The sequence below is a fragment of the Diadema setosum genome, chromosome 12, assembly GCF_964275005.1.
Source record: "Diadema setosum chromosome 12, eeDiaSeto1, whole genome shotgun sequence".
Lineage (NCBI taxonomy): Eukaryota > Metazoa > Echinodermata > Echinoidea > Diadematoida > Diadematidae > Diadema > Diadema setosum.
The window spans coordinates 25,659,161-25,731,249 of record NC_092696.1 but is presented as its reverse complement, the minus strand read 5'-3'; the positions used below and the strand labels follow the sequence as shown (position 1 = coordinate 25,731,249).

Here is a 72,089-nt window from a genome sequence, read left to right as displayed (position 1 = left end):
ATGCATCTTGTTTACCAGCTTCTCTGACATTAAATTGATGGTTTTTATATTTGACATTGTCTATTTGCCTGTTTATGCTCATAAAACACTGCTATAACAACTAATACTGGTTTGCTTCACTTGTCACACGCAATGATATGGATTGCAGTTGTGCATGCAGTTTTACTTCCGCCACCTTTCGTTTTTCTCTCCCCTTTTCCCTCACTTTGGTTTTGTTATACTGCAGATGGGAATGATTACAATAACATAACCCAACTTGAAGTAGGAATGAGAACTGAATAGATTAACTCTAGGCCAGGTGTATATAGCGTCTCGCTCATCTCTTTGAAATTTCAGGTTGTCATTGTTCGATCAACGGAGTTGAAGACAGGCTTTATGTTGCTATAAAGGTATCTCGCGCCACATGAATGGAATGCATACGCTGTTTAGTATTAGTAATGAATTTTTTCATGTCCATCCCTGCCAATAAAAGTGAAGTGTGTTTGATGGGGTTCTGTGTCATTCTGCCTATGAGAAAGCAAAGTTTTATTTTCGCCATGGCTGTTTCTCTATGCGTGGCCGTGGGTGATGGGTGTTGTTGGCATCTGGGCAGAAAAGAACCGAGTATCATGCTATAATACCCCCCCCCCCCCCGTTAGGTTCTAAGCGTTCAATACGGTGATATATCTCTCTTCTTTATTATGTCAATCACTGCTGATGGAATTACAGAATTATGTTATGACACGTTTCACTCAAAGCTTAAAAAACAAAGTTTATGCACGATACAAGTAATGGTGCATGATTCCTATATAGGCCATTGATTTTAGATGAGAAATTATGATATGCCTATAGTAGGGGGTGTCATTGATTAGGAATTAATGACACGATTAAGCACTCCTTCCACTTCTAACTGTCCCCTTTGAATGTGTGTCGATCACGTGAGATCGTCATAAATTATCATTCACGTATAAGCTTACGTTCAAAGTGTACTCTTAGTTGGAGGAGACCTATAGTTACATGGTTAAAGGCGATGTCTCTTTCGCTGGAGCCGTACGTTTGGCCCGTTTTTCTTTTGCCCTTTTCTCTTTAATTGAGGCATCACTTTCGTCCAGGATAAATCACATTCTCATGTAAACAGACTCACTTGCTCGATATCCCTTGTTTTGTATCGGAGGCTTCATTGGTTTTACTGCTGGTAAATCTCACAGGCTTGTATATTGCTGTAAGAGCTCTCTGAACTGATCATTATGAGAGCAAGATTAGAGGGAGTCATATTGGTTATGTAAATAATGGTCAAAGGTCATGTTTTAAAAGGCCACTGTTAAAGCCAAGATGGTTATAAATACTTAATTGTCATGTTTTATTTGTACGTGTCGAGGATCACTTGGACCCCGTTTACAGTGCGAGGCTCGGCCGCGGCTCGCATTAGGCCACGCTTTAGGCCACGCTCTGGAGGTGATCTCGGCCGCGGCCGAGCCGCGGTCGCGCCCGGCCTTTTTCTCAGTGTAAACGCAAACTGGGCTAAATGCGCGGCCAATTTTAGTCTGGTTTCCAAACCCTAGCCTGTACTATTTCGCTATTCAGGATATTAACCACTTCAACGTCGATAACTAGTATAGTTTAAGGTGGTTTTGTCCTGCAAAGGATTTTCTCCTTCGGCAAAGGCCTTTGCCCGAACGGCGACTTTGTCGCCACGGAATTCAGTTGGCAAAGGATCTGAAAACCACACAATACCAAATTGAGTTTGTTTACAAGTAGAGCGCCACTACGACAAAATATTGAAAGGTTTGAATCAAAAGTGCGGTCGAGCCCGGCAGTGTAAACGGACTAACTTGCGGGGCTCGGCCTCGCAATTGAGGTTGGCCTTGGCCGCGGCAAATGTGATCTGAATAATGTAGGCCCAAAAAAGTTCAACTAAGTATCTCATTATAACTTCAAGGTGCTATATTACATTCTTTTCTTTGTCGATCACGGATGACCGACATCTGATGACCCCCCAGCGTATCACCTAACTCGTCTTCAGTGTGACGAGTTTCATATCTCGTTCTTTTTTGTTGTTTATTTTATCATTATTTACTAATCTCTTTTCTAACTTACAGGTAGCGGATTTCTTTGCAGGCCAAATTCGGAAATGTAGTGTTTATTATTACTTATACATTTTCTCATGTTGTGACAGTTCTATTGGTTCTCATTTTAAAGTGAGCCAAAACCTAAGAACATTTTCACTTATAATTTCCAAAGAGTATTATGCAGGCACGCAAACTCATTTTAGTTGTATTTCATTTAAATGTAATGGGTAAGAGGGTATGAGAGAGAATGGAAAGTGCTGAGCTATGAAGTAAAATGGTAAAGTAAAAAGTTTGTCAGATATACAAAAGAAACTCATTCTTTTTTGTTTGTTTATTTTATCATTATTTACTTATCTCTCTTCTAACTTCTAAAGGTAGTGGATCTCTTTGCCGCCCAAATTCGAAAATGCGTAGAGAGAGCTAGTAACCAAATATGCTACTTTAATTTAATGAATAAGAAATAACCATTCCAGTATGTATCTTAGTGTGCACAGTAAGACAGATCAAATCAAATAGGAAAACATCTGAGCACTAAACCTTAGGTCTGAATTTGCACTCAACTTCTTCCAATGGCTAACGGATGTTTAATTTTTGAATTTCACTGACCTGCAAATTTCACAAAGAAAACCTTCTTAGCATGATGGTTAATATGACATTTGACTGATATTGGAGATGTTTGCGAATCGGATCTACTACCTTTAATATTATTAAATCTAAAATGATTATTTGAAAGTTCGGAAATGCTGGAAATATCCTACCCCAAGGAGGCAAAATATAAATGGTTGACATTTACAATTCATTTTGTTTTAAAAATTTTCTTATTTATTTTCGTTTTTGACAAACTCGCATACCAACGGCTGATATACTGTATAGTAAAGTGAATGTTTCATCTTCCAAACAGCATCCAATGGGATGGAAAACTCCAACTGAAAGGTGGACACCGTTTATACTCGCTAAAGAAAGCGCGTAATAGGGGTCGTTTTTTCTCACGGATTAGATGGAAAGTGTGATGTACGAGCGTATATAATCAAAGGGTATCAAAAAGGCCGAAATTTGAGAAAATGGTATATTGTTCAATCATGATGAAGTACTTCTTTAGGGTGCAGGAAACATTTAAGGAATACTTGTTTTTAAGGCCCGAAAAAATCATATGATCATTACTCGTTTAGGGGCCATTTTGAAAGTCCATGTATGAGCATGGTGTCCACCTTTTAATTGTCGCTATTACCCCTCCCGGGACAGTATCAAAGGACCGTTTTGTAATTAACGCAATCCCCCCTTCCTTTAAAAATCCTGGCTTCAGGCCTGCTAACGCGGGTATACAATAGAAAAAATAAAAGTTAAAACAACACCAGGAAAATCACTATTCTCAATTTTGCGCGGCGCGCTACGCGCGCAGAGTCTGGAACACAATTAAACTTTGCAACTTCCTGGCAAAATGAGTTTTTACTATTTCCTAGATGAAATACCGTAACGCGATTGCATGCAACAAACAAAAATAAAAATTTCCTCGAGACTTTAAAACGTCATTAAAACAGTCAAAATTCAAAATTTGTGGCGCGCTTCGCGCGCAAATTCTTATACAACTTTTGTAGTTCGGTCGTCCAAAGAATATATATATATATATATATATATATATATATATATATATATATAATTGCGTGTGTGTGTGTGTGTCATCATTGGTATTGGTACCGAAGGTCCGTTTTTTTAGTGACCGCACCCCCCCTTGAAAAATCCTGGCTACGGGCCTGCAGTATACTATAAGAACGGCGAAATGAAATACATTTTACTTTAGTTCGCAACGTCGAGAAAAGCTCTCAAATTATGACTTTGATTGATTGTGCGTTTCGGAGTTTTGTTTTAGTGTTTTGTTTAGTCACTTTTAAGCCAATTTATGCACTTTTGGCTCTTCAAGTGACTTTTGTGTTAGCTTGGAATTGAGGGCTGCCTGATCACCTATTATGTATAGGTCTGCGTATATCTATATAGTCCTGAAACGATGCTATGTCTCTGTAGTCAAAGTGTTCTCTCTCTCCTATCTTTAACAGGAACTCTTGACTCCCCTAGGTGACCCCCTTTTCTGGACTTTTCTCTTATATTGATAGGCTTGAAGCCTGCCTCTCCCAGCCGCATTCTTGTCTCCAATAGAAACTTGTTTCAATATTTATATGATTATAGTTTTCCTTTTCAACCTTATGAATCCATGTGAAATATATATTGTTCTGCTCTTTTGTATATCAAGTAACCTTATGATTTGAAATTTGAATTTCAGTCCAATATCAACGAACCGCTCCCAGCACTGTTCCAAATCCGAGGTCAACCAACAAGCTGAGAGCGGTTCGAAATGTTATTACTGGACGTTGTTATATTGTCTACATTTATTTTGATACCCATCCGATATTGTAATGTTTTCTTGATGGGTTGAACATTGAACATGCATACAGGCGAGTGAGACCTGTTACAAATTACAAAGAAAAAAAAAATGTTATTAGACAGAATTGCGACTGTCCCAAATTTGTTAAATATGTACCAAATTTATAGGAGTACTTACTCCATGGTTGACCCACTTCTGGCTTTTAATTTTTCAGTAGTCACCGGCTTGAAGCCATTTTTGATATAGTCGCACTTCTGTCTGTAATTTTAATGTTGATTAATATAATGCAGATATAAAATATATGTTTGTGTGGAAATTATATAGATAGGTATTATAAATAGATATTATATGTTTTGTATATACATTAGATTATATGAGAAGAAAAATCGGTATGTATTATATTCATAGATTATACAGGCGTCTGCGCTCATAAGGTGTATGTATGTATTTTAACAATTGTTAAGAAATAAATGAATTATAGGAATAACAGGTATTTTTTAAATATATATGCATATTATATACTCATTACTGTCAGGGCATATGCATATGTAATGTTATTAGAATATAGATAAGAATAGATAAGAATGTTAAATATAAGAAGAGTTATGATTATTTTAGGGGAAAAATGTATTATGCAACATTGGGATATAGGCGTCTGTTAACTTGATCCCCTAGGTGACAGCTTTGGTGTCTTACAAAACAAACACAGAAATATTTAAAGTTTAAATTTATTTAATAAGAACCTATATCATTACGCATTTATAAAATACAAACCACATTATATACATCATTACGAATTTATATAATATGCGTAATGATATATAATACATCATTGCGCATTTGTATAATATAAACCCACGTATATACCCTTATATAATATGAACCCATACAGGGCCGGGGAGCCTTGGAAGCGTTATATATATCATTATACATTATTATGAATTCATATAATATGAACCCACATGTATATTATTGCAAATATTATAGAATGAACCAATTTAAATTGTTACGAATTAATGAACCCAATATAATCGCTGCATCCCTCATTTCACCTAACAAACCACCCATCCTCATTAACATCTCATGAATTTATATAAGAATACGCATATTGTGGGGAAAATTATCATTAGATAGATCTCCATTCAAAACAAAGAAAGAAAGAAAGAAAGAAAGAAAGAAAGAAAAGATGGTTTGGCGGAATTCTCCCCGTTCGCCGCAATGAGCGGACGTGCATGAACCCCGCTCTAGTCCGCGCCACACACCAAGAGCACACACACTCAGGAACCAGACATCACCGACAACACCAGCACCCAACCACCCACAACGCAGCACCATACTATGAAGAAAAATATCACCACAACTGAAACCCAATACAAAAACATTCACAGAATGATATTCCTAGAACAAAATGAATAAATCTAATCAACCCCGGTACCGTACAGAATATGAAATGAATGAAAGTTACATGTGACATCACTGTTTGAAAGAACAAAAAAAAAAACAAAAACAAAACAAAACAAAACAAAACAAAACAAAACAAAACAAAACAAAACAAAACAAATTTCTACATGATGAAATCAGATCAAAGATAAAATAAGGCTAACGAGTCTTAACATTAACCTTTTAAAGCAACAACCATGATATTTAGAACTACATAACTCGTGTTGCTATGTTCACAGTAAGAATGGAAATAAACACCCTCTTTACAAATCATATTGAAATATCATTTAGAAATAAAAAGAGAAGAAAATGACGCTGACAGATCACGTGAGCAGTCCATTTAAGGCTGTAAATCATATACAAATTAATGTCATGAGGAATAAGCTGTAACACACAACCAAATACTCAACGTCTATCAAAATTTGAAAATAATACTTCATAAGATTACAAGCCTAAGCAAGAAAATTGAATTGAAAAAGAGAATTGAATAGAGAACTGTTGATAAAGCTTAAAGGGAAGATAAACCCCAAGAGCAATGTGGATTGAGTGAAAGCAGCAACATTAGTAGAACACATCAGTGAAAGTTTGAAGAAAATCGGACAATCGATGCAAAAGTTATGAATTTTTAAAGTTTTGGTGTTGGAACCGCTGGACGAGGAGACTACTAGAGGTTATGACGTATGAGTGGACAACAATACCAAGAAAATATAAAGAAAATTCTACAAAAATCCATTTTTCATGAAAATTACAAATTCCATCAACTTGATATTGACATATGTTATGGGTAGCAATTATTCCCCCTGCTTTCTGAAAGAGGTTGGTCCATTGCTCTTTCATAATTCTAGAAAAGTGAATTTTTGTTGAATTTCCTTTATATTTTCTTTGTATTGTTGTCCACTCATACGTCATATCCTCTAGTAGTCTCCTCATCCAGCGGTTTCAACACCAAAACTTTAAAAATTCATAACTTTTGCATCGATTGTCCGATTTTCTTCAAACTTTCACTGATGTGTTCTACTAATGTTGCTGCTTTCACTCAATCCACATTGCTTTTTGGGTTTACCTTCCCTTTAAAGAAAATCCCTGCCTCCTCATAATTCCCGAGATATGAAGATTTTCTTTCTTTTCTTTTCTTTTTTTGATAGAAAATTGGCCAAATATTTCACCATGTCATGAGGAATAAACTGTAATACACAACCAAATTACATGTATGAAAATGATACTAGTACGCTAAAACTTCATAAAATTGCAAGCCTAAGCAAGAAAATTGAATTGAAAGAGAGAATATAATAGAAAACTGTTGATAAAGCTTTAAAAAAATGGAGAAAATTAAAGGGAGGCAGAATTCAGGTCACGTATGCTCGCGATAATCCAGCGGTTTGCTTCCTAAAATGGCCGCTGTTGGGCTCCAAGGCTTACTACACAATAACCTGTTTGCGAGAGTAAACCCTCTTGGCGCACTACGCTCTTTTGGTGGCTGGCTGCGTGGCCACCCTGCACATTGAAGCTCCCTTTGTGATCCTTGGAAGTAATGCAGCTGTATAGCATTTTACCCACGTGGTTTTTTGTAGCTCGGTTGATAACGCAGTGGCTGGCTCATAACGGGAGGAGTGGGAACATACCTCACATTGGTGCTGCATGCTGTGATTTCCCCACTGCCATGACGTATGGTACTGTTCGTTGGGCATAACCAAGGCGGTATGAAAGAACCCAAGTCAGGCGCTAGGCATTAACATTTGAAGGTGAGCTCGCCCTCGCCTCTCGTTTATTAGTGGCTGCATATATATGCGCATTGCGATGAGCAGCCGCCAGAGCGTTCGCCGTTTCCAAACACTGGCAAGATCTCTCGTAAGTGAAGTTAGTCCTTCATATTCAAATTGAAATACACTGTAGCTGGATATTCTATTGTGATTATGGTAGGTGTTCTACTAGACACTAGCACCTACTACACATATTGAAGAGCGAACATATGAAATATCTGGACTGTAGAACTGTCTACTTCCTCTACGGGCTTGCTAACTGCGACCAGCCCCAACGCTGTACGCGTTGGGGCTGGTCGCAGTTACGGGCTTGCTTGTATGGTTCCGTTGTATACAGTAGACTGGACTGTGGTAGGTTACGATATGCAGTATGGTAGAAATCTGCTTTGTTATCACAAGTCTCTATGCTATCACATGTTTGTATGCTGGCCATGGAGGGCTCACTCGGGTAAATGATTCCCCATAGAGACGTGTGTTAAAATTCAAATTTCAAAAAATTCCGGTAAAGGCAGTGTATACAACCACACGCGTGTGTCTTTACCATCCAGCCACACGAGTGTGGTTGTAGCCATGGCCCTAGTTGCTGGATACAGCCACACTCGTGTGTATAATGTACTGTACTATGTACATATCCACAAACGCGTAGCGGGAATGTGTGTGTGGCCGGCCGGCCACATCAACACGCGATCATGCACCACTGAAAAGCAATGAACATGAACCTGCCTCCTAGATTAATCCCATTTAATATTATCACACCATCTAGACAAATTTACTTTTTTTTTAATTTTTAACTTTATTCTCATTTTCTTGATTTGATGAGGTAAATTTAAAGTTATAATTGATTTTGATACATCGTGTCGTTATTGAGACTTCGCCTTCGTATAGTTCGTTCGGGTACTCGCAAATCGCGCATCCACGATCCAGCGTACACAGGCAGCCGGCGCGCGAGTCCGGGTCCCTCCTGGGGCAGGCGGCACAACTGCGCTGGCTAGGCTGCAGCTGCACTGAGCGATCGCTAGCACACCACCAGCAGTTTAGCGATGTCAATCCAAAGTCCCCCAATTTAGCGGCAGCTGTAACTTTGCTATTAATTCTAAACCCATCATATCAAGCAAACAAGATGAGAATGGAGCGAAAAATGTATTTGTAAAATAGCAATATTAAAAGGTATGAAAATGAGGTTACTTTCATCACTTTGTGAGCAAGCTGATTGTGTGGCGTTTACGTGTTTGACATGCACGCACGGCGATCATCTTCTCCGTACCATGTGTGTACATTGTATCCCTATGTACATGTACATTACACACAAGTGTGGCTGTATCCAGCGACTCGGGCCATGGCTACAACCACACTCGTGTGGCTGGATGGTAAAGACACACGCGTGTGGTTGTATACACTGCCTTCTGGAAAATAGCTGGGAGAAATGATGTGTTTCATCTTCACTAACCTAAATAGTAAATAAGGCCAAGTAAAAAAAGAAAGTAGTTTCTCGTCCGGGTTTTTTGAGCAAGACATTTGATAATCACTCATCATTTGGATGATGAATGATTGTATACAACACTACAGATGATACGACTCACGGCCGTGTCCGTGAATTTACATCGTAAAGAAAAGTAGGCCTATCCCACAGAAATACGAGACAAACCAGAATCCGTGGAAAAGTTATTTATTTTGTAGATACACCCATTTAATAATTCTACATTTGCTGGAAAAGCGCATTCATTTTATCTTCAAAATATAACAATACATCGCCGTCAGATGCAACGTTACAGAGCAGAGTGTACGGGCCTCTACACAGCTACAGACAACGCACACTTTGCCAATAAATGGTGCGGCACGGCCACTGCATTACCGTACCTTCCGACACTGCACGCACATGCACATAGTCACAAGGACAGGAAAATGTATACAAACTCCATACAATCCTCACAAGCATTTTGTACAGTACAATTCATCCGCTTAAAATATGAGAAACGGGAAAAAATAAGAACAATGCGCGAAATACGCGTGGAATATGAGCGATTGTTCGCAAAAAATGTTGCCGCTCTCGCGTTCACGACGTACCGAGTGCGCTGTACATCACAGCCCAGGCCCGCCCATCCAACTACAGTTCGACTGCTTTGTGGAGCAGTGTGAAATGCATGCGTTTTTACATACGCACAACAGAAGCTACAGCTGTACTACAGCTAAGTAGAGGACGCAAGGCGTAATTAGAAATGAGACATCACCATTGGTAGGTGAATATTATTATCAATTTCTTTTTTCGGCGGCCGAAAAAATAGTAAATATCAAAAAAGTCGATTCGGCAACTGAAAATCGATGTGGGCGGGGAGCGGGCTGGGACGAGAATTATGAATTTCTTGGTATTTTCAGCGCCATTTTGAAAATAGTAAGTAGTAAAAAAATCGATGCGGCGGCCAAAATCGATGCGCGCGAGGACGAGAAACTGGTTTCTTTTTTTACTTGGCCTAAGCACGATAAGTGAGATATTCCCTTTCATCCATCAAATTTCCAAGGCAGGTTCTTCGGCTCAAACTCTGTCCAAGTAACGTTAAGTGGTTACTATAGTAGGTATGTGACAAAAAAAAAAAAAAAAAATGAAAATCATCAAATATCAATGAAATTAGTATCATTTTAAAGCTCTTGAAAAGACCTTTCAAATGATACCAAGAACTCTAATTTTCATAAAGGAATAAAAAAGTTATTTCAGTTTGAGTCACGCTTATTCATCCACATTTGCGGTCATTGTCTCAATGTAAAAACAATAGAATATGTTACTGATCTTTGTGACCATTTTTGAAACTTTCAAACTTTCACATAGAACATTAGTCTTCAACAGGCTTCAACTTCTTTGTTTCTGAGCCTTTTGAAGTAATCTAGATATGGATTGAAAGTTTAAAGAAAGTTGAATATGTTGTCATGTCATGTTTTTTTTTCTTGATATGTGTACAATAATATATGCTAATTAATAGTAATTAATTATGCATATTATGCAAAATACCAATTGCCATATTTTTGCAGATGATGAACATGAAACATTTAAATTCAGTAATTTAAGTTGTTACTAAACAGTTTGCATCAAAACAGCATAAACAATGTTTTTCTAAATGTCTTTAATGTTTTATTGTTTTTGTAATTTCTATGTGTTTCTCTGTTTTTCAAACATAAAAGCATTTTCCCCAGGCCTTTTAGATACTACTGTGCATGAATTATGTTTACATACATGTATTAATTGGGGTTGTTACTAAACAGATTGCATCAAAACAGCATAAACCATGTTTTTCTAAATGTCTTTAATCTTTTATTGTTTTTGTAATTTCCTATGTGTTTCTTTGTTTTTCGAACATAAATTAACAATTTCTTGCATTAGGCTTGTGATTTTTGAGACTTATAAATACAGTAGTAGAACTCAGAGAGGAATTTGATTTTTCAATTTTTCAATTTTTTTTTTTTTTTTTTTTTTTTTGAGGAGGGATGAGCAGGTGAGTGGTATATGCCATTGTATGCAATTAATTGTAGGTATTTTTGTATTTTATTGTTTTATCAATTTCCATTGTGTTTCTTAGATTTTACCCATTTACGAAGGCCCTACTTTAGCTCTTATATAAAAAAAAAAAAACATACAAAATCAATTTAGAAAGAAATTAACAAATGTACACACACTCAAATAACATTATGAAACAAACAAAAAATTAAAAATTAAAAACTTTGGAGAGTGGAAAAGAGTTACAATCCAAACTTACCATGTACAGTAAGTCATGCCCATCACCTATTTTATAAACACAACCCCCACCTATATACATACTCACCCCTCTAAAAAAAAAAAAAAAAAAAAAAAAAAAAAAAATTAAGGTTTCAAACAAATATAGCAGAAGAAAAACAAAAGTGACACGTACAGTATGTCATGCCCATCACCTAGTTATAAACACACAGCCTCATAACTCTTAACTCACCCCTCCTAAAAAGAAAAAAAGAAAAAAAAAAGTCTATTATGCCTATGTTTTTCTGGCTTGCTAGGGTTTCATATCTATTTCACATCATATCCAACATAAAAAGAGTGAAAAAATTCCAACACCATGAATTCACATTTTAAAAAGTAAACATTGACATCTGACATTCCACTTTCAAAAGCAAATCCAGTTTTCAAATGATGAACATGACTGAACAATCACCTCGGTCCAAGACCCTGGTAGGAAAAAATAAACTCTTTTGAACGAAATTTATACATAAAAAATTTAAATCAGAATGATAATCTACGGTATAATGATAGACTTATTCAGAAAAGTGCAGGATATTAACAAGTATTAAACAATTCAAGGTCCAATTTAATCCACCACAATAATTGACTTGCCATCGACTGCTCCAGTCGCCCAGCCCGCTGCATCGGGCGGCCTGACTGCTGGGAGACCGGTAGCCCCGCCCCGGGGACCGCGCCGCACTGGCAGCTGTCGCAGTTAGGAGATCGGTAACTTGCGGCTCCTATTACGGGCATGCGTGTCGATAGAATCAGCTCAAATTTTCATATTTTAGAGATCAATGATCAAAGAAACAGTACACTTTCTTAAAAACATTTTCGACTTACAGTTACAAATTTCGATCACTTAAACATTCGAAAATTTGGCGAAAGTTCAAGCGGCGATGTCGACATTTCAGAGGTGAGTATTCACATTGAAACTTATATGTAGAGAAAGTGTGTGGTGTGAGCTGTCTGAAAAAAAGCCAAAATGGGCATGCCGCGATGTGCACACGTGCAGTAAACGCAATTTTTGAGGATCGTTTCAGAGCGGCGCGATGCCACTGGCGAAAAACCCGCACAGGGCCGGTCTGGCCACAGCCAGCAATCGCGATGCGCCGGCTTTCGCACATACCTACATGTAGTCCAAGAGTCCGCAAAGCCAGACTACGAGTTCTTTTCACTCAAAAAATCACATATTTTCTGTAATGTTACATGCAGCCAATGAAATATAGTCCCCTCAAATTCCATCAGAAAAGCTTTCATCTTCCAACCAAAATGCAGTTTGTAGAGGAATTCATACTCGTATCTACAGCTAGATCTATTCAGTTTTTTTGCGAAACTGCATCACTGATTTTTAATTAATTTTTTTCCTTCATTTATTTTGGTATCTTTGGTATGAGTTTGTGAAGGGGTCTGGGCCGGGACATTCCATTTTATTTACAGGTGTGAGCCCTGTAACTGATGTATGAGTACTATGACGGCTGATGTACGGAAGGAAACGACACAAGTGAATAGGACTGTCTCACAAATGGCTGGGCCCTGGATAAAGGTTGCATTTGTGGGATGTTGCCTATTTATGTCCTGTTTGAAATCTAGTTATTTTCTGTGTGGATTCTGAACCCTTTCAGTATCAGTCAGACTCGCTAGACGTGCACATTCAATGGGAGAGTCTTGTAGAAACGTAGTCAAATGTAGAAACGCCCACTGTGGCACTGATGTAGAAACACATTGCCCACAAATGCAGAAAAAATCGCTCACAAATGTCAACTGAATGAAGAAATTGGACAGCATCCACAAATGTAACGTTAGTAAACGCCCACTAACGTTAGGCCTAACGTAGTTCATATGGTATGGCTCGGTCCCCTCTTGTTCTGCGAATGCAAAGTCAGTGGAGGTGGACGGCAGTCACCAGCATTGTGGCAATGACAGAATGAATGGCGATGAATGGAGTGGTGACCGATTTCAGGATAATGCCGAAATGATTCCAAAACATCGCCCATGCCTACTATGTAGTACAGGTATGGTCAGACAGCATGGTAATTCCGGACGCACCCATTTCTGTGTACTAGACATTTTAAGTTGTCTTCCGCTCGGTAGTAATGTGTACGGTGAATTGTGGGTATGAATTGTGATTGTGGTGCAAGGACAAGATGCGAAAGACGGCGATTATATTTCAAGTCTAGAAAATCTCGTCCGGAATTATAATGCGATTTTTCACCGCGAAAAAAGACAAACTTTTTTGGAGAGGGGTATTTGAAGCCTATTTTCCCAAAATCAGAGTGAATGATTTTTGTAATTTTGCTAAATTCTTAATTTTCAGGACTTTGTGAATATTCAACATGACCGGATATTTTTGGCCAAAATTTCATCCTCTAAACATGGAATTTCAGAGAGCCCTACAAAAAAAAAGTGTCTGGTGATACGATCCACTCTCCTACAAACGGCAAATTGATCGATAGACATAGATCTACTTCTTATCTCTGCGTTAGCAGGGCTGTGATTCTAGTTGGTCAACAGAGTGTATGTAAAATAATGCTGTGTACAACTGTGTGTGTGTGGGTGGGGTGGAGAGATGTGTGTTTGTATGCATACCTGTGTATAACTAACTGCGACCATGCAGCCCAAACGCGAAGTGTTCGGGCGGAGGATAATGGGAGTGAGATCTAGTTCATATGGGGTATAGTACCGAGGCTAAAATGGTTACTGAAAATTGTGTCAGTTTGAATACATACAGATGTAGTGCAATTATTGACAACAGGGTACTGGGAACATTTGGTTCCGCTATAGGTTAATAGTCCTTTTCTGTCCAAATTGATGACTTTAAATGATTCCGTCAGGAGGATTCTGTGAGAATGACAACTGCTCCTTATGATGGATTTGAAACCTATGCACATGCACTAGCCGGTAGCAGTGTACCCTTTGACCAGGCACTCTTGCTGCACGACATCTTGTGGCACCCGATCACTCTCAGCTGGTGGGCGTGTTTTACTTGAACCCTTTCACTAGCCACTACACAGCGCGCAGCAAAAGGGCCTTGTTCAAAGGCTTGAAACATTGCGACTCTCATGCATATTCATATCGCCGATGCGCAAAGTGCCAAGCAAAGATGCAACAAAAAAAAAAAAAAAAAAATGAACGGGAAAATGAGCAAGTCCACATGGTAATGGTATGAATTAGATACGGAATAACATATCAATATTAAAAGTAAGCCATTTGCTGGTAAAATAGGACACTTTTAGAGGGGCTTAGATTTGTGTGCATTTCTTTTTTGACTCGAGGCGCTCCCACAGTTTTATCTGTGTGAAGGAGTGCCCCGGGGTTAACGTATTGTGGACATCACACTGACATTTTCTTTGCCTCCACGTCCAGATTGCTGAGGGTAATATCTTCTAAAAAATGATGTGAAACAAGAACATCAAATTCTCAGTAATTCTACTCATACCAACTGCAGGATTTACCTACTTTGGCAAACTAAAAACTTGTGCAATATGATACAGTGAGGGATAAAGATTTCCACAGATTTCCACCATCTCAGTAGGCGGGGTGAGACTGGCAATCAAACTTCTCAATCTTTGAATCGAAAAGTTTGGGTCATTAGTGCTTGTGCTCAAGGAAGAAGACAGAAGGTGCCATCTGATGTCTAGTGATTGTGACGTAACAATGAACACCTGGAAGACACAATGGGCCGCATGCATAAACGCTAGCAATTGCTTGTGCTAGTGTGGGGGGGGGGATGGGGGGCTGGGATGTGCCCTAGGGGTGGGTTGGTTTAGATACCCGGGGAGTACTCATAAATGAATGAGAGGACTAGTTGATCTGCAGTGATATGTGAGTTTATTACCGAAGTAATAAAACAGAAACAAAAAAGACAGAAACCCCAAAGTCAAACGCCACTCGTCTTCCAAACAGGTCACAACAGCTATCAGCCTCGTAAGATAAGCTGTCTCCTCACTGCTGATACACAACGGAAATTATCAGCAGATTTCCTCCAGTGACCTGTGATTGCCTCTCCCCCTCTCTGCAGAGCAAGGTGCAATGCCCCAGACCACCAAAACTGGTTGGCTCAGCACTTTCTGTGACTGATCACTCACAAAAGTATCACTCCTCCTTTCCGTATAAATTATATTCCTGGTTATTATTTTCATATACTGCATAACCTCATCTGTAATTTGCAAGGCACATACTCATTTCTTTCCCTCCCATAGCATCTAACCCTCAACATTAATCAACCAACAGAACTATATTTTAACATGTGCAAGTACACATGCCCCAAAATGGTGAAGTGAAACTAGCTGGGGGATTAGTAGCATGGGATGGCAGCCCCAGAACTGTGTGCTGCCACTAGCCAGTTCTTATCTCTCTCTAAAAACAACAGAGTGTTTGTTTCCCTGTACTGTGGGACTCTATAGGCACACCAAACCTGTGCAATGTAATACACTTTCTCAACACAAAATTCTGTCCTCTGACACTAGCCTTTTACTCGAATCCGTATGCATAAAAACAAGCAATATTGCTTACGAGCAGAAGCTTTTGCTAGCAAGCACAAGCAACTGCTTGCTGCCCACATGCAATTGCTTAAAAGCATTTGCTTAAAAACTTATGCATAAAACATACCTTTTGCTAGCTCTTGCTAGCAATTGCTCTTGCTAGCAATTGCTTATGATTTTCCAAGCACTGTAAAATGAGCTTGAGCTTTTGTTTAACTGGGACGTTCCCTTTAAATATCATTTTCATATTCATGAAAGAAAGACCACACTTGTGCAGGAGTGGTATAAATCTACAAGAAATTACTCCTAAGTAGTGTAAGAAAGTTTTTCAGTTCAACAACGGGAATGTCCAGTGGTTAGCACGCAAAATGTGATAAAAAAACAGGTAGGATGTCTGACTTCGGTGGAGAGCAAGGAGACCTCTTTCCACGTGCGATCTGGCAGATCCAGGCTATTGTAAGCAGTGATGGGAATCAGCCAGTAATACGTGTGTGTGTGTGTGTGTAGATGTGTGTGTGCGTCTGTGTGGGCATTTATGAGTGTCATTTCATAGCTCTTCTGCTATGTCAGGAAATGTTTCTGCACACACATGCCCTTTCAAATACATGCTGCCACACTCGCCTTTGTTCTTGTGTTCGCACAGGCGTGACGTCCCTTTTGTTGAAAACACAAGCAATTGCTTGTGTGGGACAAGCAAAAGGCATATAAACCACAAACAAAAGGTTATGCATATAGATTTAAGCAATTGCTTGAGCTAGACCTTTTGCTCGATAAGCTTGTGCTTTTGCTTGAAGCAATTGCTTGTTTTATGCATTCGGCCCAATAGCAGTCACTGTGATCTTCTGTGGTGAGCGTTCAGCTATCCCTAGTTAGAATGGAAAGTTTTGCAGAAAGTTTGCAGTCACACTTGTAAAACTTGGAGATCTTTTAAGATCACGATTTTAAACTTCTTTTGCCAGTGTGAACCCAACTAGATCTTCACTTGTTTTTGCTTGTAGCGTGTGTGTTTACAAACTAACATCTCATGCACTCACATGATACTCTGCTCATTACTGCTGTCGACCGCCACAGAATTACAGATTGCTGTCCTGTGACAAGACCATCACACCAAAGATGACATCAGGTAACTACTCTTCATCGTCTAATCCTGATACGCGCCGATTTGCACGGCCGGACGAGGTGAACTACGCCCTCAGGCAGGACATGGGGGAGGACTTTCGGAAACACACTGTCACGATCTCCACCCTCGGGATGAACTTTGACATGCTGTACGGAGAATGGCCCGGTGTGAGCGCAGAGGGCAAAGAGTGTCCAGTGGTCATCTGTGTCCACGGGATTCCAGGCACGTACGGGGCGTATCGTCCAATCGGCAGCCGCATAGCAGCTAGAGGTTATCGGGTGCTGGCTGTCAATTTACCTGGTGAGTTTCAAAATTGAACGTCTCAAACTAGGAGCTGCAATGTAACTTTAATACCCTTGGCAACCACATGATGTAGGTGAGACAAGAAATGTCATACCAAGTATTTATATTGTAATTATTCCTGTAGCTATTTATTATTCATACATTGTTTGCAAGCATGAAGTGTGACCAAGTAGAACCAGAACTGGGCATGAACTCGTATTAAACAGTCAGTGTTTCAGGGTTGATAGTTACACCATGTTACATACTATGCCCTGTGCTACAAAGAGTAGAGATTTCTTTCTTCTTCCTCTTCTTCTTCTTCTTTTTTTTTTTTTTTTTTTGGGGGGGGGGGGGAGGGGTGGGGGAGTGGGGTGGAATGGGAGAAGGGGCAGTAACCCATTTTGTTTCTGTTCATTTTGAAGTCTGATGATATTCTTTAATCAGCATGCTAATTTGATGCTTTGTACTATTCGTTAGAACACATACACATATATTACATAATATGTCCTGTGATTTTCCTTTTTATACCCCGCCAAACGAAGTTTGAAGGGGGTATATAGGAATCAGCGGTCGGTCGGGCGGTCGGTCCGTTGCAAATCTTGCGTCGCGAACTACTTCCTCAGTTTTCAACCGATTCCCATAAAACTTGGCACAGATGTGTGCCTTGGGTTGTAGATGTGCAAGACGTATTTTTTGACAGTACCCAAAAGTACGTTGCCATGGTAACGGCATATTATGGGCAAAAATGGGTACAAATCTTGCGTCGCGAACTCCTCCCACAGTTTTTGATCAATTTTTATGAAATTAGGTACAGATGTTCATCTGAATATGTTAATGTGCAAGACACATATTTCCGCAGTGGCAAAAAGTGCGTTGCCATGCTAACGGCATGTTATTGGTAAAATATAGGGCAAAATGCTTCATGGCAAAACTGCTTCATCAGTGTTCTTCCAATTCTCATGGAATTCATATTGAATGTTTGTCTTAGGATATAGGTCAGCATGACACATTTCTTGACAGTGACAAAAAGTATGTTGCCATGGTAACAGCTCACATATTATGAGCCAAAATGATGGAAAATTTTGTGTTGCAAACTACTTCCTCAGTTTTTGCCCAATTTCCATGAAACTTGGTACAGATGTGTGCCTTTGGTTGTAGATGTGCAAGACGCATTTTTTGACAGTACCTGATAGTACGTTGCCATGGTAATGGCATATTAATGGCAGAAGATCAAGGAAAGATCTTGCGGATTTAACTACTTCCTCAGTTTTTTGACCAAAGCTTATGAAATGTTGTTTTGACCAAAGCTTATGAAATGTTGTTTGGCGGGGGTATAACCAGTCGCTGTAGCGACATTTCTAGTTTAAGTTCTGGAGTCCTGAAGGAAATCCTTGTCATAAGAATAAAAGCAAGGGAATAGAATACAGTGCAAAGTGTGAGTTGTTCTTTTTTTATGAAAGAAAATATGAGTGTGCACAATAACGCTCAGACCAATTATGCCCATGTGATCTCCACACCAGGAAATGGATACAGTGACGTGGACCTCAGCAGCAGCTATGACTGTACCTCACAGCACAAGGCTCAAGTTGTTAAAGAATTCATATTTGCCCTTGGCCTGGAAAGGTCAGTGTCTTTAAATATACACTTCACATGTTTTTGTAGGTTTTGTTGTTTTGTTTTGTTTTTGTTATTTTTTGTGTGTTTGTTTGGTTTTTTTTTTTGCCCACCCCAGATGTGGTTAAGTTGAAATATTATGTGGAAGGTCTCGGGTGCAGTAGGTCTATAGTCCAACAAGTCTTTGATAAGATAAGGATTGATGTACCTTAGTACAAGTCAGGGGGCTTTGCACATTGGTAAAATATGGCCTTGTTAATTCAAGCAATTGCTGGGGCTGAGCACTCCCTTAAAACCCTTCTACAACGTACCTCATTCCCTTCAGATTAAAATGACTGTGTCCCTATTTTCAATGGCTTTTTACAGAGTGGCTCTCCCTGCCTATAGTCCAGGACTCTTTAATTGCAGTGGATAAGCCTGAGGGTTTATGACGTAACAAAGGCTTCTTTATTGGGAAATAGGCAACTTTCAGCACACAATGCTATATAAGTATGTATGGGTAGAAATCACTGAAATCTCTATGGAAGAACAAGATCAGTGGTGGAAATGAACTGCATGCTTGGCGGAGGTCTGCGCTCTCAGAGTGCTTCTCTAGTTCATCACTGTCATTACTATACTTTGCTTATAAATCAAGCTCCCGCTCTCTTTGACTTGATTGACAGAGTTGCTATGGTGATTGGTCACTCTTCGGGCTGCATGGTGGTCACTAGCATGGCATCTGACCCTGAGCTGGACAGAGTGGTAGAGTCTGTAGGAATGATCTGTGGTACCGGCATCATACCCCACAGGTCAGTCCCAACTTCATTATTTGGAAGATGTAGTTGACCCGCAATTAATTTGAAATTTTGAAAGATAATGGAATACATACCAGACTGCTGGAGAACAGGTCTTATCTTTTTTCACATGTATTGTGTATTAGTCAGATGGCAGTAAAAAGTACTCTATAAGCTGTTATTTTCACATGCAGATCTATTTTTTTCAAATGATGTCACAGACATTTCCGTAAGATGTTGTTTTCGCAATATTGACACCAGGGCTATCATAAGTGCACTAATGCCTGGTTAGTTTGAGATATATTCATGTGTTTGTTAAATTCACAGTCCAACAGTGGTTCGGAGAAGTCACGAAAATTGAACCCTTGTGAAAATAACAGCTTACACAATATTACATTTCCCACTTCAAACAGTCAGCCAAAAGAACAAATCAGATTTACTGTCAGTCACTTTCATTTAACCCTTTCACGCCTTGAGGTTGATTTGCAGTGTTATCCTTGACTCATTGGTGGATAATCATGGACGACGTAACTCTCACACTTCTTGCATGGGTTTAAACAAGCTGATCATGCTATTAGCCGAAATTAACCTGCCGAGCAAGATAATGTGTGGATGACATGAACTATCTAAACTCACAAGCACACACATACACACAGTCATACACCTTCAATTAACTGGAGCAAATACCCACAAGGTGGTCTGGGGTAATTTTCCCCCCGAGCAATTACCCCAGAAACTTCCCCTGACCCTAACCCTAATCCTAATCCTAATCCTAAACCTAACCCTAACTCTAATCTTTCCTCTAACCTTATGACTAACCATTTTTAGCTGGGGGGTTAATTGCCCTGATATGCCACACGGTTATAAGGATGGCCAAGTAAGGTTTAACTTTTTGGTGACTTTCAAACAGGAGGTTCAGTAGTTGGAAGGGTTATATTAGTACTAGTTATATGGTGACTTTGCACACTGGAGCATTTCACATCGATGTTACCTCTTTATCCCCTCTCAGGATGCAGAGACAATATGCTGTCATTCCTTACCTCCCGTATCTTCTCTACCGGGCAGTCTTCCTTCCCATCATTGGACCGGTTGTCCTGCATCTAGTCTCCAACTTTGTATTTCGGATGGGCTTCAGGGGAAGGACGCGGGAAGCACAGGTGTTGTGCATCCATGAGGCAGCTATCTTGCGATTTGATCTGGTGAGACATATTAAAGGACAAGTTCACCTTCATAAACATAAGGATTGAGAGAATGCAGCAATTTAGCAATATTAGTAAAACACATCAGTGAAAGTTTGAGGAAAATTGGACAATCGATGCAAAAGTTATGAATTTTTAAAATTTTTGTGTTGGAACTGCTGGATGAGGAGACTACTAAGGCTCGTGATGTCATATGAGTACAACAGTATAAAGAAAATGTAAAGAAAATTCAACATATTTTCACTTTTTTCGCATAATAAAAGAGCACTTGACTTGCCTCTTTCTAAAGGCAATGGGAATAATATTACCCATAACATATGTCAGTAACGAGTCAAGGGAATGTGTACTGTTTTCAAAAGATGAAATTTTGTGAAATTCTCTTTATATTTTCCTTATATTGTTGTACGCATGTGACATCATACACTGCAGTAGTCTTCTCATCCAGCGGTGACTGTACAAAAACTTCAAAAATTCATAACTTTTGAACGGATTGTCCGATTTTCCTCAAATTTTCAATGATGTGTTCTACTAATATTGCTACATTCTCTCAGTCCTTATGTTAATGAAGGTGAACTTGTCCTTTAAGCATCCTGGACTGTGAAGACGTGTGAAATTTCATGGGTGTATGGTCTATTATTATTTCTCACTTCCCTGTATGCCTCCTCCTCTTCCCTCACCCCTCCTCCTCCTCATCTTCTTCATCCTCCTCACCCTCCTTTTCCTCTTCCCTTTCCTCCTCTCCTTACTCATTCTCTTCCTCGTCATCTTCATTGTCAATCCTCTTCCTCATACACCTCCAACTCCTCTTCCCTCTTCTCCTTTTCCTCCTCCAACTTTTTATCTTTTTTCTCCTCTTCTTCATCCTCCTCTTCCTCCTCCCCCTAATCCTCTTCCTCCTCCTCCTCCCCCAGTTTCTGCTCCTGTACCTGCTCCCCAACCCCTTCCCCTCCCCCTTATCTCCCCTCGTGGGTGGCGGGGGGAACTTTCAGGGTTGTTTTGGCACAGGTTTTGATAATGTCTACCTTTTCTCCCATCCGTCCTGCACCTCTTGTTCATGTTCATTCTTTTATCACAGTCATACGTGATGACTTATAAAGAAATAATCAAACTGCTTTGTCTGTAATATTTGGGCCCCTCGATTCATTTGTTTCGCATACATGTATACAGTCAACCATGCCTAAGTCAAATCTATCTGGACTGAAGAAATAGCTTAACTTAGAGAAAATTCCACTTACGGGAGATTAAAATCAATAGAAAACAAAGAGAAGGGATTGAAATGAGGGATTGGAACCAATAGAAAATAAAGAGAAGAGGACTTGAAAAGACCTTCAACTTATGCGATTGTTCGACTTTTGCGAGGTTGACTAATAAGCAGGGTTGACTGTATTCAGAAATAAAATAATTGGAATATCAACCTACAAATAAAGGGCATCACTCTAATGTTAAATTCTTCTGATAATGCCTTGGTCTTGGCTCACTAAACGGACACCCAAGCTCTTGGCTTCCCTGAAGAGCCTGAACTGTCCTTTCATCCCTGTATTTCTGACTCATCAGCATTTGCTCTGTCCCATCCCATCTCACCTCAGTAGGCTTACCACCCTTTTGGCCTTCTGATACCAGAAAATATTGCCCTTGTCCTGGGTTTTAATAACTTGCACTCGTCTTTTGACTTGGGCAATATTCCTCCCCTCTGTGTGCAATAAGCTGCCCCTTTTTGTGCAATATTCTGCCCCTACTTGTGCAATATTTTTTGGTATCCCAGTCAATGTCATCAAGGGTATGAGATAATTTTGATCTTTGTTAATCCCTTTTCGTTCCCAGTTTGCCAAAGACCTGAAGGAGATGAGAAGGAAACAGCTCCCTTCGCTCCTCTTCTACTGCCTGGATGACACCATCGTTGAGGCAGAAAAGATTCCTGGTACCATAGAAACCCTGGGCATCACTGAAGACGGTATCAAGAAGTACGATGCTGATGGCCAGCCACTCACGACCTTCCATGGTGAGAAGAAGTATTAGAAATCTTTATCATTAATATGATTTCTTGATGCTCCACAATGTTTAATTTGAACATAATGCACTGATGTTGTGATGAATGTGTGTGCACAAGGCACATGTGAGATTGCAAAGTACCTTGCAGCCATGGTACAAGTCTAATGTTTTAGAGCTTTCTTGCGCTGACCATATATTTCAACATTTGACCCCAGTGAATTAGTCGCAGTCTAAGGTGTAATCTTCAGCTAGTTAGGTCTGCTTTTGTTACATTTAGTAGTTCATGTCTTGTATGTTTTATATTTTGTGCATGTCACCAAATCTTGGTATGGCACATGCTTGTAGAATGTCAGACATCTTTATTCAGATTGTAGCATATTTTGCAATGTCATCATTTCACCATGACAGCTTAACACTTGCAATGGACCACCCTGAGGGTTTATTTTTCAGTTTTTAGTGCCTTTAGAGAGTATCAACAGAGTATCATTATAGCACAGTATGGCCAACTCAAAGTGGGCCTAAACTCAGTGTTTATCTTGACAGTGATATGATTGTTGGTGCCAGCATCTATATTAAAGGAATTGGAATTTAATAAAACTTCTGAAGTTGTCTATGCTTTCACAAACTGTTTTCTACATGAAAAGTGGAAGAGATAATGACATGACTAGCTGACAAGTCTCCTTTTGGTTTGGGAATATTACCTCAAGAAATGTCTGATTTTGATGAAGACTTTAATTAAAACTAGACTCGGAATTTGTCAAGACTGACAAATTAGGTGATCCGATTTTTTTTAAATCAATGATTCGAGTCCTGATCGCAATAGGCATGACCATATAGGTTTCATCTGTGTTAAGAGACATTGGCCGTGTGATATTTGGATTCTCATTTAGAAAAGAGAGTCAGGTCTGCCATCTTTGGTACCAAAATCGGTATACATTATAACGAAGATACAGAATGAAGTATATTTGACCATTGACCCAACTTTGCACAGCCAAGATGGCATCTGAGCAAAAAGTGGTTATTTTGTGAAATGATTCTTGTAACATGGTCTTTGCGTGTGCAAAATATGGGAAAGGGAGGACATGTATTCACCAAGATACAGGATGAAACATTTATGACCTTTGACCCTAATTTACATACCCAAGATGGTGTCCGATAAAGTAGTTGTTATTTTATGAAATAATGGACATGACATGTACTAAACATGTGCAAAATATGGGATTGATAGCCATTGTTGTTGTTCATCTATTGCACAGAAAGTAGTACAAAGAAAGAAAAATAAAGAAAAAATTATGTTATTTTATAGAAATTTGAAGGAGAAGCATAAAAAAATCAGAAAAAGATAAAGTAAGTAAAGGGAGATTAAGATTAACTAAAGAAAAAAAGAACAAAAGTGTTTAAAAAAAAAAAAAAAAAATTGGCAGGGGTGAGCCTCGAACCAGGGACCTTAGGATTACGAGTCGGATGCGCTACGCAATGACCTATTTCATTCTCCATAGGCCCTGTGTATTAAGCAAAATGACGCTGCATCGAAGCCTCGTGCCATTTTCAACCCAGTTTTTCGACGTGATGCCGATATCGTATGAAAAAATGGAGGGCACACTTACGATAGCCCAAAGTCTCAGCTACAACATACTAAAATCTGGGAGAAATTCACCGAAGCATAAGTGAGCTAGTGCTCAAAAAAGAGAGTCATGTCAATTTTCACTGCCAGAAAAACTGCTCTCCCATAGAGATAACACGTAAACTGATCAAATTTGACAATATTACTTTCAATCCATTTTTACGAGGTGATGCCGTCATCCAATCAAAATGTTGTAATTATATTAATGAAAGATCATATATTAAGCTACAACATACTGAAATCTGGATGTAGATTGGCAAAGGATAAGTGAGACACGCTCGAGTGAACTTGAAATTTGATGACGTCATTTTGAAAATTTACTTTTTTTACTTTATAACGAAATTTGATACCTTTTAATCATTTTGCCAGCATCGCCAACCCATGAAATAACATGTCCAACTCATCAGCTTTCAGAATATGTACAGAAAATGGGGGGTTACCGTCCATCCTGACGAGTAAAATCGGATTTAAAATTGGCGTTTTTTTGGCATCGTTGCACTGTATATCGCCATTGACGCGCGCGCGGAATTTCAACTTTGACGGGCCCGTATGACGTCATATTGAGTCGGATTGACTTGAAACTTGGTAGAAATATTCCTTGATATTTCAGGCATCCGATTAGTGTAAAAAATCGGGAAATTTCCATTGCTTATGAGCTGTGTGTGCGAATATGTGCGCGCGCGTACGCGTCCGTCCAATTTTTTCAATTTTTCAAAAAATGCTCCAAATGGTCTGAAACGTGTGCAAAAAAAATTTGAGCTCGATTTGAGCATACAAATATTTCAACGCGCGCGTACGCGCACGTTTTAAGAGAAAATATGAATTTTGAGAATATGAGTAAAATGCGCATAATTTGAAATGTATGTGACGTAGATTTCATTGCAAAATTCTATTCCATTAATGAGATATGAATGAAAATGTGTTTTCATATAATGACGTCATAGTGACGTCACGGTCGACTAATCACTATGATTTTATTAGGAGGGTCGTCTTTGGGACATGATACATGTATGGTATAATTTTGACATTGATAGGAAGAGGACTTTCCGAGATTACCTCTACACAACTTTTGCGGAGAAAGAAGAAGAAAAAGAAGAAGAACAAAGAATCAGTACAGATACAGAAGGTGATCCAAGAGGATACTCGGATCACCTAATGAAAAAATCCTGAGTTTTGACTTTAGGAGATATTGTTCTACAGCCTAAGACCCCGTTTACAGTGCGAGGCTCGGCCGCGGCTCGGCCGCGGCCGTGCCCAGCCCCGCTTCAGTGTAAACGCGCAAAAGGCCAAATGCGAGGCCAAAATTGGCCTCGCATTTGGCCTCGCTCTGGCGGCCAAGCCGCGGCCGAGCCCAGCCTTTTCTTGGTGTAAACGCAAACTGGGCCAAATGCGCGGCCAATTTTAGTCTGGCTTCCAAACCCTCTGCCTGTATCTTTCGCTATTCAGGATATTAACCCCCTCAACGTCGAAAACTAGTATAGTTTAAAGTGGTTTTGTCCTGCAAAGGATTCTTTCCTCCGGCAAAGGCCTTTGCTGAAGGGCGACTTCGTCGCCACGGAATTCATTTGGCAAAGGGTCTGAAAACCAGACAATACCAAATTGCATTTGTTTATAAGCAGAGCGCCACCTATACGACAACATATTGAAAGGTTTGAATCAAAAGCGCGGCCGAGCCCAGCAGTGTAAACGGACAAAATTGCGAGGCTCGGCCGCGCAATTGAGGCCGGACTCGGCCGCGGCCGAGCCGCGGCCGAGCCCGGCCCCGCACTGTAAACGGGGTCATAGTATATTAGCAGTGATATTTGTTTTGTTTTGTTTTTTTATTTCATTTTTTTTTAGATGGAAGATATAGTTGCCATATTTTTAAACACCTCCCCCTGCCAAAGAATATACTGTAAAAGTGAACAATTTTGCATGAGTAATTTTTCCTGCTTGGCCAGGAATCAAAATATATCCTTATTGTCCCCGCCGAACGAGTTCGAGCAGGGGACTATGAAACGGGCTCCGTACGTGTGTGTGTCCGTGTGTCCGTCTGTCCGTGCGTCCGTGTGTGATCAAAATGTTCAAAATGCTACTCCTTCGCCATTTCTAACCCGATTTTGATTCTGTTTGCTTTATATGATAGCACTACATGGGAGCTTTGAAACTTTATACAGAATTTCAGTTGTGACCTTTGACCTTGACCTTTGACCTATATTGTACATTTTGCTTCAAAATGCTACTCCTTCGCCATTTCTAACCCGATTTTGATTCCGTTTGCTTTACATGATGGCACTAGGTGAGGGCTTCAAAACTTCTACACAGAATTTTGACCTTTGACTTCTTTGACCTTTGACCTTCATTTTTGACCTATATTGTACATTTTGCTACAAAATGCTACTCCTTCGCCATTTGTAACCCAATTTCAATTCCGTTTGCTTTAAGTGATGGCACTAGGTGAGGGCTTCAAAACTTGTACTCAGAATTTTGACCTTTGACTTCTTTGACCTTTGACCTGTATTGTACATTTTGCTACAAAATGCTACTCCTTCGCCATTTGTAACCCAATTTCAATTCCGTTTCCTTTATGTGATGGCACTAGGTGAGGGCTTCAAAACTGCTACACAGAATTTTGACCTTTGACTTCTTTGACCTTTGACCTTGATTTTTTTACCTATATTGTACATTGGCTACAAAATGCTACTCCTTCGCTATTTCTAACCCGATTTCGATTCCGTTTGCTTTATGTAATGGCACTAGGTGAGGGCTTCAAATCTTCTACATAGAATTTTGACCTTTGACTTCTTTGACCTTTGACCTTGATCTTTTTACCTATATTGTACATTTTGCTACTAAATGCTACTTTCGGCGGGGACATATATTACGCACCGCGTGATTTCTACTTTTCCTTGTTTCTCTGGCATCTCCACTAAGCTTTAACACATTAAAATCTTGTCAGCTCTGCTCTTTATTTCTCTCTCTCTTTTTTAGATTTGAAAATGAGGATCAGCATTGATAGCATACAAACCTTATCACATGTAACTCTTTTTTTTTCATTTCCTCTGAAACAGAAGGGACAGTGCGACGAGTGGTTTGCTGCGAGAAGGGGTCGCACCGTCTGCAATTTACTCAGCCGGAGCTGACTGTGAATGAGATTGTCTCCCTCCTGGATGCACTACAAAAGAGATGAGGATTGTAGGGGTGGGGGAAGGCCTGCATGTCTTTCTGCTCTGGACTTCTTCTTGGGGGTGAAGTTCCAGCATCAAACAGACATTCCATTTCCAGAGAAGCAGGAGAACGTTTTCTTCCAGACGTTCATTGCTTGAAGCTCTCAGGTATTCATGCTCTTCTGGACCGGCAGAAAGCAGTGTGAAATTTAAAACACATGCCAGAGACCACGTTTACCTCAAAAATTGCCAACAGAGACCACATTTACCTCAAAAATTGCCAACAGAGATTTGGATGCAATTTTTACTTTGGTGATTTTGTCTGAGAGAATGTGTGTGTGTATGTGCATTTGATCATGGAATGAATTGCCAAAGTATTTACAGCTGTATGTTCAAGCAACTTGAAATTCTTCACAATCCTACCATGTGGTGGGTTTTGGAGGGCTTCCATGTCTTTCAATATATACAAAGTACATCTAAGCGTTAGAATGAGAAGATTTTGTTATTCATGGTCAAATTGTGTGTTGAATAGGATGTGCAGAGTATAGAAATGCTCAAAGCATCTTTGTCCTCGGCTAAATTTGTATATTTTGCCATTTGTTTATCTGTGTGGTGCTTATATTTTGGGTAACGAGTGTATGCAGTTTCATCTATTTAACCCTAAAAAGGCCGCGGGGGGTGGTTGAAAACCCCATCCTCGACATTTTCCACGACCATTCCGCCACACTTATTTCTTGACAGTGCTGCTCGCTGACTTTTTACTTTAAAGTTTCACACATCTTATGACACCAATTAATCAATTGATTTTAGCATAATTATGCTTAAAATAGGTTCTGTAATAAATTTTGTGGAACAAACGAAAAAAGTAAAAAACCTAAGAAATGCATAAGAAATCTATAAAACAATAGAATACATGAGAAATTAATTTTGATACCAGATTTTTTTTTTCCATTTACATTGTTAGGATAGATTTTGCTATTCTTCAATGAAGGGCCTCAGAAACACTGACATATCTGGTTTTGAACTTCCAAACCACAGAGCAGATAACAGAATGTTATCCCAGTGCATTTTAAAGGGGCAATTTGTCATGGTGAGAACTGGCCAGATAGAAAATTGAGAGGATTTGAATACAGGCACACCATCTGTGTTAAGAAAGCATCGGGAAGTGTTCCCATCCATTGAGCATACCTTTTTTCTTTTTTCTTTTTTTTTTCAGTTTCATGTACAATTGACTCTCAGTAATATCAGGAATGTCACCTCCTTCTCTGATCATATCTCTGTTGAGGATATTGCTAAACCCTTCCCCCATCAGTGTCCTCTGGCAAATGCTCTCATCATTGTGCTGATGGCAGAATGATTAGACATCCTTCCAAGTTTTCATACCATCTTCTTTGACAAACTCTTTTCCACATTCCCTACACATGTCCCCAATATTGTCACTGCATCCCATGCACTCCTTGCATTCACAATTAAAATGAATTTGACACAGTCCATTGTAGTGAGAAAACACAACGTGGATATTTTGACAACGGCTACGTACATGCACAGTGTGAGTTGATAATTGTGACAAGATACTGAATGGCAGCTTAGGACAAATAATGTGTGACAACACAACGTAGTACAGCTGAAAGTGTATCCATTTTCTTCAGGACACTTCCTGCACTTGAAATAATAATAATAATTTCTATTTTCCCAGTTCTGATACTGCCACCAGACTGTTAGGAACACAATAGTAATTATCTTCAGGTTTTATTTGATATTAGTATTACTTTATTAAGGTATGACAACTTATGAAGGTGGGAAATGCACACATCAAAGAATATATTGCGCAACTATAAAATGGAACCAATAAAGACCTGTGGATTTTGTTTCATGAAGTAAAATCAATGAATAACAAAATAATGTATTCATGATGTAATAATGATATGAGACAACTCATATTATTTTCATTTCAGTTCTCTGAATTAATGAAAACTTCATGTGGTGTGACGAAACACTTTTCAGTACCCGGCCTACTCCTCTTTCTCGCTTTGCTGGCTCTGTGGGTCTGTCTTTAAATCACGGACACACCTTCCCTTCCAGGGAACTAGTGTGAAGCACCCCTGAACCAAAGACAAGGACACCCAAGTTCCTGTCCCTTGGGGCATGTATAGTATTGGGGGACTGGTCATTGGACCCTTAACCTTATCGAAGGACTTCTCATGTCTGTCAGTCCACTTGATAGTAATTTGTTTTTCTTGTCAGTTGGTTCAGGGGTTAAAAAATGGTTTCCATATGTTTGGGAAAAATGAAGCGACATAATTGACAGCTCCCATGAACCATCTGACTTATTTGAGGGTCTTACGTAGGTCAAGGCAATGTAGAGATAGCTGCACATCTGTCCGCCATTGTTTGAACACCAGCCTCATCCCGAGGAGTGATTGTAATTGAATGTCCCTTTGTCTTTTTGTTTCACTCAGATTTGGGCATGGGGGACTTCTTTGTCACATACAGCTTTTTCAGTTCAGCTGGTATTCTAGATAAGGGGGTTTGCCTTGAAGCACAAGAAACATTTAGCTGATTGATTTTATATGAAGCACTCTACATCATAAGCAAATAAACACTGACCTAACGAAGACAGATGAAGCCAAAAAAAAAAATAATAATTGTCCGATGTGACATAATCGCCTGTGCAATCAAATATAACTATATTTGGCAAAGAACTTGAGAAGTTTGTGATCTGTTCATTATAGTGCACAGAGTTCTCATATAGTTCTTGACAATCTCACTATGGTAGTATCAAAGAGAAAACAATCACAGATCCTCTAAAAATTTCAGACACAGTTCTGTAAATATCAATGTAAGACGCTCTGGCCCTCTCCCAAGGCCACATTGTAGATTGTTTGTCCCTACATGCAAAACAACATGAGATGTGGTGTATCCATAAGAGTTGTTGAAAAGTGTCAAGATGTCCCTCCACAAGCTCTTGATAATGGCTCCAGGAAAACAATATATTTCCACATCAAGTTCACCATCAGATGAAGCTAAGTCTTTCTCCAAATTTAGGACAGTTGAATCACTGAAGACAACTATTTGATTTTGAACTGTTGGACTTGTCATGATGGGCTGGGAAACCTGTAAAGACAGACAGATAGAAAAAAAAAAACAAACAAACATAGGGTCAGTGTAAACTACCATTACATGAAGCTCGTTATAGCGACAAGTATTTGATACATCTGATAAGTCTCTTAACGCTGGTGTCACATTCTTTGTGTTTTGGCAAGTTTCAGGATACTTCAGTATTTCAGCGATCACCTTGTTTGGGTATTATGTATCGGCTGCCTTATCTTCACATGTAACGGCAGCCGCCTCAGAAGTCGAGTGATTATCGAGCGGTGTCCATGACTGGGCCACGAGAGAGAAATTTATTACGCTGAGTGGCTTACAGTACTAGGAATTGGATCGGTCATAACATTGTGGATAGACACAGAGGCTCGCAACTAATCATGAGAGAGTTTGCTGGGTTATAATACATGATATAGAACTGATGGAGGAGAAAACGAAACAAGCAGAGAGGGTTAGTGACCCACAGAGAGAGAGAGAGTGTGTGTAGAAGATGGAGAGGTCGCAGCGGAGAAGGAGATTGTGAAGGAGAGAGAAACAGAGAAAAGTTGAGCTGCTACAGACGTATCATTCGGGCCTGTGTTGTCTCTACTTGTAGAATTACTGTCCTCATAGTTAGATGCTTCATTCTTACACAACTTTTCATTCTTTGCTACACCTTTGATCTTTGTGAAACGACCTTTCTTTCTTGGTTGTCATGCATTTCCACCTCCATAGAGCCTGTTCACATTCCAAACTTCTTTTTCAATGTCTGTGGAAGGGAGAGAGGCACATGTAGTCTGATCACCATTCAGTACGCAACTTTCATTAGTCATATTCCGAGTGCTTTTAGCCACATCAGCCCAACTTCTCTGTGCTTTTGCATTGATTTGCTCAGTGTAGGCCTATTTTGCCATAACACCAGGTGACTGAACACACTTTGAATATACATTCCATACAGATTCAGCATATACCTGCAGACTATCATTTTGTTCTGTGTCCAAGTTTGCATTCACATTTTGCTTCACAAGTTTACCAGGTTCTTCTTGCTTTGTTTCTACTTTTGATTTCTTGCCCTTGCTGGTCTTGGCTCTTTTCTGTTTTTCAAGATAGTAGGCTTTCATTGCTCTGCCAATGTAGGTCACACCAGGTTCAAGAATCACACCATTTACTGATCTCACTGAGCTCTTGTTATTGGTCTTGGTCTTAGGATTGTCAGTCATTGTTTGGGATGTCGTCACTTTTGCCTTCTCAATCATTGTCTTCTTTGATTTCACAGTTGTCCAACCATCATTAACTGCAGTGTCTACTGGCTGAAATCTCCTCTTGGTCAGATTTGTCATGAATATCGAATCTGATTCATCTCTGTTACAATCTGCTCTTTTCTTTACACACACATTTGTCATTTCTGGAATTCCCAGTTTGTCCTGTTCAGTCTGTTGGTTGGTTTCTTTCTCTGATTGCTCTTGCATGATGAATGGGACACATCAACACCAAAATCTTCATCACTATTGTCTTCAAACCACGCAGAGGAATGTGTCCAGAGTTGGCCCCATTCTCCAACAGATTCTGCCAAATGTAGTAATTGGTGGATATTGAAGGACATATTATTCCTACCATAAAAGTCCTGGAACTGAGTCACAAATTTTTTCAATGCATCATTGTTCCGGTCAGATCAATTGTTTTAATTCTTTTAGCACTTAAGATGTAAGATGGCATGTACAAGTGGCATCCAATGGTGTAAAAATTTGGGTCGCAAAATGCCTTTGAGGACTACATTACTATAGAAAAGAATCCAACTGCGCCATTCTGATGCCTTCCAATGCACTCGATCAGATATAGGACGGGAGGTTCTGGTCACTTCTGTTGGTGGATAAAAATTGGCCAATTTTCTGTCCATGTCATTCAGTGAACCACCTAAATAAAACTGTTCACGATGATTACACAAGTCCAGCCACAGTGAGGCTAAATGGCATCCAACACCAAAGAATGGTGCGTGAAGGGGATCAGGAGGGAAACCGCTTACCAAATTGAAATGAGGGACTCTAAAGAGAGGGGAGGGACCCTTTACACCAAACACTGGTGAATTCTTCTCTACAGCTTGGAAAGCATGAGCTCTAGTGTTCTATCTGTGCGCTTGTCTTTACAAACATCATTGTAAGGATAAGCTCTTACATGACCTCTTCCCTTTTAAGGTCTTCGAGAAGTTTGTACATTGCATCTGTTGAAATGACATGGAATGCCAATTTTGTCAAAGATGCGATGAGCAATATTAATGCTTCCACACGCTGAACAAATATCCAAATCAACCTCCCATCACACAGTTAAGCCTCAGAAATGGTTCCTACCTTGGCAAGCCTTCGGCTGATGGAACATTCTTTGCTACACCTTCTCCTTCAGGAATGTCAGGTTCGACCTTTCCATTATTAGGCAACTGACAGTCAACATTTGTTACTGGTACCACACTTTGTCTGTTGATCTTTGTGAAACGGCCTTTCTTTCTTGGTTGTTGTGCATTTCCACCTCCATAGAGCCTGTTCACATTCCAAACTTCTTTTTCAATGTCTGTGGAAGGGAGAGAGGCACATGTAGTCTGATCACCATTCAGTACGCAACGTTCATTAGTCATATTCCGAGTGCTTTTAGCCACATCAGCCCAACTTCTCTGTGCTTTTGCATTGATTTGCTCAGTGTAGGCCTATTTTGCCATAACACGAGGTGTCTGAACACACTTTGAATATACACATTCAATACAGATTCAGCATATACCTGCAGACTATCATTTCGTTCTGTGTCCAAGTTTGCATTCACATTTTGCTTCATGAGTTTACCAGGTTCTTTTTGCTTTGTTTTTACTTTTGATTTCTTGCCCTTACTGGTCTTGGCTTTTTTCTGTCTTTCAAGATAGTAGGCTTTCATTGCTTTGCCAATGTAGATCACAACAGGTTGGAGAATCACATGATATACTGATCTCACTGAGCTCTTTGTTATTGGTCTTGGTCTTGGGATTGTCAGTCATTGTTTGGATGTTGTCACTTTTGTCTTCTCAATCATTGTCTTCTTTGATTTCACAGTTGTCCAACCATCATTAACTGCAGTGTCTACTGGCTGAAATCTCCTCTTGGTCAGATTTGTCATGAATGTGGAATCTGATTCATCTCTGTTACAATCTGCTCTTTTCTTTACACACACATTTGTCATTTCTGGAATTCCCGGTTTGTCCTTTCTTTTCACATACCACTTTTTCAGTCTGTTGGTTGGTTTCTTTCTCTGATTGCTCTTGCATGATGAATGTGAAACATCAACACCAAAATCTTCATCACTAAGGTCTTCGAGAAGCTCATATCTGTTGAAATGACATGGAACGGAAACATCTTGAAACAATCCAAACATTACCGCAAACTGCACATCTACTGGATCAACTCAAAATATGTCGTGCAACAAAATATAGATCATTTACAATGAAATATAGATAGTAAAGTATCTTGATTCTTTTGGGGAAAATTTATGCACATTATAAAAATACACACACTCACACTCTTTGCGTCTACTCTTAGCAGTGAGTTTCTTAACAACAGATTTGGTCTTGTGCCAGACATTGAACTGATGGTCGATGTCTGGGTATTCCTCTCTAACCAGCTTCTGTATGCCAGCGTGTCTGTCTGTTGCAGCTGTGGCAATACTGAAATTTGCCTCTAGGAGTTCATCCAAACCCCTTTTGAAATCCAGCTTTTCCACTGCCACAGAGCTAGTGGCCTCCAAATGTAGTAATTGGTGGATATTGAAGGACATATTATTCCTACTATAAAAGTCCTGGAACTGAGTCACAATTTTTTTCAATACATCATTGTTCCGGTCAGATCAATTGTTTTGATTTCAGCACTTAAGGTGTAAGATGGCATGTACAAGTGGCATCCAATGGTGTAAAAAATTGGGTCGCAAAATGCCTTTGAGGACTACATTACTATAGAAAAGAATCCAACTGCGCCATTCTGATGCCTTCCAATGCACTCGATCAGATATAGGATGGGAGGTTCTGGTCACTTCTGTAGGTGGATAAAAATTGGCCAATTTTCTGTCCATGTCATTCAGTGAACCACCTAAGTAAAACTGTTCACGATGATTACACAAGTCCAGCCACAGTGAGGCTAAATGGCATCCAACACCAAAGAATGGTGCGTGAAGGGGATCAGGAGGGAAACCGCTTACCAAATTGAAATGAGGGACTCTAAAGAGAGGGGAGGGACCCTTTACACCAAACACTGGTGAATTCTTCTCTACAGCTTGGAAAGCATGAGCTCAGTGCTCTATCTGTGCGCTTGTCTTTACAAACATCATTGTAAGGATAAGCTCTTACATGACCTCTTCCCTTTTAAGGTCTTCGAGAAGTTTGTACATTGCATCTGTTGAAATGACATGGAATGCCAATTTTGTCAAAGATGCGATGAGCAATATTAATGCTTCCACACGCTGAACAAATATCCAAATCAACCTCCCATCACACAGTTAAGCCTCAGAAATGGTTCCTACCTTGGCAAGCCTTCGGCTGATGGAACATTCTTTGCTACACCTTCTCCTTCAGGAATGTCAGGTTTGACCTTTCCATTATTAGGCAACTGACAGTCAACATTTGTTATTGGTACCGCACTTTGTCTGTTGATCTTTGTGAAACGGCCTTTCTTTCTTGGCTGCCCCTGCATTTCCACCTCCATAGAGCCTGTTCACATTCCAAACTTCTTTTTCAATGTCTGTGGAAGGGAGAGAGGCACATGTAGTCTGATCACCATTCAGTACGCAACGTTCATTAGTCATATTCCGAGTGCTTTTAGCCACATCAGCCCAACTTCTCTGTGCTTTTGCATTGATTTGCTCAGTGTAGGCCTATTTTGCCATAACACGAGGTGATTGAACACACTTTCAATATACACATTCAATACAGATTCAGCATATACCTGCAGACTATCATTTCGTTCTGTGTCCAAGTTTGCATTCACGTTTTGCTTCACGAGTTTACCAGGTTCTCTTTGCTTTGTTTCTACTTTTGATTTCTTGCCCTTGCTGATATTGGCTTTTTTCTGTCTTTCAAGATAGTAGGCTTTCATTGCTTTGCCAATGTAGGTCACAACAGGTTGGAGAATCACACCATTTACTGATCTCACTGAGCTCTTGTTATTGGTCTTGGTCTTAGGATTGTCAGTCATTGTTTGGGATGTTGTCACTTTTGTCTTCTCAATCATTGTCTTCTTTGATTTCACAGTTGTCCAACCATCATTAACTGCAGTGTCTACTGGCTGAAATCTCCTCTTGGTCAGATTTGTCATGAATGTCGAATCTGATTCATCTATGTTACAATCTGCTCTTTTCTTTACACACACATTTGTCATTTCTGGAATTCCCAGTTTGTCCTGTTCAGTCTGTTGGTTGGTTTCTTTCTCTGATTGCTCTTGCATGATGAATGTGAAACATCAACACAAAAATCTTCATCACTAAGGTCTTCGAGAAGCTCATATCTGTTGAAATGACATGGAACGGAAACATCTTGAAACAATCCAAACATTACCGCAAACTGCACATCTACTGGATCAACTCACAATATGTCGTGCAACAAAATATAGATCATTTACAATGAAATATAGATAGTAAAGTATCTTGATTCTTTTGGGGAAAATTTATGCACATTATAAAAATACACACACTCACACTCTTTGCGTCTACTCTTAGCAGTGAGTTTCTTAACAACAGATTTGGTCTTGTGCCAGACATTGAACTGATGGTCGATGTCTGGGTATTCCTCTCTAACCAGCTTCTGTATGCCAGCGTGTCTGTCTGTTGCAGCTGTGGCAATACTGAAATTTGCCTCTAGGAGTTCATCCAAACCCCTTTTGAAATCCAGCTTTTCCACTGCCACAGAGCTAGTGGCCTCAGTTACTTGTTCAAGGGACATGGCAATGATATTGTTTGAGTTAATCTCCATGAAGCTGTATGAGCAATACTTGGCGTTAAAGCCTGGGGACAGACACCTCCCATCTTCACAAATTGCCATGAGATCCCTTCAAACTTCCCTTCTTACTTCACAAACAGTCTCCAAACAGGCAACATTCACTGCTGAGAGCACTACCTGTTTTTTTCTGATTTTAATACAATTTGGTTTTGTTGATGTTTTGCCGGTTGAGGATTGAAAGAAAAACACCATGGTGCTTCTTTGACGTTCCCCTCAATGTAAAAAAAAAAAAAAAAAAAAAAAAAAGCATTAGATGCAGGACGTGTAAACTTGCTGGTTGGAAATCCATCCAGAATCTCGCCCTGAAGCCTCTTGTTCAGGGCATTTGCCTTTTCCGCACTTACTGCACGCACCATCCACACGCGCACTCAGCGTGCGGGAGACTACCATTTAATCATCCTCTTTTATTTAAGTTATTGTTCAAAAAAGACGTTTTTCTTTTAACCGACCTCCCTGTGGAAAACTTGTCAAGGATCTCTTTCTGCAGATACGTGTTGATGTCCTGCAATTCCTCAACCTTTCTATGAAAAGATGCATTTTGGGCCTCAAGCTAGCTGCTATGAGTCTTTTTCGGTGGTCTGCATAGTGTTTGAGACAATGATAGGTACAATTTTGTTTGTCAGTAACAGTCATATGAAATTGCTAATTTCCAAAGCAGCTGCAATTAGTATTACACAAATATTTGTTAATTGCTCAGAATTATCTGCAAATGTGTATAATCAAAGTTTAAATGCATTAAATCAAAAGGGTTAAGTACAGAAAATGAAAAATGTTGGAGAAGCAAAGGTACATGCCCACCCATAAACTTTAATGGTATGAAGTTTATGAGCCATTTGCTTTATACAGCAGTGGCTCAAGGAAACAGGCTGATTTCAAGAACTTGGATGTCTATTTTGAAATGTGGTGTAACTGAAACTACTCAGAATCTCATAGAAAGAACATACTGAACCAGGAAGAGCGGACGCTGTTCCAGATAGGGCAGCTGCACTCTTTGGCTTGGAGCCACTTGCCTGCTGCGGAGTCTTTTTGGTGGCCTGCATGGTGTTTGGGGCAAAGATAGGTGCAACTATGTTTGTACAGAATTAATGGTAGACTTTTGTGAGCCACTTGTTTCCTACATGGCAGTCTCGCAAGGAAACAGGCTGATTTCAAGAACTTGGATGTCTATTTTGAAATTTGGTGTAACTGAAACTACTTAGAATCTCATAGAAGAAACATACTGAACCAGGAAGAGCAGACACAGTAGAACTGGTAAGAGCTGCTCCAAGAGACCCTGGCTTGGAGCCACTTGCCTGCTGTACCGGAGTCTTTTTGGTGGCCTGGAAGGTGTTGGGGGCAAAGATAGGTACAAATATGTTTGTCAATTACAGTCAGAAAATTGCTTATTTCCACGAGAACTGCAATTACATGAATATTTGTTGCTAGCTTATAATTACCTGCAAATGTGTAAAGTCAAAGGGTTCAGTACAGAAAATAGAATAAAAAATGTCTGGAGAAGCAAAGGTATCTGTACACACAGGAATCTCATGGAAAGAACATACTGAACCAGGAAGAGCTGACGCTGTTCCAGATAGGGCTGCTGCACTCTTTGGCTTGGAGCCACTTGCCTGATTCTGGCACGGATTCTTTGTGGTGGCCTGCAAGGTGTTGGGGGCAAAGATAGGTGCAATTATGTTTGTACAGAATTAATGGTAGACTTTTGTGAGCCACTTGTTTCCTACATGGCAGTTTCGCAAGGAAACAGGCTGATTTCAAGACCTTGGATGTCTATTTTGAAATTTGGTGTAACTGAAACTGCTTAGAATCTCCTGGAGAGAACATACTGAACCAGGAAGAGCTGACGCGGTCTTCCCGAATAGGACAGCTCCAAAAGACCCTGGTGTGGAGCCACTTGCCTGATGCTGATGCGGATTCTTTTTGGTGCCCTGCATGGTGTTTGGGGCAAAGATAGGTACAAATATGTTTGTCATTGACAATCATGAAATTGCTAATTTCCATAACAAATGCAATTACATCAGGTAGACCACATGCGTAATTACTATGTACAGTGAGATATCTGTCTGGTTCGTTTCAACATCGTTTACATAACACTCGAATACCTTCTGGTCCTCCTCCTTTACACGCACCATACACCGCAAGAACTCTCTCCTCCCCTGCCCCTGGCCCTGCCCCCGGCCACCAGTGCTCCTCCTCTCAAATCTCTCCACTACATACATTTGAACTGGCATTCCAGACGACGTCGACTTTGATTGTGGTAATGAGGTCTTTGAAGACGACGCCATAGCTGAAACTGAAACTGAAGACCACGACAACACGTACCGAAATGCGACCACTATCTCCTGACGAGTCGCAAATTTTTTCAGGGCATCATTTGCTCCAGTCAGATCAATTGATTTAATTCTTTCAGCACTTAAGGGTGTAAAATGGCGTGTACAAGTGGCATCCACTGATGTAAAAATTTGGGCCGCAAAATGCCTTTGAGGACTACAGTACTGTAACACCCCTGTAGGGATACGGGGTGCTAGCATGATAAAAGGATGAGAAGAAACCGGTTGATGGTTGTGGTATCAGCGTGTATGTATAGAATCACACATTTATTACTCTCATTTAAGTCTCAACAGACAAAACTCAAGCATCATCACATACTTTAGAGTAATAATGTATAACAAAAGCACAATAACTATTGAAGTTAACACAAAGTTAATTCACACATCAGTCCTCAGTTTAACATGTAAACTAAACTGGACTACATAACTATTCAATTCTGTCATAATCAATGCATTTAATATGTCAGTTTACCAACACTTCTAATCAGTAATCAATTAACTGTCTGATTATCATTAAAATATCATTCTAACAAACTCAATGATTTAACTTATCCTTTCTTTTCTATCAACAATGTGCATAATCATGTTCAACACATATATTAATGATATCTTACTATCTACACATAGTTTCCTGTCTGTGCTAAATTCCATTCCCATACTAATTCTATATCTGTTCCAGTCTTTCTTCTAAAATAACATATAAATTATCATTAGTTGAAATGTGTTATTGTAACTCATTTATCTTTTCCTTGCATGAATAAAATAATTCTAAACATATAATTTACCAAATTAAACAATTCTCTCACATTATAATTTCCAATCATATATTATGACTTTTAGTATGAGTCTTCATTCTAAATGCAAAACTAATACAGCAGCTCAATTATATTCATTCCACAACCAGTAACCAGTTATTCTCCTAATCATTTCATCTAAAGTTTCCCCATAAGGAAACATTTAAAGTAACTAACTTAACTCAACTTAATATTCTTTCTTCAGGTAATATATTCTTACACCAACTCACTTGCTTGTGTAAAACCAGCAAGCATAAACTGAGGGAGGAAGTCTATAAACTCTTTTCCTAACAAAGAGAACCATGGCGCTTGCCTTCATGTAGACATCAAACTTCCCTTATCCTCCTACATACAAACTTACTCCACTCTGTGAGCTGGGAGGACAACATCTTGCTAGAGACTGTGCTAACATACAGCACTTCCTGTCCCCTTGATAGTCTATAACACAGACCCTATAACTATTGACGTACTCTAGCTTCTCTTTATATACAGTCGTAAATGCATCTAATGAAATAACCTACACTACTCTACTCTCTATGCATCAAAATCAATGATATTCTAGTATCTGATATTCTCAATGATACCTATAGATCAAGATTCAAGTAACATACAAATTGTATCTTCACATGGATAAAACATGTATGTACCTTTAAGGGGTCTGAATAATTCAGACTAGCTTCACCAATTGGGGTTCCAACACACTGGCCGTAAAACTCCTAATCTCTGCCTAGTCAGTCCCTACATCTATTCAGTCTCTCACAGAAAACAAAAGCCTACACCTCTTCTGCGGGCACAGTGACAAACATACTGGTACTCTAAACGCTGCATCTAGACATGAAACAAAGGACCAATTTACAAACCTGTGCCCCATGGTATACACCATGTAAAATGCATATGTACAAATTGTATGTACCTGCATTGCAAGATACACTCACATCCCAAACCTTATTGAAGGTCTATATATGCTACAAACTAGACATCAACACAACCCACACACAAGTTATCTACAAATTATACATTCATCTATACTTTAGCATGTGCAATATACCAACACCAGTGCATTTCCATCTATCACTAATAAATCAAAGTTAACACATAACAACACTCTCAAACTCAACACATACTAGCATGGTCATCTAGCCATAGTATTTTATGACTGCATGAAATGTTCTCTCAAAATACATCTTAATTTATATCTTATGAGTGTGAGTGTATTATCAAGAATACACATGTCAATGGTAAATGATTACATTCCCTTTTGCAATACCTTTAGAAATACATAAAATCAAAGATGAGAAGAGACTTACCTAGGATGATAAAAGGATGAGAAGAAACAGGTTGATGGTTGTGGTATCAGCGTGTATGTATAGAATGACACACAAGCTGCTACGACTTCCTGCCTCTGTTTCCCCTCACCCAAACTCTTTGGACTCCTCCATTCTCCAAAGGGGGGGGGGGGGTATTATGTAATGGGGAGGTGCTGATGATGAAGCAGGTACTGTAGCTTCATCATTGAAGAAACCTCTTATTGTGTACAGCAAGTAAAGTAAATCAATCAAAAAAATGGGGGGGGGCATTGTGATCTTACTCCCAGGATCACAGTACTATAAAGAAAAGGATCCAACTACGCCATTCTGACGCCTTCCAATGCACTTGATCAGATATAGGACGGGGGGGGGGGGGGGGGGGGGGTTTCTGGTCACGTCTGTAGATGGATAAAAATTGGCCAATTTTCTGTCCATGTCATTCAGTGAACCACCTAAATAAAACTGTTCAGGATGATTACAAGAGTCCAGCCACAGTGAGGCTAATTGGCGTCCAACACCAAGGAATATTGCGTGAAGGGGATCAGGAGGGAAACCACTTACCAAATTGAAATGAGAGACTCTAAAGAGAGGAGAGAGACCCTTTACACCAAACACTAGTGAATTCTCCTCTACAGCTCTGAAAGCATGAGCTCTAATGCTCTCATCTTTGCGCTTGTCTTTACAAACATCATAAGGATAGGCTCTTACATGACCTCTTCCCTTTAAGGTCTTCGAGAAGTTTGTACATTGCATCTGTTGAAATGACATGGAATGCCAATTTTGTCAAAGATACGATGAGCAATATTATTGCTTCCACGCACTGAACATATCCAAATCAACCTTGCATCACACAGTTTAGCCTCAGAAATGGTTCCTGTGTACACATCACATGAAACTGCTTGCCGCAAGTCTCACTTGGTACTTTGCTTTCCAATAGTGTAAAAATATGGCTCGCGAAATGTCTTTGAGGACTACAGTACTATAGAAAAGAATCCAACTGTGCCAGTCTGAGGCCTTCCAATGTACTCGATCAGATATACAGGTCGGAAGGGGGGGGGGGGGTTCTTGTCACCTCTGTAGGTGGATAATATTGGCCAATTTTCTGTCCATGTCCTTCAGTGAACCGACTAAATAAAACTGTTCAGGGTGATTACACAAGTCCAGCCACAATGAGGCTAATTGGCATCCAATACCAAGGAATATTGCGTGAAGGGGATTAGGAGGGAAACCACTTACCAAATTGAAATGAGGGACTCTAAAGAGAGGAGAGAAACCCTTTACACCAAACACTGGTAAATTCTTCTCTACAGCTTGGAAAGCATGAGCTCTAATGGTCTCATCTGTGCGCTTGTCTTTACAAACATCATTGTAAGGATAGGCTCTTACATTCCCCTTCCCTTTAAGGTCTTTGAGAAGTTATCTGTTGAAATGACATGGAATGTCAATTTTGTCAAAGATTTCTACCATTTGTCAGGACGGTGTTAACGTAGAACGCGGCATCCATTCGCCCTTTAAAAACGACCACCAAGATGCACCTCTCGCTGAAATCCCCCACCCCCCACAAGTGAATCTTGGTGGGGTGTTCAACGATGGGTTTTGGGGTTCAACAGATGTCCAATGACCTATTTGAAAAGCAGATTGAGGTGTTGGAAAACAGCTGAACTGTCGTCTCGTCATTAAAATGCACTCCTCAAATGTGTCCGCCATGTTCCCCTCTCTCATCGACCAGCTTCCGGGAGAAGTCCAGCCGTTAGCTCTGTTCGTGACCTTCACAAATTGGCAATATTTCGGACGACATCTGGGGGGTGTTTCATAAAGCTGTTCGTAAAGTTACAAACGACTTACGAGCGACTGGTGATCAGTTCTTGTGCTGAATTATGGAAATTCTGATAAGTATAGCACATCAGAACTGATCACCAGTTGCTCGTAAGTTGTTCGTAACTTTACGAAGAGCTTTACGAAACAGGGCCCGGGTCCACCCTATGTTCTGCTGACATTTCTTGACCATAGACAGCGATGTGACGATGCCGTGTTCCGAGTGCAGAATGCGCTGAACATCAACGACGCTGAGCTCATTGTTCTCAAGGTACAGCTGGTGGATGATGTGACGACACTCAGCTACTGCCCTGTAGCCCTTTCTGCGCTGCTTCCTACAGACAGATCCTGACAGACGGTACCGACGAATGAACGCAGCGATTCCTTGGACCGCTTCCATGGCAAACCTTCGGCTGATGGAACATTCTTTGCTACACTTTCTCCTTCAGGAATGTCAGGTTTGACCTTTCCATTATTAGGCAACTGACAGTCAACATTTATTACCGGTACCACACTTTGTCTGTTGATCTTTGTGAAACGACCTTTCTTTCATGGTTGCTATGCATTTCCACCTCTTTAGAGCCTGTTCACATTCCAAACTTCTTTTTCAATGTCTGTGGAAGGGAGAGAGGCACATGTAGTCTGATCACCATTCAGTATGCAATGTTCATTCGTCAAAGTCATCTTCTCAGTTTATCTGCTGTTCACGAATCCCAAGACGGCGGATGTGGTCTTGGGATTGTCCGTCATTGTTTGGGATGTTGTTACTTTTGTCTTCTCAATCATTTTGTCTTCCTTGATTTCACAGTTGTCCAACCATCATTAACTGCAGTGTCTAATGGCTGAAATCTCCTCTTGGTCAGATTTGTCATGAATGTGGAATCTGATTCATCTCTGTTACAATCTGCTTTTTTCTTCACACACACATTTTTCATTTCTGGAATTCCCGGTTTGTCCTTTCTTTTCACATACCACTTTTTCAGTCTGTTGGTTGGTTTCTTTCTCTGATTGCTCTTGCATGATGAATGTGAAGCATCAACACCAAAATCTTCATCACTAAGGTCTTCGAGAAGCTCATATCTGTTGAAATGACATGGAACGGAAACATCTTGAAACAATCCAAACATTACCGCAAACTGTACACCTACTGGATCAACTCAAAATATGTCGTGCAACAAAATATAGATCATTTACAATGAAATATAGATAGTAAAGTGTCTTGATTCTTTTGGGGAAAATTTATGCACATTATAAAAATACACACACTCACACTCTTTGCGTCTACTCTTAGCAGTGAGTTTCTTAACAACAGATTTGGTCTTGTGCCAGACATTGAACTGATGGTTGATGTCTGGGTATTCCTCTCTCATCAGCTTCCTTATGCCCATGTGTCTATCAGTTGCAACTGTGGCGATACTACAATTCTCGTCTAGGAGTTCGTCCAGGGCCCTTTTGAAACACAATTCTTCCATTTGCCACAGAGCTAGTGGCCCTTTTCACTTATACAAGGGACATGGCCATGATCTTTTTTGAGTTATTTCTGTGAAGCTGTATGAGCAATACTTAGTGTTAAAGCCTGGGGACAGATACCTCCCATCCCCACAAATTGCCATGAGATCCCTGCAAACTTCCCTTCTTACTTCACAAACAATCTCCAAACAGGCAGTATTCACTGCTGAGAGCACTGCCTTTTTTTTCTGATTTTCATAGAATTTGATTTTGTTGATGTTAAGCAGGTTGAGGATTGAAAGAAAAAAGCCATAGGGCTTCCTTGACATTCCCCTCAATGTTAAAAAAAAAAAAAAAAGCACTAGATGCAGGACGTCGGGGTATGCGAGGTTGACTGTACGTATTTCAAAAGGAGTAGTAGAGGAGGTTTACTGGAATTCAAAAGGACTAATAGAGGAGTTTAAGTTCACACTGTATTCTAGTGATAAAAATGTATACATTTAGCACACATACTGTACCTCTCACAGCTTTAATCTTCTACAGGTAGTGCAGGTCGCTTTGCTTCCAGGTCCTTGTGCAAGTTGCACTTAGTCCCTTGCAGGGAATGGGTGATGAGCATCTCCCGACCGAACACCTTCAACAAAATGGTGTTCACCATGGCCCTAGGAGAACTGGTGTCCAGGAGAGACACTTCATCTTCCTCCAGCAAAACTTCTCCTGATGATGTCTTTAACTGATGAGAGATTACAGATTCAAAAGAAACAAAAAACAGACATAAGGACCTAGATTAGTGGCATATCCATCAACATTACTGCTGCAAAGTTTCATGATTCCTTGACCTTATCAGTTGCTAACCTATTGAATTGACATGAAAAAGTAGAATAAGATAATAATCATACACATTTTTAGAATATATCTAATGTATGACACATCACAAGTGTCATGTCATTTTTGCAGATTCAAAAAAGTATTTCAAGACATTTTATACACAAAGTGCAACAATTGACTTTTGTTGAAAAGATCATTGAATGCTATCAATGGTGCTGAAGGGATAAGATGGCTGTTACGAATTTACACAGATTTTCTGAACTCATGATAAGGGATTGAGGAAGTGGGTGTGAGACAGAAACCTATAAAGGGATTAACATACATCACCTTTTAAAATCTGTCTTCACTTATTCATATGTCCTTAAAAACATAGTACCCCCCCCCCCCTTGACTCAAGCAAGCTATCAATGATTACGGCAAAGGATAAATAGGAAAGTTGCATGCAAGCATACATCTCTCTGCACTGGCTGATACTGCAGATGTCCAACAGATTTTGGAGGCTGGAAGGACATAGGCTTTGAAGCAGAGGTAGTAGGGCTGCTTTTCACACTGGCTAGATCTGAGTAAGGGCGCAAGTCTGCACCACTGCTTGTGACAGTCTCAACACTGGCAGAATTGTTGATATTTTTTAGAAGGGTTCCCACTCTCTCTACAAGCATGGGTAAATCTGATCGAGGGAAAGAAAAGATGAACAGAATATGTACATGAAGTTGACATTACACAAGTCTAGAATTATGACATCTTCTCTTTTGATATCATGCTGAACAGCAACTGGACAAATCAAAAATTTGCTTGAAACTTCTTGGATGTCTCTGCTGTTCAGTCTTTTTCCCTTCAAGAACTGCATAGTGGCTGTGTTGCCTGAAGAGTTATCAACAACTCGTCCGACAGAGGTTTTTCTTCCATAGAGGACCGCCACCCACTCTTTCTACGTATTTGTTTTCCACTGGGCATGTGAAGCTGCAATAAAATGTTTGTCAAAAACAAATACCTGATTTACGGTGCCATGCACCGATACTCTCATCTTCTTTGGACTACCATTCACATCACGAATGGCAACAACTGGTGGGTTTCGATAATCGTCGACAACCTCAGTGGAATACTCAAACCTTGATGCTTGCAAGAAGAACTATGGAAAAATGATCAGACCAATATCAATAACATAACATCAAACCTTACAAATTTTTCTACCATCTGGCCACGCGTATAGTTGCAACCGGGATTTGTTCGTTGTTTACTATGTATATTACAGTCCCACGTATTGATTCATGTGCTTGCTTAGAATTGTGCTAATATTGACCAATGCAGTGACTATCGTAAAATCTTGTCAAAACTTACCTGCTGCCACTCGTATCTTTCCTGTCGCTGCTTACTTCCTCTCTTTGGAGCTTGAGGCGGCCGATGGGCGAAAATTGTGGGAACAGCGTCAGATTTTAGGAATTTTTTCTTCGGCATGTATCCCATCAACTTCGCCCTAATGTCCTCTTGGAAACATTCCGCCTTGAAATGGTCCTCGCAGACGACTCGATTTTTGCAGTAGGTGTACGTTTTTATGTCGAATTTGTCAATTCCAATGTTGGATAGCCATCTGGCGCACCTTTCCCACTCATGAGCAGGCTTGGGAATTGCAAAAACAAACTCTTTTTCTTGCCATCGCCCAGTTTATTCGAGCACCCAACGCCTGACACATCGGCATTTTCGCGTGCCGGGTTCATCCGCTGCATGCCCGGAACCATGCGATACGCTACCGCTTGCTCGACCCGTATCGCCGTTGCTCATGCAGGGGCGCCGAGTCAGCTGACGCTCCAAACAAAGAGCAATGTGAGTCTAATGTGTCACGCCGTCACGTGATCTTTCTCGCCAGCGTACAGAAATTTAACAGTTACGATTCAAAATTGATGATACTAAAAAATCGATTGTGACGAGTTGGGAGAGCATTTTTCCATGAAACTTACTCATTTTAGTCCTTGATTTATGTAGATTATGGTGAAATTTATTCAAAATTGTCCAGACTTCTCCTTTAACAGAGCGGATGGCTCTGCGTATTAAATGCTGCTAGCGCCCACTACCGAGAAGGTTTGAATAACTCTGCTTTTCTCTGAATAACTGAGGTTATCAGAAAAACTGTGTTTATCAGTTGATAAACTCAGTTTATTAAGTGATAAACAGAGTTTATCAGAAAAACTGTGTTTATCAGTTGATAAACAGAGTTTTTTTGATAAACTCTGTTTTTCTCTGATAAACAGAGTTTTTCTTGAAAAACAATGTTTATCGGTTGATAAACACAGTTTTTCTGATAAACTGTGTTTATCACTTGATAAACTCAGTTTATCAAGTGATAAACACAGTTTATCAGTGAAAAACAGAATTTATCGACTTTTTACACAAATGGCTTGCCATAGGTTTATTAAGTCTGCACCACTGCTTGTGCCAGTCTTAGCACTGGCAGAATTGTTAATCTTTTTGAGAAGGGTTCCCACTCTCTCTACAAGCATGTATGGGTAAATCTGAGGGAGAGAAAAGATGAACAAAATATCGTACATGAAGTTGACCTTACACAAGTCTAGAATTATCTTGTTCTCTTTTGATATCATCCTGAACAGCAACTGGACAAATCAAAAATTTGCTTGAAACTTCTTGGATGTCTCTGCTGTTCAGTCTTTTTTCCCTTCAAGAACTGCACAGTGGCTGTGTTGCCTGAAGAGATATCAACAACTCATCCGACAGAGGTTTTTCTTCCCTAGAGGACTGTCACCCACTCTGTTTGCATTTCTTCCCACTTGGCATGTGAAGCAGCAAACTGGCGCCACTACTCCTTACTCGAGATCTAGATCTAGTCCACAATTTCAATTCATTAATTGGAGGACTTACTTGATCTCGCTATGAGCCCAGCCTTGGAAGACCGACCTTCGAAAATGACATCAACAATGTCTTGCTCCCCAATAGTGACTGTCATGGTTTCTAAGGCATTTGGATGGCACGATGGCTGTAGTACTTTCATTGAGAAAAGCCATGAGGGCTTCTCTGAAGCGTTGTTGCCTTGTGGATCTCGGTTCCATCATTCTTCTTCTTCTACCCAGTCATTGGGTGTCCGGACAGGTACTCAAAAAAATATCATCATTTCATGGTTAGTCAACATAGAAAAACAAGTAAGCATTGTTTCTGGTTAACATCTAACTGATATTGTTTCTTCAACACAGTGATGACACTCAATAATGGTTCTACTAAAAAAGTGTATTCATTCAAGAACTTCGTAAGATTTTTGTGATTTGTATGACAACAAAATCATTAACCTGTAATTCAACTTGGCCATTGTTCCATCATAACATGAGCCAAAATAAGGAAACATGCAGTGATTTTGCAAAAAGAAAAAAAAAAAAAAAAAAAATCCATACCTGGTATCCTGCTCTGAACAGGTATCATCCTTGGGCATCAGCTTCTGACTCTGTGTCTCTTCCTCTGAGTTATCTTGTGGGAATATGGTGGTACATACCTGTTCTAAACATCCTTGCATACATAGGGGTAAACATAATATGTTGGCATCATTCCACCCAATGCTGTGACCATCAGTGTCAATGGTATGCTCAGCAACAGCTGACTGGCTGAAATAGTGGACTCTAAATGCCTCTTTGTATCCCTTTAATTTGTCTTAGAGTGACCATCCATTTTTCGCCTTTGTTGTCACCTGCATTTGATTTATCTATAAAATGAACCAATTTGTTTGGAGGGTATTGGGGGCTTTTGAAGGAAACATCAACTCCTTTGCTGTAAAAGGCCTGTTTCAGAAGAGATGATGCCAATTTAATTAATTCTACATTTTACTTCTGGCCAAGGAAAATCAAAGGAGCCATTTGGATATAAGGAAGACTGATCCTTTGTTTAAAAGGGACTCTGGATATATCACCAATCTATGCTCCAGGAAGCATCACCAAAAGCATCACCACACAGGCAGCTGTGTGAAAGAATCAGCCAGCTTAAAAAAAGTCCAATTATGGATGCAAGCTCCCCAGCTACAATTTAAACATTGGTTGAAGCCTAAGATTCAATAATTACCTCTAACTGCCACCACTTGCTCTGCTGGCAGTGCCGCCGGGCGAACTCTTTCTGGGCATGGCAGGTACCCCCGTCAGAGAGTGATTGATGAGCACCTCCCTGCCAAACACTCTATTCATTAGGGCATTAACTAATGCCCTTGGCGAGTCATGGGGGAGTGTCTTAATGTCTTTATTTGGCAGTAGGACTTGCCCACTGCAGGTTAACTGTTTATGGGAAAATGGAATATTAGAAGGAAAACAGGAAAAGAGGGAGAGAAAAATGATTTACAGTGAATGCATCGTTTCGCACTTGTCACTTTCAAAAAAATACATCAGCTCACCATTTTCATGTTTGGAAATGAGCATATTCTGGAAAAATTTGCCATTTCTATAGGCATGGATGAAGTTCATCTATGCTCCTTTTTCACAATTCCTTTGAAGACAAGTCCCAAGCACATGCACTCAGCTCATCTTCAACGAGTTGAAAACATGTAAGAACACAGTGTAAAAGGGAAAAGATGCTTGAAGTTGAAAATTGCAAAAATCTGCACTTAAGGCAAATTAATTCCATCCCAGCCCTATTCAAACAGTATAAAATGTTATTTGTCAATTTGTTTACTTCAAGGAGGGAAGTAGGGTATCATTGGCTAAAATTTATCAAACACACACAAAGAAACAACATACGTCGCCATCGGGAACGAGGTGCCACTGGACCTCGGGCTTGGGCTTGGATTTTGCCCCCTGGGTCTCCTTCTTTAGGGGCGGAGATAGAGTCTCTACCTCGGTTCCAAGTGCCTCTTCTCCTCCAGACTTGGTCCCGACACCAGTTCGTCTGGCATCCTTACAGAAAGACTGTATGGTTGTCAACAATGCCGGCAACTCTGTAAATACCCACAGAAATAAATGCATACAGGGAAAATGTTTATAGTATATATCAGACAAACATCCTCGAACAATTCTAGGAGTAATTCTTTGTAAATTAAACTGCATAAGATCGATGATCTTGTTGAGGCCAAGTTCAATTCTGGTGTACGTGCCATACTTGGCAGAATGCCCCGGGCTGTCGGCCCGCCCATCCCCAGCGATGACCAGCGTCTGTCCTTCTGCCTTCAGTGTTTCCAGCAGGGATCTTTGATGTGCCATCCACACATTCTCCACCACAGGCTGGAGGATGCGCTCTTGCTGTTTGAAGAACGTCCTCTCTGTAATTACTGCCACCTTCATGAAGCTAAGGATCCGGAGGGTCTTCACAGCGCTCCCTCCAGCAAACAAGGTGGCAGCAGACAGGAGGACGTTCCCAGCTGGAGTGCTGCCATAGTGTGGCTGGCTGTCCCAGACACCAGTGTTTTCGCACGCCACACATTCTTTGGTGACCCTCAGATGGGTTCCTGTCACCTTTTTGTTGATGATTACATTACCCGAGGAGCAGGAAGGACACCTATGAAAGAGTCTCATCAAGTGGCTTTCAAAGATGATGTACTTTGCCTCCTGATGAGGCACTGGTGTCAGGTTCGGTACATGCCGTGTTCTTGGACTGTGATCTCTCTTGTCATACAAAGTCAAGGCAGTAGACATTTGAAAGGCTACCACATTCATGCAGAAATATTTTTGAATGAATAGGTAAGCACACTTGTATGTTAATTACTCTGAATACTTCTTTACCTTTCATTTTTGAGAGAAAAAAAAATGACAAGATTTTGACAGTGTCCTTGCTAAATGGTTGTCATCAATACGCTATCAAATAGAAAGTGTATCATACAAACCTCCCCTTGAAAGAAAATAAACATAGCTGGATAACCATTCATTTGTTAAATTAAAGACTGATTATGAAATATGGTCTGTTGTGCTATGTGGAGTTGTCCAATATGTGAACAAATACAACCTCACTTCTTTTTTCCACGCCCTATAAACCCCTCTGCCTGTTGCCAATTCTAATGCGTGTCAGAAGTGACCTATTCTGTCTCTCTACTTCGCCATTTGCAGCTGGATGCAGCGGCATGGTGCGCCTATGACAGATGTTACTCTCTGTCATGTAGGTCTTGAATGTGTCTGATCTGAATTGTGGTCCATTGTCTGATGTAACAGACATGGGGATTCCTACCTACAGAACATCTTTTCCAAGGTGTCTATGATGTGTTCACTTGTTGCATCCTTGAACATTTCCACTTTGCAGTATGTACAATACTAGTAGCAGTCTACCACAACAAAGACATAATGACCGGATGGGAGGGGGCCTAGTAGATCGATAGCCAGATCTTCCCATGGACCTGTTGGCATGGGGGTTGATGTGATGGGCTCCGGGTTTGGCATGGAGCATGTGATTTAATTGGCAACCGGCTTGAAACAGTAGGTGTAACTGAGCATAATTTACTCCTGATTTTCAAATCCTTACTTCAAGCCCTGCTGTACAGTATACAAGTTATATGCAACCCGGTATTTATCTTCTTTGAAATTATCAATGTACTCACCTTTCCGATGTACGTCTATGTGTTTCTTCTTTGTGCTCACCAACCTGATTGCAACAAAGTCTTCAGGGTTGAAACTGTCGATGACAAACAGCTAAAAAAAGAACATTCTCAATTCTAGGGAGTTCTGACTTCAAGAGGTACCCAAAAAATATCATTTCATGGTTAGTCAACATATAAAAACAGGTAAGCATTTTTTTTTTTTTTTTTGTTAACATCTAACTGATATTTATTCATACACCTGTACATCTCAAAAGCACCACAAAGATTTTTTTTAGCATGCTTCACTGCCTTGATCCCATGATCATCACCACCAGCAAGTCGGGAGAAGAACAAGACAGAGATTTGAGAAATCTAAAACTATATGTGCAGAAGAAAATAACACACAAAATCAAGTAAAGTGAATGTGCAGTTGCGGTGTATGTTACAAAATCATACCTCAAAAAATTTCACTTGGAGAAGCAGGCAGTTTAGAAAGCTAACATTTTGGCAGAATGATAGTCATTTGTGATCTCAATATTTCAATATTCTTCAGCTTATTCCAGAGTAAAAAGGGATGGTAATGGTAGAGAACAGATATATATCTTGCCATTAGGTAAGGTCTTATGTGTGTGCGAAAATGTGCGAATCAGCAATTACCCATCTTTTGACACAAAATTTGTAATGATCTCAAGTTTGCTGCTCCTCATCATCTGTATCTATTCAAAGACATTTCCATCTGAAAAAGGCACATCAGCAAAACAAGACTGAAAAGAGGGAAAATTATTTTGTGAGTGACGATACATGATGACACAATCGTTACTGTCCAGACACCTGAATACTTGTAATGTTGTCAAGATATTCGAAGAAAAAGAAAGGAACTTACAAAATACCTTTGTCCATCTATTTTTCCTTAAGTCAATATTCTTCTCTCCTTGGGTAATAATTGAGTACACTTCTCAAATTGTTTGGAATTTTAGAACAAACCTATTCTGTAAACTGCGTAAAAAAACAAAAAAAATACATATCAGCGGAAAATGCGGTGTAAAACCCTGTGCCTTTCACAACCAATCAATTGGACAGTACTGTACAGCTCTTTGAAATGTTGTTGGCAAAATCTGATGGTATAGGACTTTTGAGACCTCTTCAAAACTAAAGGTAGGTTCAAATTCTCAACCTACATCACTTCAGTTCAAGGACACATAGTTAGGTAACTTACTGATGTATCTATGATTGCCGATAATCATTTCAACACAGTTAGCATGCACATCTGTAGTAGGCACAGCTGTTAAACTGACATCCTCTCTGTTGCAAATCTTGATGTGATTTATCTGAACATTTGCATTGGGATCACTGAAAGTATCAATATTCTCCAACTCCAACAAATACACCATCATGAAACAGGAATCATCTAATGCAACAATACTTTCTAACTTGCCCACCTTTTCATCATTGAAAGCAACTAATGTATTATTTCTTTTCATAGTATCAGCCCGGTATGAAGAAGAACAATAAAAATGTCCTCTGACCCTTATCCGGTTATACACAGTTACTGCTTGATTTATATCCACCTGAATAGTAAGTGCTTCAAGAGCCTCACATTCAGTAGCACTCAAGAGTCTCGTGTGACCATTTCCCAAAACTCTGACATCATTATAACCATGGAGAGAAACCACAGAAGAGACCATATGAAAAAAATGCAGAATTGGATCAGACACTTCCATCCGTGAAATGAAACTGGGAAGCATATGAACAAACAAGAATTTTCTCAATGCCTGCATTATGAAGCCAGTGTTTCCTTGCAACTGTCTCTTGATTCTAAAATTTGCTGCTTCGAAGGGGAAACAAGAATGTGTCCAAAGGGGGCCCCACAGTTGAGCACATTTTGTAAGATGAGTTGATGAGTGGATATTGAATGTCATAACACCTGCTCCATACAAAATCTGACACTTGCCGACAAATTCAATGAACAGCAAGTCACTTTGGTGTAAGTCTTCCAATGAGATTGATTTCTGAAGTAAGAGATATGAAGCCTGGACAAGGAGGAGAAAATGCATCCAATATTCATGAGGTAAAATACCATTCAAGCATGGGAGACTGTAGACAAGTAGCCAGGAGTACCATTCCGAGGCTTTCCATTTTTTCTCTCTGATAGAGATATTTCCTCACTGACAAACAAAATGTGATTACAAACAATGTTATGGTAGGTTTGAACTTTGATGTTGGTTTTCACTACAGGCCCGTAACCAGGATTTTTCATGGGGGGGGGGGGGAGGGGAGGGGTGCGTTTACCAAGAAAACAAACCTTTTTGGGGGGGAGCTGGTGTTTTTTTGTTTTTTTTTCTGGCGCGTGATGAAAAATAAATACATTTAATACATTACCCCTAATCTCTCAGTATTCAAACGCCTGCCAGCAGAAGCTGACAAGTTAACAAACAAACAAACAAACAAACCAAGTGCACCTTTTGGGGGCTGAATTCTAGACAATATTTCCATGATTTTATGTGATTAATTACTGGTAATTGTGAGTGAAAATAATGAAAACGGGTTCTTTCTGACCATATTGTTTTGGAAATTTATCGTAATTCCACCCCATACAAAAGAAGTTACATCATGTAGGTCTGGTCTAGATCAGCAATAGCTACATGTATATTCACTCGATATTCACATATTTTCATCGCCAGTATGTCCATAAAATCCGTAAACATCCACTTTATTGTTGCTATAATGACTGCTTTTTTTTCATATAATATAAGAATGATATCTAAATAATGCATATTTTTCATCATTTTCTATTCACAATCCGTATTTTCATACAAGAAAATGGGACAATAAATGACATTCTTTTCACATCATTCACAACATCGCCATGCAACATCGGCAGTACACGCGCACACATATCGCATGCATGGGTACGCACACACACAGACGGAGCTTCGAAGTTGCAAACACGACATGACATGCATCATTTCCGGGTCGAAAAAAAATATTTAGCTTCAACAGATTTCGATAAAATTTCACAAGAGCACTTATAGATATATGATTAATCATCCTACATACCTTTCATCCCAGGCTAAGGTTCTGATCCTTCAGTTGGAACGGGTCGAACTTTAGCTTCACTTTCTTTGTCCACTGCTTGCAATCGCGATACAAGTCTCCGTATAAATCGGATACGAAATTGAAGGGTGAAGTGTAATGAATATGTTTAACCAGTATCTGAGGTATAAAACCACACGCAACCCATGATAAAGCCGCATTTTTGGGGGAGTCCCCAGAAGCTCTCCCATTCAGACACACACGTACACTGGCACATTTTCACCGCCGCGCAGTGCGGGGATAGTAACGTGCCTACTCATTGCACAGCGTGTTCAAATATCCGGGAGGAAATTAAGATTTATGCACTATCAATGTTGAAAATATGTCATCTAAACAATACAAAACATCACAATCTCAACTGATTTCAGCAACAGTGATCGCCAGAAAATACGGCCTCATACGCCGCAAAAGTTGGCAAGTCTGTAAAAAACACAAACTTCGAGAGGTTGCTGACAAAGAACACGCAAGAACACGCTAATGGGACTAATAGCAGATGAAAGGTCATCATTTCTACCATCTTTTTACATGTTTCAGAATTTGTGAATCGCCGCGGATTTTTCAGTAATCGTTTATTAATATTAGCATTCATATTTTCATAAAAAATCACATTTTACCTCGTAACTTCTCTGATTCTGGCTCGATTTTGTTGACTCAAACGGCACAATTCTTGCAAGACTTCGATCGATGCTTCTCTGTGTACTGCGCATGAGCACAAAGCTGTGCTTTTCACTGCCCAACAATGATCGTAGAGGTCCCTCTAACCCCGACACAGGCTGACGAGCGAGAGCAACTGGAGTGGCGGTGGCGAGCATCGGACTTCAAAGAGCTCGCTTACTGGGGATATTTACGAGCACTGCGGGAGTGGTGCGTAGTGTTACGTACATGTAAGATTCATAGCCAGCGGACAAAATCGAGGTGAGAATGACAGATTTATCGTTACTTTGGCATATCATTTTCAGCAAGTTAATTCCAGTAAATCTACATTGGGCTCACACCTCCTTGCTTGGGGCATCGTAAAAAGAGTTTCCACTCCTCTCTCACACCTCCCTGATTATACACAGCACACAACATTGCACAGCTCAAGCATACGCAGCTTAGTATGCAGTTCACGTATGCAGCCGTACACAATTTACATCGGGGCTTCGGTCATCGATCGAAAACAAAGCAACATTTTCTCATGAAATAATTAAAACCTGATTGCTGGTTGGTCGAAAGAGTTATGATGCTTTTTATGCCTCCGCCACGAAGTGGTGGCGGAGGCATTATGTTTTCGGGTTGTCCGTCCGTACGTACGTACGTCCGCATTTGTTTTTATACGCGATAACTTGGAAATATTGACTGGAATTTTACCAAACTTGATCCAAGTATAAAGTATGATGGAGCAATTACTTGATTAGATTTTGGGTGAATCGGCCAAAGGTCAAAGGTCAAAGTCAAATCATGAAATTGTATCCGTTTACGCGATAACTCAAGACTGGATCGAGCAAATTTCACCATACTTTGTCCGAGGATGATGTATGATGGGACAATTACATGATTAGTTTATTAGTGAAATCGGGCAGAGGTCAAAGGCCAAAGATCAAGGTCAAATCCTAAAATTTATCTGTTTACGTGATAACTCAAAACTGGATGAAGCAGCTTTCACCAAACTTGGTCCAAGGATGATGTATGATGGGGCAATTAGTTGAGGAGATTTTAGTGACATTGGCAAGAGGTCAAAGGTCAAAAGGTCAAGGTCAAATGCTAAATATGTTGCTATTTCCCCCATATCTATGCAATGCCCGAAGGTATTTTATTGAAACATAGTGTAGACATGTACTACTGCATAAAGATTCTCCAGAGAGAGTTTCATGTCATAAGTTCAAAGGTCAAAAGGTCAAAGGTTTGGTGAAAATGTTGCAATTTCACTTTTCTCGCAAATGGTTCAATGTATCTTCATGGAACATGGTACATATGCATGTACCGACTGGCAGGGAGTTATCTAGGAAATTTAGGGGTCATGGGTCAATAGTCAGGGGGTCAAAAGTCAAGGTCAACTCCTCAAAATTTTATTGTTTCCCTCATATACTAATGTATGCAATGCTTGTATTATTAGTTTTAAAACTTAATATATACATGTATTACCTAATGGAGATTCTCTGAGAAATTTCCAGCCAGAAGGTCAAAGGTTAAGGGTCAATGGTTAGGTTTGAATTTAAAAAATCTATTTTGTACTGTAATTACACTCTTTCTTCATACCTTGAAAATTACTTAATGCATAAACTTATAACAGGGTCAATCAGAAGTCAAGTAAAAATCCTCAATTCCCCAAATATGTGTACCTGCACTCTTAGCATGAAGTGTTCATGTACATCTGGGCACTGCTCGGCAAGTCTTGTCATGTCCTTTATGTGTACAGGGATCCAACGGGCATAGTGGATATGGTCTAGCGCAAAGAACCATGGAGCTAGTTGAGACAATGTCTGCACGTACAGCTCAAAATTTGATGTCCGAATCGATCACACAAATGCCAACAAAGTCAGTTCCAAATCAAGCACTGTGCTCCAAAATCGAAACATAGGGTGGAACTTGCTCCGCTGCTCACACCATTCTGTGAAGCTCTCCTCGGAGACAGGATCCTCATGGATGGCTGATTCTTTTTCCTTCCTGAAAGCTTGCCTTTGGAGAATGTACAGTGAAGAAGCAGTAATTTGATGGGCTCTCCTTGTCCTTGCTACATGTGATGCATGAATGAAACTATGCGCTGTCACTTGTGTAGCAACTCCTGCTTGGGCGATAGCATTACTCCAACCAGTCCCATCAAGCAAATCACCAAGCATTTTCAAGACAGCCATTTCAATATGAAGAGGGCCTAACATCATCACATACTTGTCTTCACCATAGCGCTCTGGGAATCGCCACTGGATCTGTTTCCCAAGGGCATACAAAGGTTGGTCCATCGTCAATACTGGTGTTTGTCCTGGGTTTAACAAGTGTGTTGCTTGTTGGTTGGTATACATGCAATGCATTATTGTTGCAAATGAGTGTGATACTTCACGAAATAATGGCATCAGTGCAATTGTAGTCGGCAGCTTACAGGTATGTTGCATCTGCATATTTGCATGGTATGCAGCCCAAGACACAAAATCACCAACCGAAAGGTCTCCTTCTTCCATCAAAGATAACTGCTTTTCAAGCCATTTTTTCTCATACTGCGGTCTTCATCAAACTTGTCTCTATCTGGTCGCATTGGTCCGTACGTCACTGGTGCTTTGTATTCCTTCGGCATGGATGGTGCAGGCAAGATGTTTGTGTATGCCAGAGGAAGAGGATGGATTCGCTTGTCTGTTTCCATGTCAACGAGACCTATCGGGTCAGCATCTGTTCCTTGATTGTTCTCAGTGGGGTGCTGACATAAGGAATGGGCAGTTCCATGAAAAGAGCCAACTGCTGTCGTTGCGCTGGGATTATGATCAATGTTGTCAACCTGTCCTGTCGTGAAAAGATCTTTCTTCAACTGAGGCGGGCAGACTACTCCATCCTCCTCAAAGCAATTGATGATGCCATTTGCGATAGATGATGATATTTTGAGAACCCGACCATATGATATTGACAATCCATGCTTGTGGAGGCTGTCAATCAACTCACGATTTCGTGTCTGCGCATGAACGTTCAGGCCTATGTAAGTCGGTACAGGGACCTCTCTGTCAGCGTTATGTCGAACTGCATCTTTCGTTACACGATTGCCCTGTATGCTGTTGAATATTATGAGTTCACTAATGGTTTGAGCTGCTCGTGTCGACGAACCATCTTTTCGCGTCTGCGACTTGATACTCGGACCATCAAGGATCATATTGACCAGTGCCAGCAGTCTGGTAGGAACTGTGTTTTCAGCTGAATCATTTATCAAGGATCCATTGAATTTTCTGCCATGGGAGAAAAGTTGTTTCCTGATAATTGAAGCTGCCTTTGCCAGTTGTAGTGCTTCAGAATCATCATCATCAAAGCATGTCATTTGGATGGCATCTCCGATCGCAGTGTCGTATGTCAGGAGAACATCTCTTCCTTGCCTCACAGCTTTCAGATATGGACAATGCAATAGGAGACGCTCTTTCAGGCGGGTTGAATTGACCGTTATCTCTGTATTGTCTGGACTCAGTTCCACCAGGCGCTCTGTGTACACAGAGACAAGGTCGGCAATTGACGGAAGACAGGAACACTAGGCCCAACCATCCTCCTTTCATCAATGTAAGAGATCAGCTCCGCAAGTGCGATACTTTTATGGGACGAGTCGTGACTGTCAGAAGAGCTTTGAAGTCTTGTGTTTTTCACCCGTTTATACCTATAGAGAGAATGTGAAACATAAATTAATGTAAAGTTTGAAGTCTAAAACATTTTTGAAATATCTGTTCAGAATTCAAATATTCTTTTGAATTAATTCATAAATATATAAAACAAACATACAAAAGTGAACACACAATTTTACATGTTTTTATTTATCGATGCCTAAGCAACCAAAGGAATTTTGCAATTTTGTGCTGGGAGGGTACAAACTTTTATATATTCCTTTGAAAAAAAGCAAATTTTGATATCATATTTTATATCACCACCACACAGATCTTTGATACAATAATGCATGTATCAGCATCAAATGATATAAAGCCTGGTATGAAACAAAAGATTTGAGGAAAACTTTTTACTAATTTTCTAGAAAGTTGCTACTTGACCATTAGTTATTTGCAAATATGGTGAGTGCAGTCTCATTTTATTATGTAGATTTGAACATTTTGGTCTGTGCTAAAAAAAAAACAAAACAAAACAAAACAAAAACTGATATGCACTTTTCCTATGATTGTTAACTTTGTATTATTATATTTAACTGTTTGAAAATTAATTTAAGATCATGATTCATCCCACCAAAATATTACAACCATAGAGATATAAAAACATGGCGCATGATTTATGGGCAGTGTCTACTTTTTGTCAATCTAGGCAGTGATCAACATTTAAAACTCTCCATAATCCTTTACCTATATTTCATTGGGCAATGAAACATCAGCACAGGTCGCCCCTCACACCAATTTCTCATAAATCAACACACCTGTTGTATAGATCCGACAGGCAAGTCTTGTGATACTTTGCATCCAGTGCTATCATATCACCTGGGGCCAATTTAGCCAGGAGTCTTGTATCTTGAAGCTCTGTGGCATACTTTCGAACTGTCTGGTCCATCCCGGTTGTCGTAACATCATGCAATCCTGCAGTTCCAGCTTCTTTATCACAGAAAAAACAAAGAGCTTGATCCTGTCCAGTGGAATGGTCGTCTTGAAGACTAGTCCGTCTCACTTTAACTCTGCTGCTGCAGCTGTTGCCGTTGTCTGGTTCTAGTTCACGCTTTTCTATTTGCCGATCAAATCTCAAGTCACTGAACATATTCCGGCAAGTCTTATGCCACGTTGCTTTGTTCGTTTGTAATGTCTCTTCAATGCCAGACCCATCATCTAATTGTTCAGGAACAACATTCAAAGGAACTTTGCCTAGTTCTTTAGATTTTAACAGATTTGTCGCGAATGACTGATAACTTGTCCCTTTAGCTTCATGATTCCCTCGCCCTCTACCCTTCCAAGGCTGGGTAAGATATTCTGACGATTTCTCTTGACAGAGAATGCAGAGGGTCCAGTCCAATGGAGGCCGCTTTACTTCAGCCAGTTCGCCAGGCTTTACTAGTCTGAACAGCTTCGACATCATGTATCACACATGTGCTGCTGGACTGTGGGTAGCATCTGCACATCGGCACACTTGCTAATTGTTGCTATTCTCAACCTTTATTATCTTCCTCTTGATCCTGGAAAAAAGAAGAAATGACATATGACAAATCGATAAGCAATAATCATGGTGAAAGACTTGTAAGAATATAGCAAAAAGTGTTAAAAACTTCTCGATTAGGGTTTTAGCCAAATGCAGTGCTGCCAACACTGCGTGAGACATTTTAAATTTTACTTGGCAGGGTGAAACAGGCAGCTAAAACAAAATTTAACACAATGATTTGAATGAAAAAGATGAAGCATACTTCCAACAGCTGAATCAAATATCTTGTTCATTGGACAATGATATCTATTGCTTTAAAAATATTCGTTTGAGTGTCAAAATAATTCTCTTTAATACTGGGTGTATTGGCAGGGATCTTTATGTCTTATCTTGAAATAACTTATTTTTAAATAACAAAGGCATTTATTTCAGCTGCTGCAGCTTTTTAGATGGCTTATTTCTAATGAATAAAGGCATTTGTATCAGCTAATGCAGCTGGTTGGAAAGTTCTGGGCTTTATTCTATTTATTCTATTCTGTATTTATTTGCTTTAGTACTACCTTAGCAGCTAAAATATTGCCTGAATCTTCAAATGTCTCACGCAATGTTGACAGCCCTGCAAATGCGATATAATCATAGTGTAAAGCATGGTGGCCATCTTGGGGTGTATCATGACAGGCTGTATTTCAAAATACAGAAAAAAGAATACAAAAATATCTTTATGGAATGCAATATTAGATTCATCAGCCCCTCCCCCCTAAAAAAAATCTTTTAAATGTCCAGCAAACATATCATACCCCACTGTTTTCAGTTTCTCTTACGCATCTTCGTTATAAAGATACAATTATAATTAATGAATGCTAAACTTACCTAATTTTGTCCAACCAGAAGTCCATGTCTTCAGAAGAGAGGGTGCTTGAATGTCTTCTTCACTATCTGATGAACAGAAAGAGAAAAAAAAGAAAAAAATGTTTTCAACCTTTTTTCATGCTTTTCTACATACAATGGAGACCAAAATTAGATAATATTGTATTAAATTTTAAATTAAAATAGGATTGGGTTGGGCGTTCAAAGGCTTAACAAAAGTAAACTGTCTATTTTTTTATTTTCAGTTTTGCTAAACTTATGCATCAGATGATAGAAAATATCATGAATATAATTTTGGAATAACATAAGCAATAATTCTCAAGAGATTCATAAAATAATGCCATCTTTTTGAAATTAAAATTCTAAAATTGTCTGCTCGGATACCCAACCTGTCCGGACGCTCAAGAAATGTGATAAAGTGATAAGCAATAATCATGGGGAAAGACTTTGTAAGAATATAGAAAAAAAAAAAGTGTTAAAACTTCTCAATAAAGGTTTTAGCCAAAATCAATAAAATCATAGTGTGAAACACGGTGGCCATCTTGGGGTGTATCATGACAGGCTGTATTTCACACAAGCCCTGTCACAATTACTATGAAGAATACAAAAATATCTTTATGGAATGCAATATTAGATTCATCAACCCCCTTCCCCCCCCCCCCCCCCCCATTTCAAGAAAATATATCATATCCAACTGTTCTCAGTTTCTCTTATGCATCTTCTTTAAGATACCATTATGATGAATGAATGCTAAACTTACCTAATTTTGTCCAACCAGAAGTCCATGTCTTCGGAAGAGAGAGTGCATGTCTTCGGAAGAGAGGGTGCATGTCTTCGGAAGAGAGGGTGTATGTCTTCTTCACTATCTGATGAACAGAAAGAGAGAAAAAAAAAATTTCACAAACTTTTTAAGCTTTTCTGAAATGGAGACCAAATTGGGTATCATTGCATTAATAGTATGGGGGTTGGGTGTCCAGAGGCTTAACAAAAATAAATTGTCTAGTGTTTATTTTCAATTTTGCCAAAATGATGCGTCCGATAATAGAAAATATCATGAGTATATCTCATTTTGAATAATACTAGCAATAATTCTCAACAAATTCATAAAATAATCAATGCCATCTTGTTGAAATTAAAATACTAAAATTGTCTGTTCGGATACCCAACCTGTCCGGACACTCAAGAACTAGGTATAGTCTACACTGTATTCTAGAAAGAGAATTGAAATTTCTAGTGTTGCCAACTTGAGGAAGGAATAGCAATTGCCTTTGCTGCAACACCATTCCTGTCCTGAATGGAATAGAGTAGGTTCATTTTCTACTTTTTTTTTATATTTATAAACCAAAAGAATGACATTCAAATACACTGTGCATTGATCTTAAATTATCTTTTATGAATTAACTCCATTGCTTTTTCAGTCCAGGTCTACATTATGGTCCTGATGTAGGTTTAGACTAAGTTTAGATCTACATGCTTTTGATTACACCACATAGCAAGTTTGTTCTATAAAGGAAACAATAATAGTTGTATTCTAGTGAATCCTTTATTGAATTCACACAATTTCAGTAAAATCTGTGATACCATATTATGCCCGGACCCTATCCTGGCTTCGGCCCTATGTTAGATCACGAACCCGAGGCTAGGTTAGACTACCTAGGCTAGGGCCTAGATCTAATTGAAAGATCACAAAAATCTATGATGACTCAGCATTTTAATTCTCTTCAAAATTACCACTGGAGACTGCATGCATACAACTTCATTTGACTGTTAAAAACTCTTCTGAATGATCATAGATCTATATTTGTATATAAATCTATGTGCAAACACCACTACCGTCACCCGACACAATTTTGACTGGATGGGACTGGTGAACAATACAACTATTCAACATGGAAACTATTGCAAATATTTTTTCATATCAACTACAGCATTAAAATACCATTTTCTACATGAGTTAATGCTAAACTTAGCAGAGACTTACCTGAGTAGACTGCCAAGAGATGTCAATAGATGAACGAAACTTTTGACCAACAAGAATGAAGCAGCTGCCCATGTCTCCACAACAGAGGGTGCATGTCTTATTCACTTTTGTGATTCTGAAGAAATTGTTATTACTCTCTTTCAAGGGTCATAACTTTTTGGTAAAAAATGTAATAATCACTAACTTTTCACAATCTATTCAGCATACTTCAAGATATTTTTTTTAATTTCTTTGATGACATTTAGTTGAATAATGATCATTTTACAGAATTTTGCATCTCATGGTAAATCTGCAGTTTTCAGAAAAAATGTAAAATGAATAGATTTTCCTCCCATTATCAAAGAAATGTAAATTTTTAACAAAATCTAAATTGGTTCCATTATGCTAAGAATTTAATTTTCTTTAAATTCATACCTCATACATGTTAAAAACATGTTCTGCAAGAAAGTTATAAGCTATTTTGTACACGGGTGTTAAAATTTTGGCGGCCATATTGGAATTCAAGATGGCGGCCGCCAGAGGGCGCTATATTTTTGGATCCATTTTTAAAATGATCCCTAAGTATCATAGATATGATGCGCAAAGTTTCACGCTTTCTTCAAAAAGTGAACGATTTGGGTGCATTTTGGGTCTTAGCCGCTCTACTATCTGGATTTGGGTACTCGAATACATTTTTGTATTAAAATTGTTCTTGACACTAAATTCCACTCTGAGTTCTAAACCTGTCTTGTTCATACATGAATGTAATATCAATACTCAAATGATGAACAACTCCTAGAAAAGTGAAACATTGAAGTTTGAATTACATAAAGAATTTTCAACAGAAATTGAAATAATTACAAGAAAAAATATAAGACAGCAGTGCCCACCTTCAAACTTCAAAATTTCTAAAGTGTACATTACTTTCTATTAGGCCATTTTAGACTTCAAGAGATTGGGTTTACTTGATTATAAATACGGAAAAAACATTCAAAATTTAGATAATTTCACAAATATATGTCTGGATATATGTAGATAAATCTTTTTCAAGTCTATTGGGTGAAATTTCATTTTCTGAATACTCGGTGCAAGGCTGACATCAGAAGACCATGTATAATAAGCAAATTGAATATGAAAGAAAAAATTGTAATTCAACAGAAGTACAAAAATGTACATACTGTGAATCGCCAGTCATCAACTTCTCTGTAGGGATAGAGTGCCGGCTTCCTCTTCCTCGCACCAGCATCCTTCTGTTGCACGTTCAAACAGTTGAAGAAGGTGTCCAGATACTCGAGAAAGAGTCTGGTGCTGTCTGTCTGGGGCTTTCCTTGGACATGTAAAGCATTTGCCATGGAAGAACTAAGGATCTGATGCAATAAGAAAATAAGAAAAGCAGGAGAGAGAATAGATTAATCATACAGTGAAAGTCAAAATAATGTTATATACATTTTCTGTAAGGATTCCTGTACCAGAGAAGTATGAGAACACCTTGCTGCCCTTTCTTTTATCTTTAAACAACTGAATAAAAGACTTCAATATTAAACAAATAAAATCTCATAAATTTTGTTGAAAATTCAAGAAATTTGTTCCTTTGCATCTGATATTCCTATCTGCTTTTAGCAGGGAGGTGTGATTTTTCTCACACCTCCCTGCTTGTATACACATGAAGTTGTGTTATATATATATCGCATTCAAGTACCTGGGCTGCAAGTTTGACTTTCATGCGATGTGCTGGCGTGAGGCGAACATGTTCCTCTGTCACACGATGCAGAAGCCGCAGACTCCAGGGCTTTCCAAGATCCCAGTCGTAAACATCCATTAAGGTAAAAAATAATATAGAACAAAATATATATGATAAATGGATAAACAGAAGATACATGTTTTAACCAGGGAGGTGTGAGTCTCTCTCACACCACCCTGTTTAAACATAAAACTGAAAACACTGAATGACTGGTCTCTCTCACACCTCCCCTAGTCTCTGGGCAATATACAGGTATGTATGTCACTGATGTAACCATGTTCTAACAGCAGATATGAAGTGAGATATGAGTAGAGAAGTGTGTACTTTCAAGTCCAACAATGATAATACCACAATATTGACTTATAAATGCTAATGTTAGGGAGGTGTGCTTCTTAAGGGTTTACAAAATAAGGGAGGTATAGACTATAATCTTTTGCTGATATTAGCTCAGACATCAAATCTTAATTTACTTTATAAACAGTAACTATTGCCATTCTTTCTAACAAACAGCACATGGACATGATTTTAAGAAAAACTTTTTCCTCATGATTTGCATGTTCCATTCTCCGAGGAAGGTGATTTTTCTAACACCTCCCTGATTCATAGTTAAAAATGAGCTTTAGGTATATGTTTCAGGGCATTTTGCATAGAAATTTTTCAGACAATAGACAATGATTTTTAATTTAATTTACAGCATGGGCAAAGCATACCTGTAAATTCAGGCAGGGGTTCTTACCTTCATATTTCTGGTGTTTCGATTGAAACCTGAATTTTCAAAGTTGTTTCGAGTAGTTTTCAACAAGTGAGGAACGTCGCAGAACAGATAAACAGAGTCACCGTTGAATGGATTGATGAAACGAAAGTCTTCACTGCTAGCTGCTGTCAGGATGCTGTAGAGACTTCTGTTTGCAGCCGCACCCATCTCTTCACCAAAGAAATCCTTTGTGGTCTTGATTAGTTTCCCGGGATTCCCTGCGGCGTTCTTGAGGGCAATGATGACTCCTTTAACCACGTTGATGCCATCGACATGGTTAAGCTGTGTCTGGCTTGGAGTATAAAATTTCTTCATCCATGGTCCAGACAACAGCTTTCCCAGTAACCCCAAGATCTGAAGCTCTACTCTTGCTGTTTGCTGGGAGAAATCATTGAGGATGGCACTTCTCAAGCCGCCACAAGAAACCCCCTTCTTCAGAAACACTAGAAAACTGTCATAGTGTTCGATTAGTTTCCCACTGATGTGGAAAAGAACATGTAACCTGTTCCCTCGATAGCGTGGCAGAACACCTCTAGGAATACCTCTCTCATCCAAGAAGGCAACAAACCTTTTCGGGTCACCTTTCCCATTTTTGAACCTCAGTTTGTTCATCTGCAATACAATAGCCAGCAATGCAGTCTTTCCCATACACTCTTCCTTTCGCCTCTTCATGCTTCTTAAGAGCTGACCGTACAGAAGATGCTATGGAGTCCAAGGGGTGTAAATGGCAGTTAAGCTCATTCAAGGATTTCCCCCACTCGCTGTTTACGATCCTTATCGCTGCATGGTTTGCAGCACATCTATCACTTAAGGTATTGGAAATGTTGTTGATAATTTTCTTTCGGGTATCTTGGTAGTCGGTTCCCTCATGGAAGTAAGTGTAGGTTTCACTCAGATTGTCAACAGTACCACAGATGTGCTCTGCGTAATCCTCTGCAGTTCCGCCAGCTAACTCGTCACACGCTGCAGCAAGGCATTCATCTTTTGAGGTGAAGTGGATACTGTTGACATGGGTCTCTTCTTGAGTAGTAGCGTCAAAACCCAAAGTGACATCTGTGGTTGATAATAGCATCTCGGCTGTCTGAAGCTCAGCTATGGCTCCCAACTCTCGGGCCGTGATCTCCACTGCACTTCGTTGCGGAACACTCTCTACATGGAGACCATGTCGCTTATGCATCTGGTAAATGAGGACTGGAATATTTGCAGTTGGTGTTTTATTTACTATACAGTCAAAAACAGTCATTCTTGTTGATGCTGAGTAGGTCTTGTGGTCCTCTTTGGTCTGGATGGTACTGGCAGCCTTTAAATCTTCAATTTCTTCTCTGAGAATGAGATTGTCATATTCTAAGCCCTTCAACTGCTCTTCCTTGTCTCTCAGTTTATTTTGAATTTTTTTGTACTGCTGCAATGGAACAGTTCGCTTTTTTCCTTTCTTGGCTGACCGACGCTTCAGCAACAGTTGGTGTTCTTTTTTGAGTTTAAAGTACTTGGCCTTTTCTTCTGCAAGCTCTCTTGCCAGTGCATTTCCACTTAATCTGGCTCCCAGTTCTTGAATCCTCCTGTTCTTTAATCCAATGCTATGATCCTTTCTCTTCAGAGCCTGATTTACGACACGATTGGGAGTTTTCAATTGTGTTCGAAGTTCATTAATTCTGGACTTGTACTTTTGCGTAAGGGCAGCATTTGACGTGGACAAAAAGTCTAATCTTCTCTTCAGTAACTTTTTCCTGGGCGTGAAGACTTCCTTGGCACTTTGTGTAGACACAGCAGATGTTGATGGTGTTGGTACCTGAGGAGCTTCAGTTGTAGGTATTGTGGTCACAGGAGAGGGACTTACACTATTAAAAATGTAGTACTGGCTTCACCAATGCATGGATCTCCACCATTGCTGTCTTGCACTTGGATTTCAGTGGGTTTCCCCGAGTCAGGATCTTCTTTCTGAGATGCTGGACTGTCATGACTGCCCTTGGGAAGATGAAAAGTTTCATCACAAATCTTTGCAAACGCCTCAAACTCCTTCACGTTGCTCAGCTTCTTATACTTGAGTAAAGACTTATTGACAAGAATCTTCACTTTTGAGTTAATGGTTGAAGTGTCTGACTCTATCAAAGGAAAATGCAACCTCAGCTTCCTCTCAGCTTCAGTGCGACTCTTTTCAGAAGTTTTGTACAAGTACAAGACATGTCCATTTTTCAAATCAGCTTGTGCATCCGGAATGACTGAAAAACTCCTTTCAAGATGGGATAGTGCTATGCCAGGCTGGACATAAGGATTGACAACCTTTTGTCTTTTCTTTCGTGGTGCCATCTAGAAAATGAATGAATGAATGAATGAAATGAAATGAAAATAAGAAGCATATTCTGTAACTGTGGCTCCTATATAGATAATTTTAAAAAGATTAAAAACAAACACTGTGACATAGACTTTTCTTTTGTGGTGCCATGATCTGGAAATAAGGGAGAAAAAATAATGAATGAATGAATGAATGAAATGAAAATAAGGATGGATCTGTGGCTGTGGCTCCTTTATTTATAAAAAAAGAATGGTATAGACACCCTTGATAATGATATGTAGGCTCAACATGATTGCCTATTTAGAACAAAATAGTTTTGGTATATCATGGTAAAAATCAAAACTTTCAAAATCTCTTCCTCATGCAGCTTTTCAATAGAGATATCTATTATATAACTATCATATAACTACTGTAAAATGTCAGCCCCCCCCCCCCCCTCGACATTTTTGCCATAGACCCTAGGCTATGGAGTTTCAAATCAATTCAATACAGGCTCTTTAAAAATATAGGCCCTATATTGGCTATAACAAAAAAAAAATAGAGGGTTCTACATGTAGATATTTCCTCATTGACAAACAAAATGTAATTACAAACAATGTTATGGTAGGTTTGAACTTTGATGTTGGTTTTCACTACAGGCCCGTAGCCAGGATTTTTCATGGGGGGGGGGGGGGAGGGGAGGGGTGTGTTTACCAAGAAAACAAACCTTTTTGGGGGGGAGCAGGTGTTTTGGTTTTTTTTCTGGCGCGTGATGAAAAATAAATACATTCAATACATTACCCCTAATCTCTCAGTATTCAAATGCCTACCAGCAGAAGCTGACAAGTTAACAAACAAATAAACAAACAAACAAAAAAACCAAGTGCACCTTTTGGGGGCTGAATTCAAGACAATATTTCAATGATTGTATGTGATTAATTACTGGTAATTGTGAGTGAAAATAATGAAAACAGGTTCTTTCTGACCATATTGTTTTGGAAATTTATCGTAATTCCACCCCATACAAAAGAAGTTACATCACGTAGGTCTGGTCTAGATCAGCAATAGCTACATGTATATTCACTCGATATTCACATATTTTCATCGCCAGTATGTCCATAAAATCCGTAAACATCCACTTTATTGTTGCTATAATGACTGCTTTTTTTTTCATCTAATGTAAGAATGATATCTAAATAATGCATATTTTTCATCATTTTCTATTCACAATCCGTATTTTCATACAAGAAAATGGGACAATAAATGACATTCTCTTCACATCGTTCACAACATCGCCATGCAACATCGGCAGTACACGTGCACACATATCGCATGCATGGGTACGCACACACACAGACGGAGCTTCGAAGTTGCAAACACGACATGACATGCATCATTTCCGGGTCGAAAAAAAATATTTAGCTTCAACAGATTTCGATAAAATTTCACAAGAGCACTTATATATGATTAATCATCCTACATACCTTTCATCCCAGGCTAAGGTTCCGATCCTTCAGTTGGAACGGGTCGAACTTTAGCTTCACTTTCTTTGTCCACTGCTTGCAATCGCGATACAAGTCTCCGTATAAATCGGATACGAAATTGAAGGGTGAAGTGTAATGAATATGTTTAACCAGTATCCGAGGTATGAAACCACACGCAACCCATGATAAAGCCGCATTTTGGGGGGAGTCCCCAGAAGCTCTCCCATTCAGACACGCACGTACACTAGCACATTTTCACCGCCGCGCAGTGCGGGGATTGTAACGTGCCTACTCATTGCACAGCGTGTTCAAATATCCGGGAGGAAATTAAGATTTATGCACTATCAACGTTGAAAATATGTCATCTAAACAATACAAAACATCACAATCTCAACTGATTTCAGCAACAGTGATCGCCAGAAAATACGGCCTCATACGCCGCAAAAGTTGGCAAGTCTGTAAAAAACACAAACTTCGAGAGGTTGCTGACAAAGAACACGCTAATGGGACTAATAGCAGATGAAAGGTCATCATTTCTACTACTATTATCTACTATAACTAAGTTCAAAGGTCAAATGTTTGGTGAAAATGTTGCAATTTCATTTTTCTCGCAAATGGTTCAATGTATCTTCATGGAACTTGGTACATATGCATGTACCGACTGGCAGGGATTATCTAGGAAATTTAGGGGTCATGGGTCAATAGTCAGGGGGTCAAAAGTCAAGGTCAACCCCTCAAAATTTTATTGTTTCCCTCATATACTAGTTTATGCAATGCTTGCATTATTAGTTTTAAAACTTAATATATACATGTATTACCTAATGGAGATTCTCTGAGAAATTTCCAGCCAGAAGGTCAAAGGTTAAGGGTCAAAGGTTAGGTTTGAATTAAAAAAATCTATTTTGTACTGTAATTACACTCTTTCTTCATACCTTGAAAATTACTTAATGCATAAACTTATAACAGGGTCAATCAGAAGTCAAGTAAAAATCCTCAATTCCCCAAATATGTGTACCTGCACTCTTAGACAATTACAGCAAACCCAGTTTGAGGAAAGTGAACATTCAAGACATTTCTGACAAACCTGTCATATCAATATTTTGCCACTTATGTGAAACTGTCATCACACATTGGGAAGACATTGTACTATACAACTATTGGGAGAATCATGCATTATGGCGAAGGCATCAGTCGCCATAGCGACATTTCTAGTTTATATTATTATGTTACTGATACCCGGTACCGTACTCAATCTTCAGACAATACACCAATGACAGACTATACTTTTCCTGCACATACATGTGTAGCTCCACCTGTCACAGAGCAGCTGTCAATCAATCTTGGGCCGATTTAATCGGCCAAAGCATTCTGATGGCAAAACAAGGCCAAATTAAATCGGTCTATGACACTTTAGGGTTAAATTGTCTGTAGGAGCTTCTTATTTATGATGACACTCATCAGGCTCAGCAGCAGGCATGGCTGGGGAATTTTCAGCACGCAAAAGTCTGTGCGTGGGACTTTGTTGTGAAGAAAGCTTGGGAGGGTATTTCAGCAGCATGGCATGAAATGCCTCCAACTCACCAGTCCTGCAAGCTTTGGTAAGGTGCTTCATGTCTTTCACCAAGTTCCTGTTAAACAAGACATCTTGAAGCGCAACATGTGCAGGGGAGTCTGGGGTAAGCCATTTTACTTTTCCCTCCCGAGTGGGGTCAGTGGGGCCATGGGCACACTTGTGATATTTCTCACCGGAGTTCAGGATGTGTATATTACACACATGGTGGGTCATGGACTGCGATATTTCAACAAGCTTTTCCTCATCCCCATCACAGTTTGCAGCAGCCCTCCAGAGATGGTTGCTTACTGCCCTTATCCAGGGGCCTAGCTCTTCACATTCTTTTCGTTTACTCTAGGCAGTGAGCTTTTTCACAGCGGATTTAGTCATGTGCCAGACATCGAACTGATGGTCGATGTCTGGGTACTCCTCTCTCACCAGCTTCCTTATGCCCATGTGCCGATCGGTTGCAACTGTGGCAACACTACAATTTGTCTCTAAGAGCTCATCCAAAGCCCTTTTGAATCCTAACTATTCCATTGCCACAGAGCTAGTGGCCTCACTGTAACTTGAACTAGGGACATGGCAATGATTTTGTTTGAGTTCATCTCCATGAAACTGTAGGAACAATACTTGGCGTTGAAGCCAGGGGAGTCACACCTCCCATCCCCACAAATTATCATGTCATCCCTACAAACTTCCCTTCTCACTTCACAAACATTCTGTAAGTAGGCAGTATTTACTGCTGAGAGCACTAGTTTTCTTTGATTTTGGTAGAATTTTGTCTTACTGATGTTTTGCATGTTCAGGAATGAGAGAAAAAAGTCAATGCTTCCTTGGGTCCCCCCACTGAAAAAAGCACTAGATGTACACAGGATATTTCCAACAGGCATTTGCCCTA

At 39.6% G+C, this 72,089-nt stretch overlaps 3 protein-coding genes, 1 long non-coding RNA gene and 1 pseudogene across 4 annotated transcripts; 1 reads left to right on the top strand and 4 right to left on the bottom strand.

The window, feature by feature from the left end:
* The first annotated feature begins 11,781 nt into the window (after positions 1–11,781).
* On the top strand, positions 11,782–27,902 carry LOC140235825 (uncharacterized). The gene is made up of 7 exons (XM_072315825.1): positions 11,782–11,814; positions 16,920–17,268; positions 18,771–18,873; positions 19,527–19,652; positions 20,647–20,836; positions 22,658–22,835; positions 27,500–27,902. Exons 1-7 carry the CDS (start codon positions 11,782–11,784, stop codon positions 27,616–27,618), a joined length of 1,098 nt encoding a protein of 365 aa, XP_072171926.1. The 3' UTR covers positions 27,619–27,902.
* Positions 27,903–33,914: 6,012 nt separating this feature from the next.
* Positions 33,915–37,711, bottom strand: LOC140236137 (uncharacterized). The gene is made up of 4 exons (XR_011901756.1): positions 37,622–37,711; positions 36,052–36,186; positions 35,207–35,424; positions 33,915–34,022 (listed from the first exon to the last, which is right to left on the bottom strand). It is a non-coding gene; the product is annotated as an uncharacterized lncRNA (long non-coding RNA).
* A 15,151-nt stretch (positions 37,712–52,862) lies between these two features.
* LOC140235823 (uncharacterized) lies at positions 52,863–57,710 on the bottom strand. The gene is made up of 2 exons (XM_072315824.1): positions 57,640–57,710; positions 52,863–53,823 (listed from the first exon to the last, which is right to left on the bottom strand). Exons 1-2 carry the CDS (start codon positions 57,708–57,710, stop codon positions 52,863–52,865), a joined length of 1,032 nt encoding a protein of 343 aa, XP_072171925.1.
* Positions 57,711–57,925: 215 nt separating this feature from the next.
* Positions 57,926–68,187, bottom strand: LOC140235822 (uncharacterized). Its single transcript, XM_072315822.1, is given in 8 exon segments — positions 57,926–58,923; positions 61,429–61,494; positions 62,186–62,291; positions 63,407–63,415; positions 64,564–64,752; positions 65,863–66,505; positions 66,507–67,728; positions 67,731–68,187. Coding segments are annotated over 8 exon segments (3,690 nt in total).
* Positions 68,188–71,074: 2,887 nt separating this feature from the next.
* LOC140235821 (uncharacterized) lies at positions 71,075–71,871 on the bottom strand (annotated as a pseudogene).
* Between the last annotated feature and the right edge of the window lie 218 nt (positions 71,872–72,089).

Bases quoted from the DNA above. Each gene is read 5' to 3' on its own strand.
- LOC140235825 (XM_072315825.1), top strand. From the start codon at position 11,782: ATGACTGAACAATCACCTCGGTCCAAGACCCTG. The intron at 11,815-16,919 runs GTAGGAAAAAAT...CGACCGCCACAG, and splicing joins CACCTCGGTCCAAGACCCTG to AATTACAGATTGCTGTCCTG. The intron at 20,837-22,657 runs GTGAGACATATT...TTTCGTTCCCAG, and splicing joins CTATCTTGCGATTTGATCTG to TTTGCCAAAGACCTGAAGGA.
- LOC140235823 (XM_072315824.1), bottom strand. From the start codon at position 57,710: ATGGACCAACCTTTGTATGCCCTTGGGAAACAGATCCAGTGGCGATTC. The intron at 53,824-57,639 runs GTATGTGATGAT...TATCTCTATCAG, and splicing joins GAGCGCTATGGTGAAGACAA to AGAGAAAAAATGGAAAGCCT.